The sequence below is a fragment of the Melopsittacus undulatus genome, chromosome 3 (genome assembly GCF_012275295.1).
Source record: "Melopsittacus undulatus isolate bMelUnd1 chromosome 3, bMelUnd1.mat.Z, whole genome shotgun sequence".
NCBI lineage: Eukaryota > Metazoa > Chordata > Aves > Psittaciformes > Psittaculidae > Melopsittacus > Melopsittacus undulatus.
Window position 1 is genome coordinate 66,355,076 of NC_047529.1, and position 72,089 is coordinate 66,427,164.

Consider the following 72,089-nt stretch of genomic DNA (forward strand, 5'->3'; position numbering starts at 1 on the left):
TGTATGTAAGTTTAGAAAATAAGGCCACCTTTCTGTCCATTGCGGTTTAATGACTTTCAATGGCTCCATTTATTTTGAAATGAGTTACAGCATAAGACACTTTTATTATTCAACAGTTTTTGGGTGCAATCTGGTTTTGACTTAGTAAATAGATGAAGTGCTCAGCCTGAATTCTTTAACTGAAAAAAGGAGGCGGGATATAAATTTAGGAGGCAGCAAGCCTCTCCATGCTTCACTATTCTCTCGAAAAAGAAAACCACAGAATACATGGATGATAAGCGAAGTTTTCAAAGAGAGAAGAAGACTGGAAAATCTTAATGAAATTATATCACCAAACACTGCCTGTGTTAGTTACGTTATCTTGCCACGGAAGTATGTGTGCTGGGATGGAGTACATTTTGTCGAATAAGCTGAAAATGCTGCCTCAAGAGAAGAGGCTGATTTCAGCTTTATTCAATTGCTCTGCTTTCAGGCGATTTTCTGACATTTCAGTGACAGACAGAATCAAGCCAAATTCACAAATCCAGTTATTCAAAGTGATATAAATTACGACCTTTAAGAACAGAATGGATATTTCTGAGAAACTTACAGGAAAGTATTATATAGTTATGATAGAGCAGGTGGGTTTTTAGCTGCTGTGTGTGGAAGGTGACATGAATGTTCATGAGGAGTTCACCTCATGAGGTTGTACCAAGTAATCTGATAAGATGCTGTAACCAAGTCAGCAGAGAAAGATTTATTATTGTGTCTAGATGTGAGGATCACACACTGCCAGAAATGGTGTGGTGGTATTGTAGGATTCATATCAGGTATTCATTCAAGTTGCAACTGGCAGAGTCACAAGTATCATTATTGCAGTGGGCATGATTTGCCCAGAGAACACTGAGAATAATACTGTACAAAAGAAACTGTTTATGAAACCACATATCATGGGAAAAGTATCCTAAAGGAGTTGCTATATTAAAGGGAAAAAAATCCTGTGTGCCTTATCAAGAAATATGATGTGGTACAAAATGCTGCATCTAGAGAAAATTTGCATGAATACTGTGTGTACCAGCAGGCATTCTAACTGCACAATGAGTAAAACAGACTTCCAGTGACATACAGAGCTACCTGACCATGAGGACAAAGTAAGAATTTAAAAATATAAAAAAATATAAGGAAATGAGAGCTTGAAGACAGGATATAATAGTTCAAATAGGAAATGTTTACTTGCTTGATACAAAATGAGCTTTTAATACAATAAATAGACAGACAGACATAAAGATATGTGAGGGAGAGTAAAAAGCCACAGAAAACTTCAAAAAAGCTGGATTTTCAGCAACAAAAGGCCATTCTTTATGAAATGAAGCACTGCAGTCTTTCCAGACAGATGAAAGCTGCAACTTACTCTAAAAGCAAATCCACTAAGAGATTTTAAAGCTGGAAATATTGATGTTCCCCAAAATCACTTTTAGAAAGATGAAAACATGTCCCTTGATTTGGCAAAGGAGTTTCAGAAATACCTTCACAGCAGCGAACCCATTCTATAGCATCTCCCATCAGGATTTGAAGAAAAAAGCTGATATTAGCTTGGATGGTGCTCAACTTCCTGAGCTGTAGGCTAAATGATGCTTACTGAAGTCACAAGCACCTTTACTTTGTGCAGCCAAAATACACAATATACCTGTTTTCCAATACTGTGAAGTTAGCAGTTATTCCGGCATAGGAAATGCCAGTACCATAAACCAATTGAGTTTCATCACCCTACATTGCATCCAAATGTGGTTTTCACCCATCTGCTGCACGTGCTGCTACATATTCAAGGACAAAACTGATCACCTTCTAGATATGGAAGTCTGGATATGGAGTTCAAGAAAGTCAAGGCACAGATCATCACTGGGAGTTTTTTAGACTTACATGTCTTTCTCATAGTTGCATTAAAATGATTTAATGATAGTTTTGTTCTATGACTGCATTAATCCATTTTTAATAAAAGGAGCATTTATTCCAAACTTAGCATTCTTCAACATTCTGATTAATTCTGTACTGGAATTTTAGAAAGTTTAATGTCCTAAGTCATCATTTGACTAAGCTTATTGAAACTATTGGCTCAGTTATTAATGCATTATCTTTTATTTCCTACATATCTCTGATGTACAAATTGTTATGGCAGTGAAATATATCTGACTGCTTTGCTCCCAGTTAATGCAGTATTAATATAAAAATGAACTTCATTACATTTTGAGATACCATTTTAGTTACATTAAACTAATGTCTGAAACTGCTTGATAGAGTCCCGCAGCTGCCTAAGTTTGGGGTGTTATTTTGTTGTGGGGCTTGGTTTTTTTTCTAATTTTATTTATTTATTAATACAGCAGTTACTTTGAGTTGGCTCTAATGCCATGCAGAACTTTTACCTTTGTATATCATCTTTTTGTGAGATGCTGACTTTTCTAAATCACAGGTTAATTATTTCAACCTGGAATTTCACCTCTGGAGGACTGTCTGTTCTAATGTAAAAATAGCATGTAAAGACCTTATGTAGATAGAAGAGGAAAGCCATCAGAGTACTGTCCCCATGACACTAATGTCCTGTTCGCACTCATCCTTTCATACTGTATATCTGAAGTGTTTTAAATGCCAGAGATTGAAAGAAAAGAGGTTGTGTAGCCAAAGAAAGAAGAGAGATTTAAAATGAAGAAATAAATTATTCTGTCAGTCTACAGTAGATAAAAAACAATGGGCTAAATTGCAGCAAGTGATAGATGGGGCAGACAGTGGAAATAACGTACTCTGTGGATACTGAAGCCCTGGGAGAGACTGTCTAGAGAAGCTGTGGGGTGCCTGCTGCTGGAGGTTTTTAAACAGCACTCAGACAAGCATCTATCAGGATGGGGGATAGATAAACTAGGCAATCTCTTAAAATCCCTTCCAGTTTAATCTTTTATAATTCTTTGAGTAGGCTTGTCATACTGAAATATTTCTCAGGTGCTATCCCTTGCCTACTGTAAGGCCATTTTTCCTTATGTTAGAGAACTTTGATGATGAATAAAAGACAGACGTCTAGTTTGCTCTCAGAAGCTGATTTTTTCAGCTAGTCAGCATATGAAGTTGCTGACAGATTTCCAACAGAGCTCAGTTCTAGAAGCACTCTTGTTTCAGGTATAATGGGACTTTCTAGGTCAAGCATTCTGATGTTTTCTACAAATATGCTTAAGTAAAGATCACTATCATGCTCAGACACTTAACTGCATTCACATAACTCACCTAGTTACAGAATTCTGTTGGAGGAGAATCCTCAACCTTATGTTGTTCTACTAAGGTTTAAACTGAGAAGTTCTATCAGCCACCTGCACTGAGACAAGATCAAGCCTGAGATCAGTCGCTAAGTCTCAACTGTCATACGGGAACTTGTTAAGTCACAGCACTGTGGTTAATGAATGACTTCAAAGACTAACTCACATTGAAGAAAATATTTCAGGAGTCCAGGAGCCAAACACTAACCGGTACTGTTCCTTAGGCTTCCACTTTAAGCCAGCCTAGAGGCACACTATGAACATTTAAAGATGCTTGTTCTGACCACCTACAATTGTTATGCTGTTAAAATGTTTGGATGAAATTTCTAAATTGATTCTGAAAATGGCACTGTCCTGGGTTCTTTGGACTTTGAATTTAGCTCTTTTTGATTTAGGTGATATTCAGATGCTTTTGAAAAAGTCATAGCCCTTTTCAAAATCTTCAAGGACACGCTTAACTACATGCACCTCCACAAACACTGCTGAAGAGGAATGCATGAGAGCATATACTCCTGGACATATGTACTTTCAAACATATTTCTCATCTCTTTAACTATATCACAGCTAAATAAGACAAACTCTTTTAGAATTTCGATTCTATGTGCACAGCTATCCTGAAGGAATACCCAGAGCAGGATGCTGAGGCCAGTGCGATTGTAAGTCAAAGTCAACAGCAAGAGCTGTCTAGAATCTTAAACTACTCCAGAGAAAGTGCAGTACCAATATTAGTCTTAATACAGTTATTTCCTTATCCACCATCTTATAATTATTTTGTTTGGTTTAATTCCAATATTCCATTTTTGTTCCTAGATGTCCTGATTTTAAATAATTTAATTCTGAATGTGAATTAGCATCTTTGATATCACACACCTACACACACCTTTTTGTCTTATTTCTGTTATATTTTTATTTCAGATCAGGTGCCTAATTGTAGCTTATGGGACTGCAGGGTGCTTGGATTTTAATTGTATGAAGTTCAGGCAAAAGTGACTATAAAAGCATCAAAGAAAAATAATAGTTTGTAAGTGCAAGCGAAGAGATGCTGAGATTTACATAATGGATTTAGTCAGACACCCCTACTGTTTTATGGAAGGAAAAGTGCATATACACAATAAATAAATTACACTGTGCCATCAATATGCTGCATCTAACTGCATTAGTGGTTCTATTTTCCCCTTCATGACTTAGGTAGGATAACATATTGGAAAACACATATTTCTTAATTATAGCATTTAAATGGTTTGATAAATCTGCCTACAGATATCAGAAGCATCTTTTTATTGCTCCTATGAAGTTATTTATATTTAAAATAAATCCTTCAAGATCTCAAAGTATTGAAAAAATGCTACTGTCATAGTAAGACCCATGATGGTTTGGACCAAAATCTTATTCTTTTACCTACTCCATCTTTAGGCTGCCTTGCTGCACGTGCTTTTCATAGTGCTCACCTTCTAAATCTACTCAGTTGAGGAAAGAGCTATGTAAACCACCTCCTTCATGATGAGGGCATTTTGATCTATTTTCAACAAGACATTGCAAAATTATCTTCTTGAAATTCTGTTCAGATTCGATGAATTTCATTTTAATGTGGCAATGTATTGGTTAGAAATTGTTACATTATTAAATACATTTTTGTGGAGACTGAACCTTGTTTGAAAAGGAAGCATATAGAAATTGGATTGGTTTTGATGAAATTAATTAATATATTTGGCTTCCAGATTTCTTTTTATCCTCTTCCTCCACATTTTCCCCCTGTGTTTTTCTGTGCCTTTTTTATTTTTAAAAGGATATGAAGAGGAAGAACTTAAATATAGTAAAAAAAATGGGGAAAAAATATTGGCAGTTTTCTGTGAAATTTTATGTATTTTCTTTTTTTTTAATTAAGAAACTTTAGAATTAGCTTTTTCTGTAGCTTTAAAATTGTTAATATTTTAATTCTGGGCAGTTCACTTCTTTTCTCTGTTCAGTGCATCTATGCACTGGAATACACGAAAAAATCTAATATATGCGTATACTTGCACTTGCAGTAGAAAAATAAAACAAATTAAGGAATGTGTTACTGGAGGTTATAGGCAGGATATATTATGGACTTGATTTTGCAAGACACTGAATGCCTGCAGCTTGCCTTGCACTGACTTGTCACATGATCTACTCTTCTATTAGCTTAATTGCAATGGAAAAGGCAGAGCAATGACAATAGAAATTGAAGATGATGGCAGGAAAAATCTTGTTGTTAGTTCAATAGGAGTGATGGAAACAGCTCTTCTCAAAGGGTATTTGCTGAGGAGTATAAAATTAACACATACAAATATTTCAAGAGCAAATGAAAATGAAAATTTAAGAATAATAGAGAATATTTTAAAACAAGCACAAACTATTTCTGGAGCAATAACTGCTCTAAGAAAAAGTTACCTAAATGAATCACATCTACGTAAAGGGGCTAATCTAAAATTTAAAAGCATTTTGTCAGACAAAGAGAAATAAGCTTTTCTAGTGAGTGATTCAGTCCTTAGGTAGACTGCTTATCCTTTTGTCTCATGAGGCATCTCAAAGCATGCATTGATATTCAGATGAAATGAAGCTGTGCAGCAAAGACTGGGCACTATCAGATAGATCCTTCCACCAGTCTGCCTTCAGCTAGGTCACTGGAAGACTGCTACCCAGCTTAGAAGGGACCCGTGCTTCTGTCTGCCCTTCCAGCAATCTCCACTGCATATATTTTGAGGTCAGGCAGCTGTGAAGAAATAGGTAAAACTTGACCCTTAGGCACAAAGAAAGGATCTGGTGAAGAACTCAAAACCCCCATAAAACCCTACAAAAAGCAAATCCTCCGTTTAGCTGCCAGAAGAATGACTATTTTGCCACCTAACTACTGTTCACTGCCTAAACTCACTATCAGAGCATGCTCACTGCTGAGGGCTCCCTCCTGCTGCTGAGGTCATTTGTTTCACCTGACGATGGCCTGCAGAAAATGTAGGGTATCATTTAAGTGCTTTTATGAGTATCTTTATTTGCCTGAGAACACATACTATACTTCCCACTGGTGTATTCCCCATATATACTCTCTACATGGTTCAGTAATCTCAGGGCCTTTTCAATAATTCAGGCTGTGTGCTCTGGCTATGTCATCTTGGGAAAGGAGCCCAGCGCAGTATTGGAGCACTGTGCCTTCTATAGGAAGGAGGAGGACATACATGTTGTAGGCTTCTCTTGTGTTCACTGTATCTTTTCTGTAATCTTGATTTTCAGTCTTGCAGCAGGGAGGTCCAGTCCCTCAGATAAAGGTTAAGTGTTCTTCAGTGGGAATTTCTCCTGAAAGGTGACTGCAGCATCAAACTTTTCTGCACGGAAAAAGTATTTTCCTCACTGACAAGTCAATACGCAGAAGAAAGATATTTTTGTCCTTTGCGATGTAATGGATTTGGAAACATGCTGCCTCCGATGGGAGGCCAAAACACAGCATTGCTTTGTTTTATTCCCAGATTTTTAAGCTCATAATGTTTCCTGTTAATAAATTCAGCCAAAAGAGAGGATTGCAAGGAAAGCCATCACTCCATGAACATCTCACCACTGGCACGACCCCGAGATTTACAGGGACCCTCGGCCTGACTCCCGCGGGAGGCTCCGCAGGCTCTTACTCACTGCCCCACAAATCGAGGGCCCCTCTGCTACCCACTCCCCTCTCCAGGCAACCACCATCTTGCTCCTCGCACCCCCGGCACAAGCAGCCACTTCGCGTCTCTGCGCAAAGCTCCCCACCATTCTGCGCGGAGATCCACGCTGCGGGCGCCGTCCCCCCACCCACCCTCCGCCCGGCGGCGGCTCGGCGCTCCGCTGCGCGGAGGAGAGCGGCGCTGCCTCCGCTCCCGCCTCTCTCTGCTCCCCTCGGCTCCAGAGGGGCGTTTTCGGCGTAGGAGGGCAGGTGTCGTTGCGCTCCTGTGTGTGTGTGTGTGTGTGTGTGCAAGGCGGGGCCTGGCAGCAGGCAGCCCCGCGCCGGCTGGTACCATCTGGGAGCCGGGGCGTGGAACGGAGGAGAGCGCAGGAGGGGGACGAGCATCCTCAAGGCCGAGGCTCCGTGTGCCTTTCCGGGCTTCGCGCCGGCGAGCGGGAGCCTCTTCGGTAACCGGTACCGGCTAAGCACCTGCGGATCGGCTTCCCTCCTCCTCCTCCCTGCTGTTTATTTTATTTATTTATTTTAGTTTGGTGTTGCTGGGGTTTTGTTTTTTGTTTGTTTGTTTGTTTTTGTTTTGTTCAGTGCTTGGGTTGTTTTGGTTTTTTTTAGCCTTCTCTCAGATCTAGGGAGACGCTTCCGAAGCAGGGCGAGCTCTGATCTTACGTAAATGGTGCTGCTCCGGGGAGAGCAGCCCCCCTGCCAGCCCCGGGCCAGGGGAGCGTCCGCCGGTGCCGCTCGCCCTGCCTAGCGGCTGGGCCCCTTGCTGCCGCTGCAGCCCGGCCTGAGATCCGCTCTAGCACCGGCAGCGGCACCGGCACCGGCGGGGGCAATCGGTGAGTGCAGCCGGTAGTCCGCAGCCCCATCTCCGGCGGCTTTCGGCTCCTCCGCGGACCGGCTGCGGGGATGCTGCGGAGCGTCGGATCCCGCGGCGTGGAGGGCGCTATGTCAGAGAGATAACGCAGCTCTGCCAGCAGCCTGGGGCCAGTCTCGGTGCCAGCCCTCCCCCGGGACTTGGCTGCCTGGGAGCCACTCGCTTCTCGGCGGCCGGACTGGCAGCGGCGGCGAGGCCGGGGAGCCGCGGGGCGAGGCCCGGCGGGGCGGAGGAGCGTCTGCCGGCCGAGCCGGGGCACCCCGCCTGCGGGGGCCAAGCGGCCGGGAGGCTGAGGAGTGCCGGCAGCAGAGGCGGGGAGGAGGAGGGCAGCGCCATGACTCATTTGCAAGCAGGTCTCTCCCCGGAGACTCTAGAGAAAGCCCGGCTGGAGCTGAATGAGAACCCAGACACCTTGCACCAGGACATCCAGGAGGTGCGGGACATGGTGATCACGCGGCCGGACATCGGCTTCCTCCGCACCGACGATGCCTTCATCCTGCGGTTCCTGCGGGCCAGGAAGTTTCAGCACTTCGAGGCATTTCGCCTCCTGGCCCAGTACTTTGAATATCGCCAGCAGAACCTGGACATGTTCAAGAGCTTCAAGGCCACAGACCCCGGTATCAAGCAGGCACTGAAGGATGGTTTCCCCGGTGGGCTGGCTAACCTGGACCACTACGGCAGGAAGATCCTCGTTCTTTTTGCTGCCAACTGGGACCAGAGCAGGTAAATGCAGAGCCACCCACCCTAATCCCTTCTTCACCAGGAGCAACGCATAGGAAAAGCTGTGCCAGAGCAGAGGGAGGATGGGTGGGCAGTGGGGACACAGCCAGCTGGCTGGGTAGCAGCATGGAAGGTAGGAAGAAATTAAATTAAATTAAATTTCATGGCTTAGGGCCTTTTCAACCTGCTCATCCTTCAGGGACTGAATTTTGGGAGGGAAGTAGGAACTGCTCCAGTGCTCTTCTCAACCGGCTGGTAGGAGCTTTACACCCTTCTGCCTGCCCTTAGCTGAGATGAGCTGGCATGGTAGATGATAAGCGTATCCCCCTGACAAAGGCTGGTTGTGCTCTCCATGCTGGTCTTTCTGCATTGACACACACAGAGCAGCTCAGGTGCCATAGAAGAAAGTGGGTGCTTCTGTGTGTAAAACAGGAGTATCCATGATGGCCTTTGAGCTGAAAAGTTTATCTGTGCAAGAAGCTGAGGCTCCCAAATCCTTTCTGTCAGCTAAAGAAAGCATTGCCTGAGCCACCTGGAAGTGCCAGGATGGAAGTTGTGGTACTTCTTTTCCCTACTCATGCTGCTCCAACTGGGAATTTTCTCATCCAAGCACACCAGGCTTTGGTAGTGAATTGAAGGAGGCAATTGCAGTCCCTAGAACAATTTCAGATCCTTTTTGGGACTACTCTAGTCAGAAGATGACTTAGCAGGCTGACCCAAGTGCTGTCTCTGACCAAGGCCCTTTCTTTTAAGAGTCAGCTTGATACTATGTGACACTATTTGGTTATTCTAAATACCTAATTGATTGTCATGCTCAGTTTCTTCCAGTCTAAAATTCTATCCACAAAATTTGCTTGATTTTCAGATGTAAATGAAGGAACCCATTAAGAGTGTACTCTCTTAAACCTGCTGTAAGCACTGCATAATTTCCCTAGGCTCCCAACCTGCCAGCATGTTTAGCATCTGAAGCACTTCTCAGTGAGAAAACTTAAAACCTTGCTAGTTGCCTGACATGAACCCAAACCATCTTTTGTGCAGTCAACACAAGTTTGGCATAGGCAGTGCTGAGTGTTCCGTGCAGATATTCCAGGCTCAGCTATTTTGAAACATTGGGGGGACATAAATAGCCAGCAGCATGGGTAGAAAGGACTGAATCTGGGGGATCAGCATGCTTAAGCTTACCCTTTAATTGTTTGTATAGCTGTTCTTTTGCAGGCTGTGTGGATAGCCACTGCAGGGAGTGATCCCACGGCTCCCTGCACCAGTCAGTGTTACAGCTAGGGATGGCTGCGGGCCCACCATGGATTTCCTCATTTCCAGACATGGTGGCCATATCCACACTGCCTAAGGGGAGAGTTTCCTGGCCCTTCCTAACCCATGAATCATGGCCAGGCACTGGGAGAAAGCTGTCTGGCGCAAATCAAAACTGCCCACAACCAGGCAAACAAAAAGAAAGTGTGGATGAACATATGCAGAGCTGGTGTCAGTGTCCTTTTCCTGCTTTGGTTTTCTAGCAGGTGGAGCAAAGGCAGCTGAGTGAGGAAACAGCAGTGATGAAGCGAAGGACTCTCTAAGTGGGCTTCATTTTTCATATGAGGACTTTCTTTATTTCCCCCTTCAGGACCAGATCAACTTTTTATTTTAAAAACAACTTCACAAGATCTTAGAAACCCCTGAAGGAAGAATTAGCAAATATATAGGTACTCTATACTGTATTGTCATTTCTCATTAATGAAAAAAAACTAAACCCAAAGCTTTATGTGATGTTTTTCAGGTCATTGGTTGCTAGTCAAAAGAACACCAAGAATTCAAGTTCATTTAAAAATAGCATTTAAAAAAATAATTGCAATGTGAAAAGAATAGTTGTATTTCCTTCTTAATTTTGGATGTGCTAATATTTGAATTATATGACATCAGCTGGCACAATAGGAAATTTATATATTTTTATGAAGTATTTATTTATTGGTACAATTATTATCTGTTTTATAGCAGCAAAGTGACTGGAGTTCACCAGAATACCCAATGTTTGCAATTGTATGCTTGCTGCTTTTCAGCACTGCATGCCTACAGTACGCCTTTCCTCCAGAGCAAGGGATTTATTCTCTGATAGACCACTCAGACAAAGGGGAGAGAACTGAAGCCCAGCTGCAGGGAGTGGTTTGCTCCAAGGCACATGACAACTCAGTGACAGATCTGGGAATGGTCCTAGGTCACTTTCTTTTCTAATTAATTTAGTGTCTTCCATTATCTGATGTTCAGCAACTGAACCTTGGAAGCACAGTGTATGGAACTTGTACCAGAACTGCTGTGCAATATGTCTCAAGCTTATTCCTCAACCGACCTGAGAGCTTGTTGTGCATAAAGCACTGCTCCTTTTGCAGTAACAATGGGAGTATTGCTCCTTGAAGTCTGTCTTGTTAGGACCTCTTTGTATGCTTCATAAACTGAGTTAATAGAGCACAGCATGCCTCCGCATTTATCATGTGTGTACAACTTATTATGGCCAGCATGTAACAATTTGAAAAAAAAAGTTCCAATTTGTTATTTAAATGAAGAGCGGACATACTATAGATGATTTATATAGCACCAGCAGCCTCTGATGTACATAGTTCCAATTAGAAAGAAAAGTGTGGGAGACAGAACACTCCTTTGGTAAAACAAGCCTGTATACTAGATGTTAAATCACTAAATTGAAGCAGGGCTTGAAAACTGTACCAGATATCCTACCGTCTGAACAACTAGATGTTAGGGATGTATGTACATTTGAAGACTCCCTTATGCTTCATGTGTCTAGCTGGTGGAGGTTTTTTTTTTCAGTTAATGGTACAATTAACTTCAATTGTCAGTGGCAAAGGACCTGTTGTCATGCATCTTCTTCTGTATGCTTTATGGAACCTGTACACAAATTCCCCAGAAAAATCAGTCCATTTTAATGCTATTTATTTGAAATCTTTCCTGGTATTATCTCAGAGTTTTTCCTAGAAAGTGCAGTGGAAAAGTGCAGTAAAAGAGTGATGCAGTGATATCTAGTTCCTCTTCGTGTCACAGTGACCTAGTCAGCTCCCACTGTCCTCAGTGAATATGGAAATCCCCTGCACTCATTACCATTAGCTCTGCTGTTGCATCAGGTGATTTATAGCAGGGCAAAAACAGACTCCACTGGTTTTCTTTCTGACCTATTCTATCATGTGCAGAAGTGCTAGAAACTTACTTTTTCCTCCCATTAAATAAAAATTTAAATAATCTAACTATTAGGTGTCTGGTCTGTTCCTCAGCTCGCTATTAACCACACATGAGTTGGCAGGGTGTTTTTCAAGCTCTGATTGAGCCAGTATGACAAAATAAATAGCAATGCTAACAGTAATAACATACTAACAGTAACAAAGTACATGGTTACTAGAGTCAATTCTTGTTTGGAAGTTATATCTTTCCAATAATAATGATTAACTAGTAATTTCTTTACACTTTCTCTTGCTGACCTATGCTATCTTATTGTTTCCTAGCTTTCTCCCAGGTATCTGTATCTGCCTAATACTCGCATTTAGACTGAGTGTTTTGGCTAGGGATCTTTTTGATCAATGATAATGTAAGATTTAGATCAGCTTATTGCATCTGTGTCTGTGACTTAGACACTGGGCTAACATAAAGAGAAATGAATGGTATTAAATCTGAATCTAAAAGCTAATCTGGTAAAATATTTGGATTAATTTCTATTTTCCTGTGCATTTTTTGTAACACTGGTGGTGCTTTTTGGTTTTAGAGTAAGGGCTCCCAGGGCATGCTGCCACTATTTAAGCAGAATAGGTGTAAGTGAAGTTTCAATCTCCCATCTTTTCAACATACAGATCTGTACCCAGATTGACAAATCAAGGAGATATGAGGCATCATTTCTGCATACTGCTTTGTGTATCCTGAGAAGTCTTATTTCACTGAAATTCTGAAAATACAAAGAGCAGTAGGTTAGAAATAGGATGATGGCTCAGACACTTGACCAGCCTTCCATTTTAAACCACAGTGGCATAAGACTTCATTTGACAAAAATCTTTACTTTTCCAAATGGTGATTAGCTTAAAATACAGACTGTGTGTTCCTTACGTGTTTGGGACCTTCAGGAAACATGCGCCTTAAATTCTGGTGAAGAAGACTTACCATTTATCTGTTCTAGTTAACTCATGAGAGGAAATTCATGCCACTCAGTTTTAATTCTCAAAATAACTTGAAATTTCTTTATACTGGGGGGAGGGATGACAAATAACAATAGCGATAGTAGGGCAACCCTGCCAAATCAGATTATCTGTTATTCAGAGGAAAAGCGAATTGACTGGAACCAGAATCTGGTTAAACAGATGATACTGTAGATGCCACTCATCATCAAGAACATAAAATATTGAAAACAGCTGACACAGCTCAATTTGACATGAGACATCTGTACCCTGCATTCTTCCTGTCTCTTCTCTTTCTGTTGGCCTGATAGCGATCACAGTGGCCTCTGGGAATGAAGAGGATACATAGACCATATAACCAAGAGCTAATGGTGAAAGATCATAATGAAACACTATTGAGCTGATAGCAGTGTCTACCAGACTGTTTTTCCCAGAAAACCTGGGAAATATTTTGAATCTGTTCATGCCATATAAAAAATTCTCAGAGAACTTTTCTGTAAAGGGGAAATTGCTGCCACTGTTAAATTGCAAGAAAGTGGGATGCTTAGTTGTTTGAGCTATTCTGTTCTTTACAAATTAAGACTTCAGTGAGGCATTACCCTTGAAGGTTCTGTTGCTGTTGTGGTAGGAATGGTAGCCATCCCAAAGCATTTGAAAAAATCACTTTCAGTGTGGCTATTATCCCAGGCTCATTGCTTTAAAGTCAACCTGAATGAAAAATTGCAAGAGGTAGCAGAGTCTGTCTGCATACCAGTCCCCACCTTATTTGAACTCAGGCTGGGACTCACATAGAAAAGGAACATTAAGAGTGTATTATATATGTGATAACATATTTCCAGCATTGTTATTCACATTAACAACTGGGCTAAAAAGTTGCCTAAGCTTTCCATCAGATTAAGCATGGTTTATAAATAGAGTGAACTAAATGCATTAAAATTAACCATGAGTTCTTGATTATCATAGTAATTAGTAATACCTTGCTAGCTACAATGCATCCTGTAAGAGTCTGTTTAAACAAGTGAATTTAGTCATAAATAAATAGGATTTATTTCTGCACAGTCTATCTCCAGGCTATTACAGAATACGCACTGCAGCAAGTCAGGCCCAGCACACCATATGTACCTGATAGCTCTAGAAGAGTCATTGTAAAACTAGGGCCAGGGTAAAATGAGTGGCTAGCTGTCTTCTAAATGCACACTATTACTTAAATAGATTAATAAGAATAAAAGCATACCATCTTGGCCTGAGACTGAGCACTATGTTGTCTTAAAATTAAAGGCTAATATGCTGACACTCACTAACATCCCCTGTTTCTCACTTTTCATTAGTTGTATTTCTGAACCTGTATGGAAAGTAATTTCAAAAACACAATCCAGAGTAATTTTCCCACCTTCTTTTAACATAGGATTTTAATTTCCCTAAAGTCCAGCTGAGGATGGAGTGTATTTTATGGCAGAGTTTGTGCATCCTGGTGCTGGCATGAACAGTAGTAGCAATGAGGTGAAATGTTGGACAGCATGAGGCTGCAGTGGATTAAAGATGAGTCTTTATGCAAATAACTCTGTGCTGTGTGAAAGCATTAGTTTAGTTTCTTTAATCTTGATATATTTGCTTGGGCTGTTCAGCTGATACTTTCAGCTGCCATTTGCACTGTCTCAGATTTCATCTATCACACCAGGTTTACATGTCTGGCTCTCCTCAGCACATGTCCAGAGTAAAAGCTGCTTTAAATATCCACTAATGGATTTGTCTTTCTTGTTTGGTTTCCTGTACTGTACTTAAGTAATGTATCAAAACAAAGAGATGAAGTCCATTACAGAATGAAGGATAGCTCCTATTTTCAGCTAATTGCCCTGAAGGGCATTTGAGGCAGGAAACTTGGTTGTTAGTGACATGTCCCTGTATACTCCTAATGTGGCTTTTTAGACTTAAAAAGTACTTAATATACCTTCCTCTAGCCAAAATTGTTCCTGCTTCGTTATAGCTAGACCTGTGTTCTTCAGGACTTGTTTTCATGGAGAGGACCACCTTTTGTCTTTTTCAGTGAGTAAACATACAGTATTATCATTGTTGTTGTGAACTGGCTCTCTTATCCAAATCCTGCAACAGGAAAAAAGGTTTTGTGAATGTGCCACAGATTTGTGGATGCTTAGCTCTGCAGCCATTGGTTACTCCATGGTGGTTGAATTCCTGATCTCATTGATGCCTGGCAATTTTCCTGTTGTCTTGAATGAATTCAGGACATAATTAGGTGTGTTTGTGTTTACATGTATACATCTATATATTTATCACTTAGGTTATATAAGAGTATTTCATGGCCAGTCTCAGAGACCTGATTGGCCTCGTAAACAAAGAATCTTTATGTCTAATGCACCAGGTTTCAAGAAGCCTTGTGCCACTAGGGAGCAGTTAATCCAAGGCATGCAATGTTGACTTGAGCTCCCCAGGGAAGGCATTAGATATCTGCATCAGGAATTTGGGACCCTTCTTCTTGGAATGGATGGAGGGTGCTTGCAGCAGCCTTCTGGTTTGTGGAGCTCTTCTGCTGAAGGAGATCCTTTAATGAGGCAGCATAAATCTCAAATGGAGTTGAGGCTAATTTTAGAATTTGAGTATTTGTAATGTCTGGTTTTTGTATGAGCTATGGTAGATGATCCTCTTTAGACTGAAGATAGCTGCTCTCCCAGTGTCTCGCCCGATGCAATTTCTTTCCCAGTGCATCATTTTCCTTGGGAAGGCCTCTTACATGGTGTATCTCCATCGAAGTTGATGAATTGATAAAAAAGTAGTATTTCTGAGACCTCCATCACCTTGTGAAGGTAACCACAGGTTTGAAGGCAACTGGCTGTGCTCTTAGCCCAGCTCTAATCCTGAACACAACTCTGTAAGCCTCCTTCCCTGAGGCTAAGCACATATTTTGATCTTGATGCTGGCAGTTTTACAAAATATGTGTCATACAGGGAATTCTTAGTTGGTGCTCTCCAGTATCTGTGCACCAGTTTTGCATTGGATAGGTAGAGTTGTCTGGAGATATGCTAGGCAAACTAAGACCTTTTTAGAAGCAGCCAAACCATCTATAGCCTTTATGCTGCCAAACACTCCCTACACATCCCATTTTACATGAGCAGACTCGTTTTGGAAAGAGACAATGAATAATTCTATCTTACCTCAGGTTGCTCTTCACGCTGCAGTGCTAGGTGTGTTTGGTTATACAGAGACCTCACCAATCATGATGGCATTTTCCTCATGCATCAGTTGGGCTTGGGGAATCTTCTCTGCCTGGGAAAAGGGGGAGCATCAGCCACACCACCATGCCCAATATGTTGGCTTTGCCATGCCAATCCTGTGCCCCCAACTGGGTTTGCTTAGGGCAGGCAGGGTGCTTCTGTGTGCCTACTGCAAAAAACAGGGTCCTGTCCTAATATATCTTTGATTATCAAATTGTGCTAACAGTTTTAAGGATTCAAGTTTTGAACATTGTCTTTCAAAATAGTTCTCAAGGCATGTCCTTTTTTCCTCATTGACAAAATTCCATTTACAAAAGAATTGTGTTTTTTTCTTTGCATTTTTGTTTTGTTTTTGGTTTTGGTGGTTTGTTTTTGGTTTTTTGTTTTGTTTTGTGGGTTTGTTTTTTTTTGGGGGGGGGGCATATAAGGATTTCCACTGGGAAATGACAGACAAAAAATTTTCTTGTGCTATTTCCTCCCAGCTGAAAAAAACTGAATAAAAAAGAGGGAGCATACCAAACTTCCTCTGAACCTTAGATCTCAGAAAAGTAAAGCCTCAGAAAAAAGGTAACTGTCAGAAAGGTGAATAAGAGTGGATTGATTATGAAAACTTTTATATCAGTCGAACAAACCAAATTAAAAACAAAATAAGGTTCTCCAAAATGATGAGAAGAATCATGTAAAAAAAATTATGTTTTCTGGGGAAGACGTGCTTTCTCTTGTGCACTTGTGTTAGGCTGATACTAAGAGAATAATTTTATAGTCCCTCTGCTAGGAATGCATAGTTGGGAAGTTCGCTGAGTTTTAGTTCTCTAAAAAAAAAAACAAGATGGAAAGATGTGAGGAGTCAGCCAGAGCTGATTAATTTAATTTGTGTTATTTCATTTTGCCAATATTTTTAAAATATAGTTATGTACGCAAAGAAACAGCGTACTTGTGTTAAAGCAATCAGAATTTAATTTAATAGACTTTCTAAATAGGCAAACATGCTGTTTGCTTCATATATAATATGGTGCAGATTTCTTTGAGGACTCATACTTTTGAGAACTTCTATGTTTGATACCTTCTTAGAAGACTTTTAAAGGGCCTTATTTAAAATATCTGCATAAACACTGAGGAATTAACTCTTTATTTTGTTCCTGGTATACCTATCTGATATTTTTCTGATTTAGCTTTCTAATGCCGCATCTGTTACTGTGGTATAGACTGACAATTTATATCTGTTTCAGTAACTACTTATCTTGCTTTTAAAAAAGTTTTTTAGACCTAAAATATAGTTAGCCTGAAAAAAATCAAAACTTCAAGAACTATTTGGATAGCTCTTAAAAAAGCCAGATAATGTTTTAAAGAAGCCAATAAGCTAAAGTGCAAGTTGATTAATAACTACTGAATGACAGTCTAAAGATGACATTGCTATATATATTTATGGTATTTAGCTGCTGTAGTAGCTGCTTTAGCTTCAGAAAAGAAAGATTATACTCAAGAGAGCCTTTGCAATATGGAATTATGACTTCTTTCATAAGATCATCAATCTAAGAAAAAATTATGTGCATAGATGTAAGACACATAATTACATGTTGTACATCTTTGTAAACCCAAACTTAACATAGAAAATCCTAGGACCAATGAATAACACATTCCAGATGTGTGGAGAGTATTGCTAAAGACTGGCTACGTGAACGAGGACATAGAGAAAGTGACATGTTGCAGCTGATTCAGCTCTTGGACGGAAAAATACAAGGGAACAAAGTACGTGAAGCATGAACTGAGGATGTAGAAAACTGTGGGTAAAAAAGCAAAAGTAGCAGTGCAAGCAAGATGAAAGGAAACTGGTATGTGTTAAGACACAATAGTGAGCTGTTAGCAAGTTTTGGAGACCAAGTTCTCACCCGCTTAATGTAACTAATTGTATCTTAGTTGCTGCATGCTGCAGGGTACATGTATCCACTAATACAGCAAGCTATTGATTATGTATCCAATATTAATACAGCCATTTATTGTGTATGTATAAAAGCATAATATACTAAGCTATTGTAAGCAGACACAGGCACTCTTAACCAAAGAATGATTGTTACTATGCCAAAGAATGATGTAAAGCAGTAGAAAAAAGGTATATAAACACTGTGAACCCTGGCAATAAAAGAGGCTTGTTGATCATCATCGGATGAGCTTGTCTCTCGTCGTTTTTCCACACAGATGTACTCCTCAAACTACATAATTTGGGCATGCAAAGTACTCAGTTCTCAGAAGGTAGTTAAGTTATAAGCTTGCTATTTCCCTTAACCAGGAACACCTCAAAGTCATAGTGTGTGTTACTTTCTGCTTTAAAGATCCTTGAGTAATCAGCCTTCTGTAATACCTTTTGTAGATTTAAAACATTACACAGAGAGAGGGACAAGAAGAGCATGTAGGAATCCCTTTTTTAGCTGATAATTTTGTGGAAGCTGTTATTTCAATCTCTGGGAAAAATATAGGAGGAAACTTTGGGCCTAGGCTTCTAGTGTTAGGTTCAGATTTTGGTATCATGCTATTAGAAAAATACAGTTTGCACAGATATGTTTGTATAGACATTTAATAAAATGCATAGATATTAAAGCAGCATAGGAGACTACAGAAAGCTTCAAATCTGTTTCTGGTTTGTTCTGTTCCTGTAGTTTGTTCTGTCTGGCTGATGGTCTACGTGGACATAAACCTACTCCAGAGGGCGAGTTCACCTAATTGAGCTTTTGAGAGTTTCCCAGCTTTACATATCCATGATTTCTGAGGACATGTTTACACTCTTTGATTTAGACTTTTGACAAGCAGTACAAAGGAAGAGCACTCAGAGTTTGTCCATGTCCATGTCCTATCCTAACCACATCTCCCCTTAACATTCACAGGTACACACTGGTGGATATTTTGCGTGCCATACTTCTTTCTTTAGAAGCCATGATAGAAGACCCCGAGCTTCAAGTGAATGGATTTGTTTTGATTATAGACTGGAGCAACTTCACCTTCAAGCAGGCCTCCAAGCTCACACCAAGCATGCTTAGATTAGCCATAGAGGGCCTTCAGGTAATATTCTTTCTTTTTCTCATTCTCCTTCATTTTGTAGTTCATTACAAATCTAAGGGGCTAAAAAACCACCGTAAACCAAAAAAATATAAGAATTTCTGAATAACAAGGCTATTAACACCTAAAGGTATGGGTGAACATCCAGGCTGCAGTGGCATAAGCTGATGTGTGAACTCACTCAGCTAACTGTAGTAACTTCTTGGTGTGTAGGCTTCTTCTTTGACATAAATAAGAGGTAACTCTTCTGTCTTTATAGCCAAGTGGCTGGCTTCCTGTAAATTTAGACTCTAATTTCTGCAGCAGCAAGTTAGAAGCAATCATTTTATCTTGTAATTTTGCACAGGCCTAATGAAATACGGGTTGCTGCTGCCACATCAGGTTGTTTTTTTTCCATTGATTCCATTGGAGACCTACTGTACATCATTTATCCTGAAAAATGTGGAGCACTGTGATTAGACAGTTAGCTGGGACTGTTTACTTATTCAAAGTTTAGCCTGTGCTTGGCTCTTTTGCCAAGTCAGGATTAATTTGAGCAGCAGCTTCTGAGATTGAGTATACAGTGATTTAAATTTCTTTCTGCTCGTTGTAAATGCACTTTACATGGCACAGACACATTGGTGGGAAGGATGCTACATAACTCTTGGCTTTCTCCTATGCTCTCTAATGCTTATTAAAATGTAAAACTAGAATCTGTAAAATAGTTGTTTCCTGTGCAAGCTTGAGTTGCTGTGTTAAAATACTGTTAATTCACTCCTGTGGCAGTGTGCCTTGGTTTTACAAGGACATACTTTTCTTCTCTGTGATGTTTTTATCACTTTTACATTTTTATTACTCATAAACGAAAATAGCAGCCTTATCTTCGAACTTTCTTCACTTAGATATTGCTATTTTTGAGAAAGCTTGTATAGCAGTACTATGGAGTTTTGATCTAAATCTTGAAATTGCTTAACCAGTATTCAGCCTGCTGTTGCACACAGAAGGGTAGTGACAGTTATGAGACAAAGATCTCGATTTTCATTTTGTGCTGTTTCCTTATGCGGTGGTGTGATTCCATGGTCTTGAGAATTACATTAGGAGGTAGCAGTGAGATATGTGCTGAAATACTGCTGCATTTCCTTTTATTGCTTTCAATATTATTTTATTTTTTTGTGCTGTTTTTCAGTTAGCTATTGCTTTCTTGTTTAGAACATGAATAAATACTTTAGTAGTCTTTGTTTTTAAATTGAGGTGTTTCTTCTTGAGTATTAATCAGAGATGCTTATTTTGAGGAGAGGTGCAGTGGGTAATTGCATCTGAAAATATGCAGTGTCCTGTCAATCTTCGTGTGAGCTCTGAGATTCTGTGTTCTCCTGCCATCAACTGGTTGATTACTGAGTTAAGGTGAAGTCCATTGGCTTAACTTGCCTATGTTCCCAGCTTTGTTTGCTCAAATATTCCAAGTCTAATGGTGGCCAGCACCCAAGACATCATTTTGTGGCCTCTGTCTTCAGTCCTGTTGATTCCAGAGATGTAAAACTGGTCATTTGAAAGGTCTAGAGGAGGGATTGAGAAGGCACAGAAACAGCAATGTAAGATAAGACTCTCCCAGCGCTAGAGAAATCTGTCCTAATCTGTGACAGGTATTGCTGCTTGTAAACAGCAACTTTTACAAGGCCTTTTACCACAAGTCTTTTGAAGAAATTAGTTGGGCTCTCATAATACAGTGTTTAATTTTCTTTGGCGAACCGCTGAGGCAATGAGGGCTAAAATACCAGCAAAATTTACTAACTCTTTAGTGATATACCCCCAGTAGTTATACTACTTGGGGGGTTGTTAATTTAATTTAATTTAATTTAATTTAATTTAATTTAATTTTATATTATTTTGGGGGGGATTTTTTATATATAAAGATATACTAGAATCAATGGAAAGGACTAAAGACAACTGTACTGAGCATCTTAGAGGGAAAAAGTCACTTCAAAAGCAATTGTGATCAGGAAGTAAATAAGAGGAAAGCATGATGGAAAGGTTTATTTGCACCTTCTTGCAAGACTTCATGACTAAAATGTTACATTTCCTTACTGTCAATGGGACACCTTTTATTTTGGGACAAAAAATGCCTAGCAGAAACATAGAATTATAGAATCATTCAGGTTGGAAAAGACCCTTAAGATCATCGAGTCCAACTGTGAACTTAGCACTTACAAGTCCAACACTAAACTATGTCACTGAGTACCGTATCTGCACATCTTTTAATTACCTTCAGGGATGGTATCTCAACCATTTCCCTGGGCAGCTTGTTCCAGTGTGTGAAACCTTTTCAGAGAAGAAATTTTTTCCTAATACCCAATCTAAACAATTTGGTACAATTTGAGGCTGTTTCCTCTCTTTCCTATAATTTGTTGGGAAAAGAGACCGACATCGACCTCACTGCAACCTCCTTTTGGGTAGTCATAGACAGCAACAGGGTCTCCCCTCAATCTCTTTTTTTTTCCAGGCTAAACAACCTCAGTTCCCTCTGTTGCAACTTGTAAAACTTGTGCTCTAGACCCTTCGCATTATTCTGAATGATGTCAAAATAAAAAGTTCTTAATCAGGTGGCATGAAAAAGAACAACTCACTGTTTATTTATGATCTTTGTAAATACTCTTTGTTTAATCAGAGAAATTGAATTTACTTTGGCTTATAAGATTTAACAGGGCTCAAGATTCTGAACTTTACCGCTTGGAGAATTTAAATATTCGTGTTACTTGTGTGGAAAGGGACAGGAAAAGTGGGATTAGTGACCACTGAATTTGATGTTAGGCAAATCCTTTGCCTCCTGAATGAAATCTACTAAATTTGCATTATATTTACTTAGCTTCCATGGTGAGCAGAATATTCAATATTGTACATACCAAAGAGAGTTGATTACAAGCTATGTCATTTCTGGGCTCTTCACAAGTGCTTATTTTTTAGGAAATTGCTTTTGAAAGTACGATAAGTAAATACATAAAGTTTTCCACTGAAGACAAGTTCTGCTGTGTGCTTTGCCTGCATATCTATGTTAAATGGGTGTATGAAAAGAACCATACCCCTAACTGACTTATATACATTATGAAAACCTCCTAGGTAATGTTTTCAGGAAAAAAGCATTTTTTGCCATGGAATTTTTAGTGTTAAAGCACAGTAATTGTCTGTAAACTAGTGTGAATTTCCAGCGTATCCATCCCAGCAGTGCTGTACCAACCAACTTGTGCAGTGTAGGTCAGTGCTGATTTTTAGATCAAATGGTTTTACTAGCCAAGAGACAAAAAACTCCTGTGGGGACTGGGGCACTTGACTTGGACTGTTGATGCTCCAGGCCTAGCTCATACACTGGCTTTGTCCTTGTGGAAAAATGGAGTGATACTTTTCCCTGAAGATGCTGGTGGCTACAGTATTTTTGTTGCTCCTCATCAGTGAGGAGGATTCGCACTTTGAGCCCCTGCACCTTCCATAGTAAAGAATCAAACATAAGCTAATGCAACACATAATACCCTTTGTTTTCTGACAAGGGTATGTCTGGTCTGAGTGCCTAGAAGTACCTAAGGGCTCAGAGATGTGAAACCTGAGTAGAAGGAAAATGTTCCTGGAGGGGTGAGACCAAAACACATGCCCTGACTTTAGTGCCTTGAGTTGGCTCTCCTGAGCATATTCAATGTACACGTGTTTGTGAATCCGCCTTTAGGTGTCCAGTTCTCCCCATTCTTTGATTTTTGTAGCCAAACACTAATTTTAGGCTTGTGAAGGAGCTCATGTTATTCAACAGCTGGGCTCCCAAAAGCAGGGTAGTGTTATAGCATTGTGTGCTGCACCACCTGGGTGCTTTGAATAAATCCCTTTCAAAAACTTTGAAAAACTTGACAAAATTTTGCCTCTTTCACCAGCAAGAGATTACAAGACATGATTTCTATTTAGCTCATAACAGTTGCATACATGACAGATTTGCTTTGTATGTTGTCACTCAGGCAGGCTGTACATCTAAATGCTTTGCAAAACTGCATAGCTATTTGTGGCTAAATATTACTGCTTTTCCTCTAGGTACAACACTGGGGAAAAAGCGATGATATACATTCAAACTGAGAGCTGAACATATGTGGACAGTCAGTATTGTTGCAGAAGACTTGCTTTTGGGTTGAGGATGTTTACAGGACAAGAGAGTGACAGGGTTGTGGGGGACAAGGCAGGTCTTTCAACTGACTGTGTCTCTTTTGTAACAAAGGAGGGATTCATAAGATAAAACAAACTTGTTATTATGAACATGAAAGTAAACCAGAAAGATCACAAAGACAGCATGCTTACAGCTGCTATTGGTTCCTGAAGCATCTTTCAAGAAGCTGTACTTGTGAGTTGTAAGGACAATATCCCAAGTCATATTTGCTGCAGCAGTGTTAAAGTGGAAGTAGTAGAGACCAAAGTACAGGGAATCTTATCTGAACGTCATGGTTGGTTCACCAAACACGGACAGTGCTTGAATATCGCCATGTAATGTTGAACTGCGTCTGTACAACTGGCAGGTTGCAGTGTCAAGAATTTAAGTCAGAATCTTCCAGAACTATGGATACCTCTATAAACAGTATTTTGACTTCATAAAGTTACATGGTCACATGCTCTGTGCAGTGCATAAGATTGTTAATAATGAGCTTAAGGAACAGTTGCTCAGTCCTAGCAATGAGTATCGGTGAGCAGCAAACTACAAGAAAGAGCATTAAATGCCTTTGCATCCAAACTTAAAACCATAAAAATCGCTCATTCAGTGCTTGAATTTTCTGCTCCTTTTTGAGAATAGGATTCTGACGCTTATCATAGTGCTTGGGAGGATATTAAAAAGTAGCAGGCTTAAATATCTTCATTTGATACTCTTTGAATGCATGTAATACCATGTGGGCTGACGCCTCTTTGAAGCAAATGGTAAGAAGCAGTGAGCTAAACTCGCCTTTCACCCCCAGAAATTCTGTTGTGCGGCATCTTGCCGAAAACTGCAAGGATGCTTAATGGAGTTAAATATCCACCATCCAAACACTGCCACTAGCACTAGCAGAGTAACTCCTGGCAATAGATTGTCATCCTCCATGTGAACCTACATGAGAAAGAGAGTGGGCACTTTGCCAGTGATTTGCGGATATTTACTCTAAGCAAGGCGTGATAACTTGGATCTGGGGATATGGGCTTTAGTTCGGGCATTTTGATCTAATTGTTTGATGGAGTATCTATCGGTAGCAGTAGTGATGTGGAATAAGGACATGGAGATGTTCTTTCTGTCTTGTTTGCCACTGGAGATGGTGAAATATGAAAATCAGTGGGATCCTTTTTATTTGGGAACCTTAAAGTTACGTTTTCTGATACTGTCCAAGTTGCCTGTGTTATCAGTCCATTTTGTATACACATCTTTCAGGATATGCTGGATCATTTTTTGGAATTATTTTCAGTCTAACCTTTGTGTTCTGTGATGCTCATAAATCCTCTGTGATCTTATTAGGCTGCACACAGCTGTCTTTATTTTACTGTCTTCAGTACGTATTGCATTTGCACATAGTACCTGTGATATCAGCTAAGCCTTCAGTGCCCAGTCCTCAAAACAGTACAGTGCAATCTTTTTGGTGATTTTTATTTATATTCCTTATCAAGTGTTCAGCTGCTATGGCAATTATTTTTATGAATCTAATTTGACTTTGGTTATAAGCAAAATGTTGACTTTTTAATAAGTGATTGCCATGCAGGAAAGATACTGCTGTGATATTTCACTACTGTTGAAAAACAAATGTAGGAAACTTCTCTAGGGGGAAGCTCCATAAAAATGTGAAATTATATGTCTGGTGATGGTTTTTCTCGTCTCATGTTTCATAATCATAAAAAATTTAACAAAATTCAATTCTCATCTGTTTTAATAGGCATAACTATGTTTAAATAAGTGCTACTCTGGTGATTTAAGCACACAGAAAAAATAATATTTCTGAAGAAAGAATTAAGTATACACTCATCATATTCCAACTTGGATAATATATTTTTTCAAAAACCCTCCCCCAAAACCCCCGGAAAATTAATTTTTCTCCAGTAATTTCCTGAATATTTTGCAAAGATCAGAATAAGCTCTGAAAAAACATGTCTAACTCATTATGTGCAATGAGAAAATAGTGCTTGTAATCTTTCCCAGTGTCTTCTGTAATAAGATGTTTTGTCTAAGTGTAATGAATATCCAAACATGGATATGATCTGAAATCTGAGGTGCCTGAGCATAGCATCCTATTGATGGAAATTTGGGTGTGCATTCAATCAAAATAACTAACTATAACTCTGGTGCCTGACACAGAGAATGTCTCATGTCAACATCTCACCCAGAACAGTTCTAGCTATGTCAAGGTGCTGGCTGGTTCTCATGGATTACATTTTTTTGTTCCTCTCAGTATAGGTTTGAGTCCTATACATATATAACATATGTATATATGTATATACATAAAATATGTATCCAGCCCCATTGTTTTAGGAGACTGAATCCAGTAGTACACAGTGGCACTGGAAAATTCTAGCTTTAAATGGTGATTAAAGATTATATTTTCAAATGTATTTGTTAATTTCTTGTTCTTTTAAGTTAGTTCTTAGGAATCTTTTAAACCTGTTAGAATAATTTTGGGAAGGGCTTTCTGTCTGAGAAGAACTGGTTTTCAACCCTTTGCACTTCCCCATTGAAAACACTTTCTGAAAGGAGAAAATAGTTCTTCTGTGGTTCAGGAAAGGACCTACCTAAAGGAATGCTTAAACTGCAGTTGTCAGTTCTTACCTGATATTTCCCTAAATGTGCCTTAATACCCACAAAATCTTCTGAGTTTGCAGGGAGGTGTCTTCGTCCTGCACTAAGCTATTTGAAAGTACCATTTAGAGCATTGGATCTTCTGGCTGAATGCCACCATGCTAAGTAGGAAGGATCCAGGATAAATCATCAAGTACTGGTAGTCCTCCAGCTTTCTTCTCATAAAGTGTTTGCAAGGTACAGCCAGTCCTGAGGTCTGCAATGGATCCTTCAGACCCTCATACAAAACCCCCATAGAGTGCACTCCAGAAACAGTAGATACATTCAGTAATTCTAGTGTAGTAGTTAAAACCCCAGCCTTTGCAGTAGGGATTTTTAATGTGCGAGAGAGTCTATGGTAAAATGTAGCTTCATTTCAGGAGAAAGACAGAAAAGGTTTTGAAGGGTAGTGCTTAACAGAGGAGAAAGAGGACAGAAAGGATGTTAGGAGAGGATAGTTATGAAAGGATAGGGCAGAGTGTAGGGCAGAGTGGAGACCTTAAAGCTTCTTAACCTTAAAGTTAGGTTTTAATGTGTTTGAAAGCAGACAATTCCATTTCCTATTTTATGTCTGTTTCCAATATCATTGATTAAAATGACATATCTAAGCCAAATTTTTAAAAGCTATACTGTCATACCATTACAAAATAAAGATTAATATGTGTCGTGGTTTAAACCAAGTCCCCCAACTCCCGGAGAGTTAGGAAGGAGAATCCAAAGAATGTAGCCCCCACGGATTGAGATAAGAACGGTTTAATAGCTAAGGCATAACACAAAACCCCTACTGCCATTTACTACTACAAATAATAATGATACAGCAAACAGCAAGTGAAAAGAACACAACACCCCACCAGCCACCGACGCATAACTCAATCCACCCTGCCTGGCCGAGCACCGCGTGCTCCCTCCTCCATTTTCCTCTCCAGCTCCCCCCTCCAGCCTTCTCCTTCCCAGTATGCATCCTGGGCATCACGTGCTATGGTATGGAATACCTCTTTGGCTAGCCTGGGCCAGGTGTCCTGTCTCTCCTTCCTCCCGGCCTCCCCTCCTCCACCTGGCTGGAAAAAACCTTGAACAAAAACACCCTCAAAACATGCTCAAACATGAAAATATGTTTCAAGTCATAACTGACATACACCTGCAGTAATCAGCCTATATTATAATGACAGATGTTATCAGACCCCTCTAATTTTATTTGGGAAGCGCACCACCATTACATGGTGACTTTCACAGGCACCAGATGTGCCTTGGCACTGTGTTCCTCCTCAAATCTTTACTCCACTTTCCAAAAGAAATATGGGTTAGCTGCATAACTCTAGCAACATATTTTCATTGTGGGGGGATCTAGTTAAATAGTTATGATTGATGAGGGATTATGTGTCAGTAAGGAACTGGCTGAACCCCTTAACTACTTATTTTCCTGTCCTTTATCTTTCAGAGTTTTAGAGATGAAGAATTGCAAAGCAAGGTTTGACGTATGTTTTGGGCATTAGCTGAGCTCCATAGGGTCATGCTTTTCAAGGCTTTTTGTTAGGAATATTGAGCAATTGATTTTCTCTGGAAAACCTGAGGGCATCTTCATACTATTGCTAGCAGTATGATCCAATTCTGTTCTCTAAGGAAATTCAGCAGGGGTGCAATTTAATGAGACCACTGAAAGGAATCTGACCACTCTATTTATAGCACACTAATTGATCAGGGTAGCCACAATAGGAGGAAACTTCAGAGAAAATCAATGCAGTATCAAATGAAAATAGCACTCAAGCTTTTAAAGAGAGCTGCATGGAAAGCCAATTAAGAATGAATCCGTTTGACAATCCATGGGAACAGCTTGGACCATGTGTGTTCTTGCTTTAAGTTGTAGGAATGAAATCAAACTATGCAGCATCTCACTTGCAAGGTGAGCCTTACTATGTGTTCCCTTTTTCAGTTTGTTGATATTCTGTCCCATTGAATCTTCTTTATGAATTGTTTTGCTTTCATATGGTGACTGTAAATGTCTTCTTCTAAGAGCTCCCCTTTGATAACCTTATGCTTTTTTTTGTGATGAGCTCTGATGTCCCTCCTTGAAGATAGCAGCCACACTGCATAGCTGTGTGTCCAGGACTCAGGCAGAATCCCAGGTCTCAGAGCTTTAATTTAAATGCAGGGAGAAGGTGGTCTGTTTACCTCCTTTTTCATTTCTGTCATCCAAATACTTGTAATCATAGCAGATACACAAGCTATAACTATTTGTACTCATTGCTAGTGTTTCTTAAAGCTGTGTAATGGATCTTTGCTTCCTCCTAATTTCATTTTTCCCTCAAGGTATCTACTGAAGTCCTGAACAGCCCCTCCATGTTCCATCCCCAAGAATTTTGGTTTTCTAGCAGATATTCTTCTTTAATGCATGCATCTCAATGCCATGGGGCTGGTGCCTTTTGGGTTGCTGTATGAAGATTGAGCAAACAATAAATTACCATAAAGGCATTTTAGCAATACCTTGCTTCAGAAGGAGCTGAAAGGGGAACACATGTACACTTTGGTGACGTTAAATGTGCTTTTTGTTCTTGTGTGTTTACATACACAAAATTTTTGCCTCTTCTACAAAAGATGGCAAACACAGTGAGGAGGAGAATCACTATTGTGCCTTTTATACAAAGCTGTCCAAGCTAATAACTTGTGTCTCCTTTCTTTCAATGCTTAAATATGCTTGCAGATAAGTGGATAAAAACCTTGCTGATTTTATGGCATGTGGGACACAGTGCTTAGGTTCATTTTCTGAGGAAGAATGTTCATTTTTTTCTTTTTCAGTAGGATAATCAAAGGAACGGCATCAGGAAGTCGCTGCATGAATAATCCTGTTTTTCTGCAGCTGAATGGGAAAGGAGTAAATAATGTGTACCTTCCCTGAACAGTTATTTTCTGTGGGCTAAATTTATATAACACCAATAGCTAAGCATATTCATGGTGCTACCTTGTCTTTCATTAAGTCTTAAGCTTATGTGGTGACGTGGAGTTGTGGCTTAATTAGCTATATGAATAATATCAGAAATATTGTCAATTTATCAATATGATCTTAATTTTTCTTTAAACTCCAACTGGGAATCCAGTTCCCAATGACATCAGCAGTTGCCGTGGTGAACTTTCATAAGCTAGTCTTTAATCTTTCATTAAATCACAGGCTAGGAAAGCAGACATGAGGACCGAGATAAAAAAAAACCCATGCATTTGCAGCACTGTCTTCTCTGGAAAAAATAATAAAAGAAAGCGGGCATGCCTCTGTTTTTGGAAAAAAGATAATTTGCTGCAATAGTGAGCACACTCTTTCAGCCATGTATATTGTTTAAGCTTCATCCTGAAAGAAGAATCTGCAGGATGTAAACAGAGGTGAGATGTGTGGGACTTGAGAGAGGCCAAAATCAAATATGATGCTAGTTCCTGAATATGATGAATGGCTTGGCTCTGCTATGTTGCAGTGTTTGAGAATGGAAGTAGGGATGGCAAGTTTAGTAAGTCTTCTTCTAGCTACATTGGGCTATAGCTGGGTATTTTTCAGAGCAAAGGCTGAGATTTTAAAAATCTGGAAAAGAGAAGTCTCCATGTGAACTATCATCACAGAGACAATGTTTGAACTCCCACTGGGGATGACATATGGGGAGAAGGGAAAGGGACTGAAGGCAGAATGCTTTGGGGCTCATGTGAAGCAAGGGGGAATAGGAGAATCTTTTGAGGAACACCGTTGAGATGGGAGGGCAAATTGAAATCTGGTTGTGACTGTCAAGCTCCCAGGCATTTGGTGCACTGAGCTGAGATTGCTGTCACTATTAAGGGACATACAGGTGCCATTTAAAGCTTTCTTTGTGGAACGATGCCCCTGAATGGTAGTTTGGGTCCATATGTAACTCTTACTCAGTGCTATTTTATCTAGTAAGAAAAAATTCTTCTTCCTTACAGAACTTAACATACTTATGTCATTACAGCACTGGTTCTAAGAGTACTGTCACTGTAGCTGTTACTGGCACACGTCTTCTCAGCAGTTCATTTCTGCTCAGGTCCACCAATGCAGAAGCTCTGTCCCCTGTTTTTGTCCTAAATTAATCCTGGCCCCAACTGGGACCAGATGTTGAGCCATTGCTTCCCTGTGTTTGTTCACCCTGTGGTGTGGATACTTTCTGGGAAAAGGAGTACAATTATAATTTCATATTTGCTTCCCTAGACTGGAAATGGGAGAGCCATAATTTTACACTTTGGAAATGGAAAAGCTATTAAAGAGGTAATAGGGAACAGAGCTATAGCTGCTTTGTTTTATTTTGCAAATACATTAATTGAAAAACTGAGAAAACAGAAAAGCAGAATTTGGACAATCTGTTTTTTTTTTTGTACAGATTTTAAAGTTGGGATTGATTTCCTTTAAAGTTATGAAGTCTTGCTCACAAAGCTTTTATGCTTTCCCTGAGGCTTCTTCCTGGAAAGGTTTTTGACAATTTTAACTTAGTCAAAAGTAGTGCACTAAGCTGTAATTTATGTTACCAAGCTTTATTTCCCAAGGCTCTGCCTTCTCACATGTAGAAGCTGGTGAAACTGCAGAATAGAATTATCTTTGCCCAGTTTGCAAAAAGAGAAGCTGTCCCTTAGAGCACTCTGTCCTGTTTTCCTACCAGCACTGAGTTTGCACTTATGTCCTAAAAAAATGCCATTTGCATGGATGACAGACTGTCACAAGGCTGCAACATAGGTTATTGCTGTGAGATGGGAGCCTTTTGGCGTTCTTCTGAGTCACTGGCACCATCTGTCCCTCTTCCTGAGGTAAGGCCGGATGGACTGAGTGGAGCCCTGGCATGCCATTCAGCTTTTTATTTGGCATTCCTGAGCTTGCATCAGTCACGGGCTGATGGGGAGACTGGTTTAAGATAACTTGTTTTGTTCCATGTTCTGCAGTGAACCCCAGGCATAATCTGCTTTGATTCCCATATTGTATTGCAGGAGACATGTTTTGCTGCAAAGCAGACAGTTTCGAAGTTATTGGTTTTGCTATTAGTGCATCACATTGTACTAGGTGCTGCTTGCTTTGTACGCCTTGTTCATAAGCTTGAATTTCTTTTGAACGTATGCTAAAAACTAAAAAGGGGATTCAGTCAGGATTCACATAGACCACAATTCTGGTCACCCAAATAGTGTCAGCCTGGTTTCCTTCTCTGCTTTTACTGAGAAGACAGAAGATGTGTTCCTGTCCTTTCTCTCTTGGGTTTGATCCTGTCAACATGGAGTGAAATTCACAGAGCCTGGATTCATTAAGCCCAAACTGATCAAAAAAGCCCAACCCTTAAACTGAATCATTTTTAAGCAACAAAAAGCATGGCAATAGACTAGTAAAGATAAAGGGGTTAGGTTCCTCACAGCACTGTGTGTGGGATGACATGGTGAGTGTTGGTCTTGCAGTGGAGCCATAGTGTTAGAGAACAGGACTCTCCCAAGGATGAAAGTTTACTAGATGAGTGCTCTGCAAGGACCACTGCAACACCATATAAAATAAAACCTGTGAGAATTCGAAGTTATTGCTGTTAGTGAGTTTTCAGCCAAGTAGTATAAGTGAAGCATGGCTGAGGAAGACAGAACAAGTGGAGAGACACGCATTTTGGCATAGGCATAACAGTGAAATGCAGATAGGAAAAGGGAGCTCTCCAGAGATTATGTTCAGTGAAAAGAGAGCAGGGAATCATGGCTGAAGCCTTTGGGATGGTCAGAAGTGACCTACAGCATTGAAACCTGGGGGGGACAGTTTGCACAGAATAGGAAGAGTGTGGAGGAGACAGAGGAAATGTGTAATGCAGCAAATGAGGGCATCCTGTTTCTTAAGCATTAACACTAAAATAAGAGATGGGATGAACAGTGAGTTATATTACAGTGAAAGGTGGTGTAATGTGCTTGTATGCTAAGGAAAAGGAGAAGGAGGTTTGAAAATAGGAGCTGTCATAAAATGTCTTTGGGAGTACAATTAGGGAACTTGGTGCTGAAAAGTCAAAATTCTGGGTTGTTTCCCAGGTAACAGGTGAGTGTGTTGGGGGCAGGTGAGATCCAGGCTGTGAAGTAGGATTCAGGGAAGAGGTTCATGTTTGTGTGCCATTTGTTTTGCTCTCGTTTTCAGAGTTCTGAAATAGGTCTTATTTACCTTAGTATTACATAACAGTGAGTCAAACTCAGCTTTTCAACATCTTTAATTAGTATTAACAATCACATTTCTAGTTAACACATTTGAGGTAATGGAAAAGGCATTGCAGAAAAAGCTCAGAGGTTACCTGCAGTGAGCATGCAGGCGCCCTTCACCAAAAAAAAATCCAAATCTCTTTCCATCCTTTTGAGCTAGACAAGATGCTCCAGTGCAGGAGGTCTGAACTTTCCCATCTGAAATACTGTTGTCTTTCTATGTCTTTATGGTTTCACAAGCTTCTTTGAGCTCTGGCGCAGTCTGCTGCACTCCTGAAACCCTGCAGCTTTGGAGAGCTGGTGGGGGTTGTCTGTCCGCAGACATTAGCAGAACTGGTGTCAGTTTGATGCAGATTTAAACAAAGCTGGGCCTGCCAAACTGGACAGAGAGTTACTTGGTTGAATTTCAAAATTCTGGCTTCTGGTTTGATTCTTGCTTCAGGCATTATTTCAGATCCCACATCTGAAGAAAAAATATCTTCTCTGCCTGGCTGGGAGCCATGTCCAGGGCAATGCAGTATGATCTTTGCTGGGAGTACATTTCATCTGCAGCAGTGGTAGATGATGCACTCACTTGTGCACATGCTTTGATAGTAAATAGCACTTGTAATTTTTACTGCTTTGTGTAGTACTGTAAAACACACTTCAGTATCATTGATATGGATCAGGGAAGAATAATATTTATGTGGACTATATAGAACTATACATCCTGCTAATCATGCCACAATGTTTTTATTTTATAAACTTTGTGTTCTAGTGGAATTCACGTTGCAAGCTTTTTGCATTAATGCTGGGTTATATTAATCTGTCATCACTTGTTTAACGATAGCACTTCAGAAAAGATAATACAGTTTTTTGTGAGCACGCGTACATCTCTATTTAGAAAAAAATGCAATGAGGGAGACCTTTATTCCAAAAAATAAAACCCTTTTAAACTGATATTTTATTTTTCTGTGAGCTATAAAAGCATGAAGAGGTCTTGATCATATTCTTTATTTACTATGAATTCAGCTTCTCTGAATCCAGCTCCTATTCCCATCAGGGCCATGCTGTTCACCTACTGATGATAAGGGATAAACAATTTTTATTATTATGCTTATGAAGCCTCTTATATAGAAAAAGCATTCAGTACATACTCAGTAGTGGAGGACTGTTTCCAGACAGGTAAATTGCTTCGGAAAAGGAGAATCTTGCAGCCCAGATAAGTTATTCTTTAAGACTTATCACAAATAGCTGTTGGTGACAATATTTACAAACCTACATGGGGATTTATTAACTGTATCATCAGAAGACTGGGCCAGATTCTCATCTGATGCAGAGTCCAGCTCCTCAGAACCAGTTAGTTATGTTGCTGTGGCTGAGGTTCTCCAAAACCCCTGAATGCTCTCACCACATCTGCTGGTCAGTAAGCAATAGTGTCTATCACTTGCGTCTGATGTTCAAAGCTGAGCTCTTTCTGCTCTCTCACTTTTCCCAAGTACTAATTTTGTTATTGATCCCAGTCTTTAAAGTTTGAAACCCTGGAGTTACCTGCTGAGTTAATGGGAATAGAGACAGAACTGACTTACTTAACACCTTAAACATTAAATTGCTCAGTCCTGTAGGAAAGGAACTGGAATGCTGAATGGGTAAGAATGGAACTGGGCCTACAGGGATGCTGGTGAGGGACTATTCATTAGGGACTGTAATGATAGGACAAGGAGTAATGGATTGAAACTTAAACAGCAGAGGTTTAGACTGGATATAAGGAAGAAATTCTTTACTGTTAGGGTGGTGAAGTACTGGAATGGGTTGCCCAGGGAGGTAGTGAATGCTCCATCCCTGGTGGTGTTCAAGACCAGGTTGGATGAAGCCTTGGGTGATATGGTTTAGTGTGGGGTGTCCCTGCCCATGGCAAGGGGGTTGGAAGTAAATGATCTTAAGGTCCTTTCCAACCCTAACTATTCTATGATTCTATAAGAAAGTATTTTTCGTTGAGAGTTGTTTATATCTTGCAGCCATTTCTAGTCTTCATTTCAGACTATACAGAATGTGAACAAGAAGTTTCAACAACAGACAATATGAACATAAGCATTTGTATGACACTAATTTCCATAAAAATTGCTGTTCAGTAGAGGTCACTACAGTAGATGGAAACAGCTCCCAGGACTCCTTAATATGTATTTGCACAATAGACCTCATAATGCTTAAGTAGCCAGTCTGTTTAATTAGTGATATTTGAAAGATTTAGTCTGTGTAATCAATATAATTTAAAAGGTCTGTAGCTTATATTTGAAAGTGAATATGTTTGCTTTGTGCGAGGCATAGTAATTTAAAATTATTTCTTTCTTTCTGTGGGTTTCTTGCTGTTTCGTAATAGGCAGCTGCCAATGGAGAATGTCTTTAAGAGTGTGACTATGTCTGTACTTGTAAACTGACCATGATCTGGGCTGGTCCCTGCTGCTGGAGTGACTATATCCTGGGTATTAATGTTTTGGTTAAACTAAAAATATAGCTATGTCCAAAGAGCCTTATGGGAATGGTGCCTTATTTCTGCTTACTTCCCAAATGGGCTGGGAGAGCACTAGGTGGCTCTGACTTTCTCTAACAGTTTCACAGTGCAGATAAATCAGTTTCTCCTCCATGAGTGCTTCTGCGTGCTATTAAATGCACAGTATAGGTGCTGCTTGGGTTTTGTAAAATGTTGTTTTGTGTTTCTTGGTATTTCCTATGGTACCTTTTATGTAGGACAATGATTATCTCTGTAGTCTGAGACTGTGGAGTACACCCGATGCAGTCAAACTAGTGCAAGTCCACAGTGAGTTCAGGTGAGTGAGCTGTATGTGAAAACATTGCTTTGGAGATTGTTGCACTCACCCTTGCAGGCTGGTGGTGCAGGACTGGGATGTCACAGAGTTGAGTTCAGCAGACCTCCTCACTATTAACTTTTATGGATCTTCTCAGTGTTACATGTTTGTAGTGATGGCATGATCACATCTCGCATTGAATAAATTGTCATGTATGGCGTTTTTCAATGCTTGATGGCACTTCGAGGCAGCTGAATGCTGCAGTAAAAATGCTGGAGTCAGCTGAAAGTATAGAAGGAATTTTGATAGGCAAAATGGGATCACTTGTTATTTGACCAAGACATTAGGGTTAGTGCTTCTACTTCTTCAACGGCATCATGGGACTTCATACAACCCAAAGTGGTCGAGACCTCAATTGTTTCATTTTCTGCTGAAAGCTGGCAGCTTCAGCAAGCACACCAGTCCTATTAGATTGAGCTGGAGCTTTGGGGCAGAGTGGAGTCCAAAGGAGAGGAATCAGTTACTGAGATGTCATAGAATCATAGAATAGTTAGGGTTGGAAAGGACCTCAAGATCATCTAGTTCCAACCCCCCTGCCATGGGCAGGGACACCTCACACTAAACCGTATCACCCAAGGCTTCATCCAACCTGGCCTTGAACACCACCAGGGATGGAGCATTCACTACCTCCATGGGCAACCCATTCCAGTACTTCACCACCCTAACAGTAAAGAATTTTTCCTTATATCCAGTCTAAACCCCTGCTGTTTAAGTTTCAAACCGTTACCCCTTGTCCTATCACTACAGTCCCTAATGAAAAGTCCCTCCCCAGCATCCCTGTAGGCCCCCTTCAGATACTGGAAGGCTGCTATGAGGTCTCCACGCAGCCTTCTCTTCTCCAGGCTGAACAGCCCCAACTTTCTCAGCCTGTCTTCATATGGGAGGTGCTCCAGTCCCCTGATCATCCTCGTGGCCTTCTTCAAGACTTGTTCTAACAGTACCATGTCCTTTTTATGTTGAGGACACCAGAACTGCACACAGTACTCCAAGTGAGGTCGCACGAGAGCAGAGTAGAGGGGCAGGATCACCTCCTTTGACCTGCTGGTCACGCTCCTTTTGATGCAGCCCAGGATACGGTTGGCTTTCTGGGCAATGGTTGTGCAGCACTGTGGCTTCCACCTGAAGATTAACCTGCATGGCCCCACGTAACATCTGAGGTCTGTCACAGTCACAGAACTGGGAAAAGTTTCCAGTAGTGTAACAGCTCAGAGTAACAAAGCAATATGTTTGAATACTGAGGGGTGACTTGGGACACACTGGTAGTGCTTGTCTGTGATTTATTTTATCACATAATTCTCCACATTAGATCTGCATGAAATTCAATTTCTGATCCTGGCATAAACTTGCATTTTGTATGATCACAGCCAATAACTGTGGAATCTGTTAGTATAGCTCGAAGGTGCTGCATTCATATACACAAAACCAAGGGCACTGTAGTTGTTTTAAAAACGTTAGAAGAAAAATTATAACCTTTTACAGTACAGCCTGTCTAAGAAGAGTTGGAAATTTTCCATCAAAACTAAATGAAAATGTTTATGTAAAGTGTCTCCCTTCAAGAGGTTTTTTCTTTCTGTATATAAGCATCAACTGGGTCAAAACTGAAATGTTTCACTTTGGGAAAGCTGCCAGTATTGAGTGGAGCACTCAGACAGCTCACGTCCCCATTTACCTCAAGGCAGTATCTGTTCCTGTCTCCAGGAGAGACAGGAGAGACTACTGTGCACTGCAGGAAAAATATTTTGACCAAATAACGTTGTCTTTGTAAGGAAATGAAAGCTTAGAGCACTCAAACTGCAGCTCCTGGGGCAGTACTAATAGTAAGCAAGCATTTGGGAATAATTTCCCCGCTTCTTTTATACATCTACCTTCTTCCCTTCCATCCTGTACTTCAGTGAATTCAAATTCTAAGGTTGCCTTTGCTTTTTCTATACTGGCAGATTTAGCTGCCGCATTCTTATCACAAAACACTTAAATATTCATGCTGCTTTTAATTTTAGTGCTGAGAAGCTCTAGTGGGTATAGCTATGCAGGAATTTGGGTTCAGAAAATGGAAGACTTCCTAATGCTTTAGCTACGTGTGAAGATTTATCAGACAGGCTCCAAAAGGAGCAAAGCTGACTGGAGTACTACTTTAAATGATCTATTTCAGTAAATACACAGTCAGGATCTTTAAAGGGCTAAGCATACATCTTATGTGTCTGATGTCTAGAATAGGGCTTGAAATACTGTTCATTCAGGATGAGAACAGGTATTAACAGATCTGTAGTACTACAATGTACGCATATATACACATCAGCAGAGTTCTTTGCTTGAATTGCCAAAAAGAAGTGTAACAATGCGACATATTAAAAATGATCTTGAGGTTATTCCAAGTGGGATTTATTGCATTTAAAAGAATTTAAGTGAACTAGCTGTGCATTTCTTATTTCCCTGTGTGCTGGCAGTAGGCAGCCTGTCTTTCCATTGCAAGCATTTGGTTGATTAATTGGCCCCTTGCTTGATCTGGTTTTTTTTCTGTATAGCTTATTCTAGTACTTTCCCTTTTTAATATTGTAACATCAAATTTGCTCAAGGTCAAGAACTAATGTGCATTAAAACTCAAGCAGCAGCAGCCCTTAATGCATAATTGATCTACCAGTAGGACACAAAGAACTGATTCTGGTTCCTAGATAGGAGATGCCTTCATTTTTTTGTTCTGCACTGGTAGTCTGAGCTCTTAAATCTATTTTAAATTAAAGTGAATAGGCTACTGAAAACTGACAAATTATCCATGGTAATAAATTATTTAAGAGATTAATTTGATGTCTGAAACATAATGATTTTTATACACAAACGCACATACTATTCGATGTATTCTTTTTAGATTTTGATGCAGTTCTGTTCATTGGCATGTGAAAATACCTTATATCTAGCAAATATTGCACACTTCAGGTTCGCATTTTTCTCTTGCTGTGTCCTCACACCTGTTAGTACCTAACAGAAGACTTTGCTTACTTTATCTATTTTTTGTAGAAGTGAGAGAGTTTTGTGACATGCTCTCCAGATACCCTGAACAACTGCATTCCTTTGCGAATGGACAGGTTGGGAAAGGCCATGTCTACTTACATCAACATTGCCTCTGATTTTGCTTCAGTTTGTCAACATCGCTTTTCTTGGTTGTTGAGGAATGACTCTTCACTGTTCAGTTAAGGGGGGGTAGAAGCTTGTTTAAGGTTTAATGTTTAATGATATTCTCGCTGAAGGGAGGAGTTCTGTATTTTCAGGCTCCTTTTGAGGTACACATGGCAGTCACAGCAAGGGCATTTGTAGCTGTAGCATGAATGATAAGTGGATGATGGTTGCAGGGTTGTGTGACTAATAGCATGTATGTGCCAAATGGCATGGCATGATGCAGCAAAGGCTGCTGATGAATGGGAAGCAAGTGGAAGCCAACAGGGTGTCTGTCCCTTCCATTAAGTCCATTCAGGCATACCATATGTCATCATCCCTGTACTGGGGTTTTAATTCTCCTATTAGTATCAACCACGAACAGTGGAGTGACAGTAATATAACAAAGCAGAAAATTTAAGCCATGATGTAGATGAGGGCTGCATATCAGAAGGTGACCAAATAAGCAAAGCAGTAAGGAAGAAAGAGGAAGTAGGATCTTTGTGTTCCAATTCTTAAACTGGCAAAAATTATGCTACATTCTTTTAGTATACTGTATTGGACTTAAAAAGCTACAATTTGAATAATGTTTTAACAGTAGAGCAATAACCATTTTACAAACTACAGTTATAAACATTTGAAGGAGTTATACATGCAACAGCAATATCTTTTGTTAAATAATGCTATATTTGGAAAAAGATATACTTTAAGATGCAACTGCCTGCTATTAGGTTGGAAGAGCCAGGAGCATAGCAGTAAATGGTCAGTCTTAAAATGAAAATTGAACTTCTATCCTGAAGGTTTTGCTAATAAATGGAGTTAGAATCTGAGTGTTGCAGGCCTGCACCAGTCTGTGAGCTGCCTGTGTTGCCCTCTGACATTTCTTTAAAAGATGGGCTCACAGGTGGGTGTTGAGCCGGGACAGGGGAGCAGCTTGTTCCCAGCCTTTGGAAACTGAGCCTGGTCACTGTTGTGCAGACAGCTTGGCAATTACTACGTTTTGTAAATCCTGGTTCAGAGAGTATGTGCATGAAGTTTCAGGGTTTTCAAGTAAAGTAAGTCTTTGTCTAAGTGGAGTAAGCCATAAATGTTTCCAGCAGTCACTTGTGTTGGGAAGATGCAAAGCACTTTGAGTATATTACACAGGGTAAATATTAACAGCTACCTGAAAATCAGGGTTTTTTTTTTTTTATTTAGTTTGAGAAGTCTGTCATCACATTGGTTGCTTTGGCTGATGATGAACTTGAAAAATAGCAGCTTTGGGAAGTGAAGTGTTTTTTGGAAAATACCAGCTAAAAAGACCGTATGTAACCTCAGTGATTTTATATTTTTCATCAGTGCCTGACTGACTTGGAACTGTGCATTCTTACATGGTTTTCTTATATTCAGAAGGACCCTCCTGTGTTTTGATTTGCCCCCTTGTCCATGGTGCAGTCACTGGGCACCACCGAAAAGTGCCTGGCTCTGGCTTCTGTCCTCCCTTCAGGTATTTATATATATATTGATACGATCCCCCTGAGTTTTCTCTCCTCCATGCTGGACATTCCCAGCTCTCTCAGCTTCTGTTCATATGAAGGATGCGCAAACCCATTAGTCTTCTTCATGGCCCTTTGCTGGACTCTCTCCAGTATGTCCCTGACTGGTTTATACTAGGAAACCTAGAACTGGACCCAGATTTCTGTATGGTTTCAGAACTCAGTTCTTTTCTGTGTGGGTATCTATGCAACCTGGACTGAAACTACTGTTATTTGCTTTTGCTAAGAAGGGATTTACATGGATTAAACTTTTATCTTAGCAAGAGATTTGCATTTCTGGTTTTGATCTTCCCATTCCTTGGATATTGTTTTTCAAGAGTTCCAAAAGTGTGATTTTAGGATAGACTATAGCATCACACTTCTTCATTACTGACATATCCTGTTAGCACAATAAACAAATTAGATTTGTCCTAGATATGTATGATAAAGCAAATAATTATTTATTTACCCAGTCACTGTGAATTTTTGTTTCATATTGGCAGGGTTTCCTCAGTAGCAGCTAACACAGAGACAGCCATGCTTATATAGCTTTAGAAAGACAGGGGATTGATGTCTGAAGTTAGAATTCAACAACAGTGATTGATGATCCTGTAGAGTGATAATCAGAATGACAATTCTTTCTTAAACAATATTGAAATTTCCTGGGTTCCCAGGAGCATTTTATGTGTGTGTACCACCAGCAGGCATTCAGGAGTGCAGAAGAAGCAGGAAGTTGAACTTCAGTTACCTCATAAGAAACTATATCTTTTCAAGACACCAAGGGCTGTTTGAGATAAAGCGTAGCAGAGCAGTTCAGACTGACTTTCTTGAAGTTGAAAGGCTGAAATAAATCTCCATTCTGTACTATGACAAAGACATTTGAACACTTTTTCTAACTGGAAATAGTTCTGTACTTTTGGGAACTGACCTCTTGAAAAATTTTATGCTGCATAGTTCATGATACTTCTACTTTTAATAAAACATAATACTTATTACTGGATCTCAAGGCAGTTATTCAATTTCCCCAGTAATTTAAAGCTTAATTATTCTACATTCTAGATCTCAGTGGCTGTCCTCAGCTGATTTTTCTTAAATCAGTGTCCCTCCAATTTTACAGTTCAGTTAAATTCTCAGGACTCTCATTTGCATGGAGTGACAGATTAAAATTGGATGGCTAAAATGATTACTGCTCTTAGTATCTACTGTAGTGATGGAGATTGATTCTTCATAGTATAAGGAAACACATGGCTCATGAAATAACTCTTGAATCACTACAGTTTTCAGTCTATTGTATTATTGTAAATCGAAACTGATAAAGTGGTAATCCAATTTTAAGGCATTCTGTCTGAAACAGTTGTATTTTCGGAGGAACTTTGGATAATAAATTGTAGGAAATGGTTTGCAAGTTCTCAATTTACAGGGAAAAAAAGTGAATATTCTGGTTGGAGAATTGGTTTCTTCTAACTCATTAACCTGTGGGCATTGCAAAGCTGCACAGTGTTGTTCAAAAGCTGCCACAACAAGGAAACTTGTATTTTTGCCTCTGTGCAGAATCTCTGTTCACCCTATCCAGACCTGCAGCCTATTGCCAGGACCAGTATACTGATGTACCGCTAAGGATAGTCAGTTGAAATGTAGCTTCTTGCAAATTTTGGCTGAAGCCAACCCAGAACTAAAAATCTGCAGGTTGGCTCTGGTTCTTCAGGGAAATTGTTAGCTGCTGTGATAGGCAAAAATTATAGGGAAGGCATAAGATATGGTATTTACTTACCCTATTTGAGTTTAGGTCTGCAAAATCAGTCATGACATATGACTATAAAACATGGGTCCTCTATGTAGAAATATTTTAAGTTTCTCTTTCTCTGCCTTTCTGTGCAAGTTTTGAAGAGGGGAGAGAAAAGGAACGTGATGAATATGTTTTTCTCTTGTGTGCCATAGTAATATCTTGATATCCCTCACTGAATTACTTTCAGTTTAATCTATCCTCTTCTCCTCAGTTTTGCCTTATTCTATGGTTTCTGCCTTGTCATTGTTTCTTTAAGTCACTGTCTTAACATCATCCACAGGTTTCCATCCCTTCCTTCTGCTGTGAAGGAAATGTGAGACAGCACAAGAAATCGTATTTTGGTTGAATAAAATAGAACAAATAAGTGTAGCTCACTTAAGGCAATTCTGGATATGGTGCTATATAGCCTACTTACATCATGGCAGTAATCCTGTGGTCAGTGGTCTTGGCAGACACCAAGGGCTGTTTGGGCATCAGAGTAGCCTCACTGACTGAAAGAGTGTGACTTCAGGATGTGGGTGGTACAAGCTGAGATGCTGGTGTGGCATTTCATCTCCTTCTATCCAGTCCCCGGCCAAACACCTGCCTTTAGGAATTTGAATATGGAGTTTTTTATGAACAGTGATTTTCTACATTATTTATATTCCACCAGTATTGTGAAGGTATTCTTAATATATTTATGCACATGAGTTTGCACTACAGTGTTATTTCCATTTGTCTGTAATCTTAATCTAATAAGGCATTCACAAACTGTCTGGAAATGGATATTTTTTCCCCAAATAGAATTTCTGTAGAAGAAATTACCATCTGATAATTACATATTGTAAAGAATTATTTTCATCACAGGAAAATGAAACAGGATAGAGGAACCTGCTTCTACCATCTTTCTTACTGTTGTTCTGGCTTTGCTAATCTGGAAAACAGCACCACACTTTGAAAAAGTTTTGGTGGTTTTCACCCTTTCTAATATCTCACATTCCAAACGAAGTGTTACTTAGAATTAAAAAGGAGACAGTGTTGGTAGTTGAAAAAAGAATTGTCCTTGGAAATCAGCATTTTTAATTTCCTTTTTAAAATTAAAGCCTTTATTTTTCCAGGTTGAGGCTAAACAAGTGAGCCAAAGGAAAAAAAAATACCCAAAAGCCCAAGCCCCTGTCAAAACAAGCAAAAACTGCTAAACGAATTTCACACAATTTCTAATTAAAACACTGAAAAATATAAAGCCAAAACCTCTTGAGGTTAATTTGCAAAAATAAAGTAATTTCTAATGAAAATGAGAGGGTTTGTACAAAATATTTTCTTTATGATGCCAATCTAATAAAAAAAAAAAGAAAAAAGAGCATGATCTGAGCCTTTTATCCAAATAATGGAAGTACAAAATCTATGTAGATTTTTTATTATATTTATATATAAACATGCAGACGTATGTGGTCAGATGGCTTTTACAGCCCTATCCACCTAATTAATTTAACCAATACATTTTATTTTAATGAGTAGCATATTGAAATGAAAGATGGAAGATTACTTGAAATTAAAACAGATACTTCAATAAAAAGAGCGGTATTCTCACTGGATGGATACAATCTCTTCATCTCATTCAATTTAGCATATTTCTGTATGAGCTGTAAGATAAAATGACTAATAGAAATGAAAAGGAAGATTGCCAAAAGTCAAATTGTTTCACTGGAAGCTTCTTAGCAAAATGACAACATCCAGTTCTACATAATTAAATCTTATTTTGTAGGAATGTCATTGAATGATGTCAATTTGCCTTTAGGTAGTGCTCTTCTGGTTGAACACAGTAACAAATTTATTTGGGCACACTTTGTTTGTCTTAGAAATGGTTTAACATTGTTTAATAAAAATGAAAAGCTCAAGCTAGGAGAGAACAACGTCATAGTCTTGCCAAGGGAAATCACTAACACAGCTATTCCAGGGATCAAGCAAATCTTCAGCAACACTGAAATCCGATATTTTCTTGGATCGGAACCTTAAAGAGCTTTAACACAGAGGGAGAAAGGTGAAGTCTCCTGTTGTTACAAACAATATGATGCTTAACTTCCTCATGATTTAGTAATCTTTGTCTCAAAATGCATTTAGGTTGTTTATTCCCACCACTAGAATTATTGAATGCTTGATGATTCAGCTGTCTACCACTTTCCAGTTTCATGTGGTGAACTTTCTCAGTTGTTTAGATGTCAGTGTTTTCATTTGTTTTGAAAGGGTCTTTCCTTACCTGTTGTTTATTCTCCATAGTGTGTTTGTTGGTAGCATCTGCCTTCCAGTATTTGTTTTCATAAACAAACCAATCCAAAGTTTTTAGACTCCACAGATTCACTTTTCAGTTTCTTTATCATCTTACCATACCACTGGGTAGTATCTCAGTCTAAAGTCATGCCTTGAGCACAGGTGATCAGTCTTGCCATGCAAGTTGTTTTATTTTGAGACATTGCAATTAGCCTTGTCAAGGATGGATGCCTGCAGGAAGTTTGGTATTAGGAATGCCTTGTTATTTCATACCTGCAGTGAAAGTTATAGTTTGGGAGCAAGACTTGGGTTTCCTTTCCTGATGTGGATGGCAGTGGCTCTTGGTTCCTCTGGTAATTCAACTCCTGGAGTACTAAGGAAGTGGAATATTCCTTCTAATCAGAGCCTTTTCTTTCTGTGATTTTCCAGTTTCCTGTTTAATGTGCTAAAAATTAAGTTTAGTCATGCTGCCTCTTGCATCAGATAGAATGTTTCAGTATCCTCCTAGTGGAACTTTCCATTATGAAGATACTATTTTGGTTCATCATAAATGATTTTTTTTTTTTCTCAAGTACTTGACTTTTTGGAATAGCTGGAGGAGACCTGAATTTATTATCTTCAGGAATAACTCTTAAGTGACATTTAAGATACTAATAATTTAATATGCTAGCTTTGAACTTGTAATTTTTGTTATGAAGATAAAGTTTGCACAGTTTTGACTCTGTAGCCTCTTGCTGCCTGCAGATGCCATGGCCTGAATTCATCACAGCATTCAAGCACAGTCTCAAGTACAGCGTATGAGTGTGTCCATTATATTTGCCTAGACACTCTTTTCAAGGATGCCTCTAGACTGCAAAAACAGTTTCATTGCTCATAAGGACAGTAAACCCTCAAACATGACCCCAGAGCATATGTGCCCAAGCACTCTTGCAGTGTTAGTATGCAGCAAGATGTTTATAGATGTGCTGTTTGAAAGTGATACGCAAGCTTGTGAGGCCCTGATGTGGCTGGGCTGCCAGTGTACCTCTGGGCACACAGCCATCCCAGCAGTTTCTAGGACTTCACTTTTAAGAGCTGTGCAAACAAATTTGACTCCGCTATTGATTTCAGCTGGCAGGGCTAATTCTTGAAAGACAAACTTCAGAGGTTAAAATGTAGACTGATACCCAAGAATTGGAGAATGCTGTGGCCTTTAAGAAGTTCCTTGGTTCTTAAGAAGTTCTTTCATCATTTGGTAATGATGAAAAAGGTGGGTCATTTTTATTTTCTCTATGATAACAGTTCTGACACCACTAAGAAGACTCACACTGATTTCAGTAGGAATTTGACACTTTCCTCTCTTAGGTAATGTTGACAATGTCATAGACTGATTTTGCTGTCATTATATGTGCCATAAGAGTTTCTGCTGGCCACAGCAGAGAGTGGGACCCTCTGTGAAACCCTGAGAGCTGGGTCAAGTGACAACTAATCCCAGCACAAGGTGGCATGTGGTTCCCAGAAAGTAGAAACCTGTCTTCTTAGCAAGGATGGTAGCAGACAACAGCAGCTGGGTACTTGGAGAGGAATTTTGTAGAGACAGGTTGAATAAAATATGCCATGCTGCACAAATTATGTCATGTGGCAAGGACGTAAAACTGCTGTGCTGTGAGTGAGCAGAGTCATGTTATCAGAGATGGAAAGTTAGCGAGGCATTTTGCTTGGAATCATTCTCCAGTACTGGCTTATAGATGTTTGAGGAGAGGTCAGTTATTGCCGTGTACTGGTAGTCACCCAGTCCTGCAAACAGTAGTGTAGGGGTCTGCCTGTTCCTTGGCAGCCCACTATTAATTGTCACTTGTAAGCCTTGTATCACAAAGACTGTGGTCCTTATAGTAACTACCTGCTTCCCTGTGTCTATGCCATGGCAATAGCCTAAACTTGTGTTCATCAGAGGCAGGTTGTGCTCTGCTGCATAAACAGAGATTATTGAGAGCACTAAACAATTCCACACAGTGTATATACAATTTGTTCTTTATAGTGGTTTAGTAATACCCCATCAGATTTATTACTTTTCCAGTCAAGTGCATAGCTCACTTCATGGCTGATCTCCATTTCTTATTGTTTTTTGGCATGGGATTCCTTTTACTTAGAATACATGTGATTCATGGGTTACAGGCTTTTCTGTTGAAGTGCAATATGTCTACGGTTGCAGTTGTGACTGGCACCACACTTGTGACTTAATCTACATAAAAACTCACAAGGATCAGTGATATACAAGAAATTCCTACCTGCTGTTTGTGTAGGATGGCCATCTGTCTGGCAGGTCCCCATGTGGAAGTCAGATATGACTGAGAAGACCCAAGCAACCTTCTGACGCATTTCCCCAGCCGCTGTAGTTGCTTATTCTACTTTCTCATTTTCTCACCAGGTGCTGTTGAGATTGCGTTTATGGATCTGCATTCAGCAGCTTTTGAGTTCTAGTCCCAACACTGTGTTCAATGCAGAATCATTCTTATGAAGTCAACCTTTTTCTTTCCAGGCCCAAATTTTGGGGGTTCCTAATTACACCTTAGGAAGGGATCCTGAATTTGGGCATGTCAGTTCAGTCACAGAAACTAATAAATACCTGATTAGTCAGTTCTGGAAAATGCCTTTAGTATTGCTGAAAAACACTGAGACAAATTGGCTTTTAATATCAAGCAGCATCTTCTATTTGAGGATCATTCTACATATGTTCGTGATCCTCCATGTAAGTAGTTTCCAAGATTCAGGAAAAGATTGTGAAAGTGTCGAAGTGGTGCTTTCTAAAGATACTCCATTTTATCTGCTAGAAGTTCAATATCTTTTAAAGATACTGAGTACTGACAAGTCATCCATTCTGAGACCATGGTAGAATACAAACACCTTTGGCTCTCTGCTCTGTCTGAGTGTGTGCATGGTTGTTGGGATCTTGCATTCACAGGCTGTCCTCAGTTTCTGTGTGAGACATTTTTTGAGCAATAAAGAACAAACATTTCATAACTTGGTATGTGTAACTTTTTGGGTACTTGTATTAATTTAAAAGGTTACAAAATCATGCAAGAAGGCATGCAGCCAGGAATTGCTGTTTTGCTTTGCTGTCTTCCCTAATATCTACATTATAAAAGTTATCCCCATAAACCTTAACACAGTTACGATTCCAGAGTTAACTCCAAAGATACAGGATCATAGAATAGTTTGGGTTGGAAGGGGCTTTTAAATGTCACCTAGCCCAAACCCCCTGCAAAGAGCAGGGACATCTTCCACTAGAAAATGTTGCTCAGAGCTCTGTCCAACCTGACCTTGAAAATTATCTTTATAGACATCTAGATGAAGCTAGCACAAGATGTATTCTGCAGCTCTAGTGTATGGTGTGCATGCTTTCCTGCATGGTACACAACGTGCTGCACCAGACTTATTTTCTGGAGCAGCAGCCACAATAAATGAAATAAACACAGCCTTCTGTAGATGAATGTTATCTCCCGCAGCTAAAGGTTAAGGTGTCATCCAGTGATTTATCCTTCCTAACGGATTTGGTGGATTGCTGTGAGAGGGACATAAGTTACTACCTTTTGTACATTAGAAGCTGTGTTCTCAAAATGGTGTTTGGAGATTTCTGATATTGAACAAGGGTGAATTACATGTGAAATTATCAACCATCCTGCTTGACATTTACTCAGCTCTAACAGGAACTTCAGTCAAGATGATGCTTTTGTTTTATTTCAAAGCTCTTGTGAATAACATATTTCTGGAGAAAACCTGTAATATAGGCTGTTAATGGCATTGACTGTTGTGCTGTGGCCAGCCAGATGTTAGGGGTGTGTGTTGTAGCTTTCAGCCTCTCTGTACATTATTGTTAAGGTACTGCCTTCTTGATTTCATCTCATAATCCACCAAGTAGTTGCAATTTGGAGACAGGTGATGCCCTGATGTAGAGACCTCCTGGTTAGGAATGCCTGCTGGCATTTGTGTGTTATTTTTGAAAGGAGGAAGTGATGTCTTCAGGCTTCATTATTCCCACAGATCTGTACGCGTTGACAGAACTAAGGAGCTTTCTTGAAACATGCACTTTTTCAAAGTAGATTCCTATCTGGAAACATTTCATGAAAGATTTCCTTCCTACAGTCCTTGTTTTCCTTATCTGACAGTTCTTGGTTGGTTGATACAGCTTATGCTTTTTTCCTAGTCACTTTTTTGCTGTGTGCTGTATGACCTTAAATCAGTATGCCTTGAATAACATAACCTGAAAACAAATGGGGACATGTGTCAATTTACAAGCCTGTTTACACCTCTTGCTTCCTTGTTCAGTGCTGTAACTCTAGGCAACAAAGGAGGCGGCAGCAGCTTATTACCTTGTTTGTCCGTGCGATAAACGACGCAAAGACAAAATGAGGACATGCAATGAATTTGGCAATAGTATCCAGGGCAGAGTGGTTGCCCTCTTCACACTACCATTCTCTTGAGTTAGAAATTGAAAATGCAGATCAGAATCTTCTGTAGTGAGTTGTATGCCCCTTGTGTTTTTCAGCAAGGAGAGATGTGCTTGCTTCAATACAGATATGCTATCCTTACATTTAAGCTACCAGAAGGCCCCTGACTATGTGACAAGAATTACTGTCATGGATATTGCATAACAGTTTATGCATAATGTGTAATGCATTCTCAGTTGTATGAAATATGGATGATATTAGAGACATTTTGAATAGTAGTTTATATTTACACTTTTTTTTTGAGGTGGAAACCAGAGGAACATTTCTAGTGCTCTTCAATGGCAGTGGAAGAGATGAGGTGGTTACAGTTAAAATTTAATGAAGTCCATAGAAGAGGAAGAGAGAAAAGTATATTTCATAGCTGGATTATGGCCAAATCATTAATATTTAAATCATTTCTGGAAGTTAGAAATGCCATGCTGTTATTTGAATACCATAGCTGCCTCAGCACGCTTCCTCACTACTCTGTCCAGGGTGTGTTTCTGCTTGGTAGGGAAGGTTGGAACTCAACAATTTTGAAGAACATTTCTTCTTTTTTAAGGTTTATTATTAAAACTAAAGCTTTCAGGGAAAAATAATTATTTGATGGGTGAGTAACTTCTCTTAAATGCCAACTTGTATTTTATGTATTTGTTTTTTGACATACAGGACAGCTTTCCAGCTCGGTTTGGAGGAATACATTTCGTCAATCAGCCATGGTATATCCATGCCCTCTACACAGTTATACGTCCCTTTCTAAAGGAGAAGACACGAAAAAGGGTATTCTGTTTAATTGTCCATTACCTGTCAGCTGTTCAAGCAGATGTATCATACTCTATTAGAGTAGATATACACAATATACCAGCTTGCTATTGTTGGAAAACATTTAAATACATTGGCACTGTAAAGAGTATCTTTAACTGTTTTGGAAACTTATAGAGGCATTCCTTTAAGGACACAGTCAAGCAGTGCATTTAAATGTATTTTAATGTAAGCATGTGCTTTCTCCTGGGGGTTGTATAAAAAATATTGCCCACATTACCATTTCTATTAAAATTATATTCAATTTCCATTACAATTATTTGCATCTTTCTTTTTAAGAAAAGACGTAGTGAGTGTGAAGTCCCTTCCTCATGTGATTTCCTTGACATTAGCATGAACTAAAATACACAGCTGGTATATAGTAGTTTGCAGATACTGATTTGAATAAAGCCAGTGAAAAGGAATATGGGTAGATGCATCTGTGCATAAGCACGAACAGTCTCTGAGATGTTGCTGAATTTGCAGCATTTGCATCAATGCAATTAAGTTAGAGCTTAGTGGTGATAGCACAGAGAATGATATTATTTCTGTAACAGGAAATTTGTCACCCAGGAAAACACAATCAGCATCACGTACAAAGCCACTACAAAGAATGTGATGATCCTTTTTTTTTTTTTCAGTGGGATCAGCTCTCTAAGCGACTCTGCATTTTTACTCCTCAAACAGTCTACAAGGGCCACAATGGTCCTTGGCATCTAACTAATTTTTACTGACAGATTCTGCTTGAGAGGCCTCTGTTATTCACAGGTTTTGAACTGTAGATCACAAAGCCTTTTCTGTAATATCTGTTATAAATATGCAAATGGAAGCCCATTTTTCAGGGTTCAGTTGCACTCGATTGACTACAGCTTCAACAAAGAACATTATAGTGCCAGATATGTTTGAGCCCTTTTTAAGTCAAGTGCTGTATATGCATAACCAGGGAGTAAAGTACAGCTCATGGGCATGTTATAACATTAAAAATAAGTGACAAGGCAGTTGAACATGGGTGCTTATCAGTTAACATCTAAATTTTTATTTAGACATCTGAATCAGTGGCATGTATTTTCAGAAACACTTGACTATTTACAACTGGTTTTGTCTATACTGAATACCTATAGGAAGTATTCTGGTGGTTAAATATTAATTTAGAGTCCAAAAATTAATGTCAAAATGTGAAAGTTATGCCTGGCACATAAGACTTAAAATCGGCTTTAAAACTGCCATAAGAGGCAGAAAAATTCATTGTGAAGAAAGCCCCAAAAGGAAACCAAACAGAATTTTCATCAGAATTTAATCAGGGTCATTATTTATATGTTTTGTTTATTCTGAATTATTTTGCAATTTTTAATATGTCTGGTGGATTTGCAACTGATGGCTATATTCCGATAAATGTTAGTACTAGGCATGTATAAAAACAATTGCTAAGAACTGAAACATTCTGTTGGAAAGGCACCATAAAACAAATTACTTTCACCATTAATATTTGTTCTTTCACACAAGGATAAATTCCTTTCTGTCATGGAAGAACATTGTTGGGTTTGTATGGTCATATTAAGCTTCCTGTCTCCCCAGCTCACTGGAAGATGGGCTGAAATAATCAGTGCAAGACAAGCATGTATTTGGTCTTTTTGTCTTTCGTCCTTTTGAATTTAACTTTTGATAAATAGGGGTTATACCCCTGTCAAGGGGTCCCTCCAAGGTGAAGTGGAATGTGAACTGATAGCGCTCAATTGTCTGTGCTCACGCCTCTGCTGTCCTGTGATGAACAAGAGGCAGTGTACAGCTCCTAAGAGGCAACATCCTACCTTGGCTGCTTCTGTGCTAGTCATTTAAAAAGGGTTGGGCACTGCCATTCCTACTGTTTAATTCTATGGACATTTTCTGTCAGGGGACTGGACAGTGCCAGATGGTACTTTCTTAGACATTGCCCAGGAACAAACTGGGGATGGCATGGACCAGTGAGAAGTATGGATGAGGTGAGCTTCTTCTCAAGATGAAAGGATTTTAACCATATGGATGTGAACTCCTAATCCTAAAGGGTGAATCCTGGCCCATCTTGCTTGTCTAGAAACAGCTGCTGTGAGCATTCTGTGCATCCATACCCAAGAGTAGACATTTTCTCCCAGTGGAAAGCCTGCAGGTCCCTAGTACCTGTCAGAGAAGGCTGTACAAATCCAGAGGTGCTCTGTTTCTAGTGCTCATTGATCACACGTTCCAGATATCTGAGGAGAAGTTAAACACAAATACAAATATTTATATACATATATGTCATAATCACAGAATCATAGTATCATAGAACAGTTAGAGTTGGAAAGGACCTTAAGATCACCTAGTTCCAAACCCTCTGCCATGCACTCACCTCACACTAGACCAAGGTCGCTCAAGGCCCTGTTGAATCTGGCTTTGAACACTACCAGGGGTGTGTAAAGCATATGTGAAAATCATTCTATGAGAACATTGGTGGAAAATATCAAATAGTCCATTAACTGTTCCCTCATTGTCACAGGAATTATTTTACTGTTATTACTTGTTTCATATATTGTCAAGTATGGATGGCAGTTCCTCATACCACTATATTAAGGAAGAAAATCTTTAAATCTTTCCAGTGGAGTTTTCATTACCCTGTACTATTTATCTTACTTAGAGAACTCATGGCTGAATGCTGAAAATTAATATATATTTCTTAATATATATGGTGAATATTAATTTTATTTATTATGTTCTTAATTTAACTTAATTTCATTCACAGAATTAGGGAGAGCAAATAAGACAGGCAGTCTATCTATCTAATCTTCCATCTATTTAGTTCTCAGACATCAGTTCTTACCCTCCTTAAGCCCCTTGCACTGCAAACATTTTAAGTCATTTATGCTTTAATCGCTTTGTAGGTTTATGAACATAGTATGACCATGCTTATGACAGGGGTGATGTGTGCCTTGGTGGCCATATCTGTTAGCCCAGTATAGCAAGAACAATGTAATTGTACAATATCCTCTAATAATGATGATGTAATTTGGGCTTTGATGATTTTTATGAGACTGCTTTGTTTTTACCTGCATGCGTACATACAGATATTCCTGCATGGTAATAACCTCAACAGCCTGCATCAGCTAATACACCCCGAGATCCTGCCTTCAGAGTTTGGAGGAATGTTGCCCCCCTATGACATGGGGACATGGGCAAGAACACTGCTTGACCATGAATACGATGATGACAGTGAATGCAATGCAGACTCCTACAACACTCCGGCAAAGGATGTAGAAAAGGACCTCTCTCCCAAATCTATGAAAAGGTGAGTTAAAGGTACTGTGGTCTTCTAGGATTACCATAAAGTTAAGATTTGCCTTTCTTTTCTTTTATGAAGCTGCAGACAGTTCCCTCAGTTTATTGTTATACGAGGACTGTTTTTTTTCCTTTTTTAAGAAAATTACTGTTGATTATGGGCCATAGAATTATTATCCATGTGAGTTATGAGCTCAGTGCAACTAATTATTTCTGCGGTGCCATATATGTAGTGTGTGAAGTAGTGTGTTTGGAATAGGCTGATATCCCACCCCAGCATGCAGTACATGTAAGAGAGGCAGTGCTAGCTGGAGTGAGCCTTGGCTCAGAGGGTAAATTGAAGCCCATTATCCAGCTGTGTGGTGATGATAACTCTTAATTTTCATCATAGCCCAGTGCCTCGTATCCACCAACTTGTAGGTGCCAGGACATTTACAGCATGTGAACATGCTGTAAACATGTTAGTGACTGCATGTAAACATGTAAACTGCTGTAAACATGTAAACAGTGACTGCACACAGCATGAGAAAATGTAATAAGGAGAACCAGGACAAAACTCAGTACCTTTGTTATACTCAAGTCTGGTAAACATCCTGGCATTATTATTTCTATTTGAGAAGATACAGTATAATTGCTTGCTGTATTTTATCATTCAAAATAAAGTATAGGTAGAAGTTAGTTACCTCTTCGGTAACTATGGAAGCAGTGAGGTGATTCACTTGGGAGGGGTAAACCTGGTCCAACCTTGCCAGAGCAGTAGAAGAGAAAGGGGAAAAATTACAGCAATGTGATAAAAAAGGTTGAGCATAGCAGCAAAAGTCAGAATGCAGCTCACAGAGGGTAGGCCTAGCAATGAGTCAGAAGAGAACAAATAGGGCACAAACCCATATATAAAGTCATTAAAATAAAGTATGAATATGGTATCCTGAGAATTCAGTTTCAGGAGATGGCATTGGATGTAAAAGGGAGAGAGGCTCTGGAAGCAGATAAAACAAGACAAAATATTTTCAGACTCCTCAGCCAGGAAGATGATTTTGGCTGAAAATGTTGCACAGACTGGGGAGGACAGTGGAATTTTAAAGGGAGATATTTTGGGGGAAATAGAGAAGAGACAACAGGAGATTGCCATAGGAATAAAAAAGGAAAGAAACAGTGAAGTTTAAGGATTTTGTGTTGCAAAAAACCCTACAGTGCATCCAAAGTGGGAAATAGCAAGACACTGGGTGGGTATGAACTAGGATAAGAAGTTAGAAATGGTCCTGAAACCATATGGCACAGATGTAATTAATACAAGTAATAGAGAAAATGGGACAGCAAAGAGCCAGAGGAAGGGAAAAAATGAGCAATGCATTTATATATGATTTGCATGTACTAGACAAATTATGAGATAATAGAGAAGCTGTCTTGGAGAGAAGGGTGGAATTTCAGAGCTGAGATGCAGAAGTTTTACTGTTACAAAATTAAGTCATTAGAGTGAATAGCTCCATCCAAGGATGAAACAAAAAAGACATGAGAATGCCTGAGAAGACCCTTTGGAGCAGACTTCTTCAGAGTATGAGCAGATAAAGTATATTTCATTAAAAATTAAACTGAAAAAAACCCAACCCCAACTTGAATTCAGCACCTGATGAGTTATTTTTCTCAGTTTAAAACCAGTTAGTGTTGTATGTTAGTACAGAAGGTTGATAACATGTAAAAACCTATGACACTGAAAACATATGACATTGACTATGTCAATGAAAAGTGCTTAACTTGGAACAAATTTCACAAGCATCTAGCAGATCTTGAACAATTATTCAATTTTACTTGCCTTTTTAAAAATACTTATCTGAAAGAATACCTTCCTTAAACCAAAATAGTTCTAAGAATTCATTTATTTGTTACTCATTTTTGCCCCATATGCTACATATGCTGACATTCCTCCAGATCTTCTTGAACTTTTGGTGGATTGGATGACCTCTACTTGAAAGGCAGTTTGATAATGGGGAGGGTGGTGGAGATAAGAAATTAATCCCATCTGTAGCACAGACCTCCAGGGAGAAAATGTTTACATTAGGTGGTACCAGGTAGCTGTCTCAGCAGTCACGTTTAGCCTGTGGCTGTGTCCACCAGTGGCTCTCATGGCTGAAGAATCCAGCTGGAGACCTGCCATCCTTTTCTTGTCTAATCCTGTAGGGCAGATGTCTGTTGATCAACTTTGCAGAGTATCTGTGTGTGACTTTGGTCCCTCACCTCTGCTATGGGACTTTGTAGTACAATCCTGTCCTGCTGTGTTTTGTGATAATTTATTCAGTAATGTCTGTGAAAATATTTGGGAGATGCAGACAAAAGGTGCTGTAGACTTACACAAATGTTTTTCCTTTTACCTACCTTCATTCATAAATTGCTGCTGAATGGAATGAAACACAGCAGTAAATGCTGATTTAAAACAGAATCAAAATTATTTCTCCTTCTTCTTCAAGGCACTAAAGCTCCTGAGCTTGGAAGCCATAGATCAGGGTTTGTTCAGTTCCATTTTCACATTTGCCTTGGCATTGGGGAGTTTGGAGGCCCTGGGAATTTATGGACAGAACTGTCTCACTGAGAATTTGAGGCCAGTTTTCCAGCCTTTCTGGCTCCCCTTCAGTTCCCTGGATGAGAACTGGAAACCTTTGCTGCTCAGACACTGTCAGCTGAGGAAGAGGCTCAGCCCCCTAGCAGCACTTACATTCAGTTCAGAATCTTTGAAATCAGTATGCTTCCATAGCATTTTCGATCTTGATGAACTGGATTTTTCAGGAGTACAGCTTCCCACCAGGAAATTTTCAATCAGCTTTGCATTGTCATGGTACCATGTGAAGATTTGAAAAAAATAAGCATTTTAAATTCAGTGATCTGAAGAGTGTTCTAGATGAGGGTTATGGTACAATTATATTAAACTTCAACTGAAAAATAAATTTTAACTATGTTTATCACAAGACAAACCAACAGATTTTAAAAGCTAATTTTCTCCTTTTAGTATTAGTAAGAGAATGTGGTATATTATCAGAAAATGTCCTTGTATTTAAATTTTTCACCTAGGCTGTAATTCAGAGGGGGTTTTGTGGTTTTGAAGTTGTGTTCAGATTTTTTTGTGAAAGACCAAATTGCCTCCTGCTATCAGCATCATTCATTGGTTTTTCATAAGTGATAATAGTTTAGAAGAGTGAGTGACTGACTCTGCATGCATATCTTAGGAGATGTCAGTTTTCTCAGTGCTGTAGCACTCCAAATGGACAAGTCTGTAACAGTAGTGCAGTCACAGTGTGCTTCCACTGATCAAAAATAGATGCCTATGTTGTAGAGACATACATGTGCTCTAGCCATACCAGTCTTCTTTACAGAAGAGAAATACGCATGAGATTCTAGCATGAGATTCAAGCATGAGATTCATCTAACTGAAGGAAATGTCTAAAAGGGGTTGCTTTTACTGTACCCAAGAAGTGCCTGCTTTTTGGCAAGCTGAGACACAGGTGATGTATGACCTCATATTAACAGTATAGACTTTGTTTTTACAGGAGCATTTTAATTTTGCTGGAGGTTGGGGTTTCCTCTTTTTCCCTCACACATGGTGCTGAATCAGAGAACCTGGGAAAATTTTGCAATCATCATTGAATTTGTCCTTATCAGCCTTTCTTGTTCTACTTAATTGAGCCAGTAAGTGAGTTTGACAGATAGGTCCACTGCTCCATAAATCCTACTGGCCATGGCAGGATTCCGTAGGGCTGGCTTAGGATGTCGCACTGTTGCATTGAAGTGCTATTCAGAAAAGGAGCAACTTGTGCTTCCACCTAACACATGCCACTAACTGCAGTGTGCCATTAGCCATCTGGGCGGTTGAATTTTACCTTCTTTACCAGCCTGGTGCCATATACCCTTCTGGTAGAGAGGGTCAGTGCTTAAGTCAGTACAAAAGACAGCTTACTTTGTCCTCTGTTGTGTGCTGAAGAAAAGAGGATCCATTTTCTTCTACCACTTGCTTCTATATCCACAAACTGAGCTTTTGAAGCCACATAATTGCTCCATGAGGATATTTTCTAACCATTTGCAATGATCAGATGATTTGGTAATGTTGTACCATTATTTTTAAGCCCTGACAAAAATTAAAATAGACAAAAGAAAGCTGAAGTTTACCCTCATTTGTCTTGATCTAGAAATGTCAAATAAACTTGTTATCCCTCTACAGATCTCAGTCAGTTGTGGATCCTGGAGTGCTGAAACGCATGGATAAGAATGAGGAAGAGAACATGCAGCCTTTGCTTTCACTTGACTAATGGTTTCTGAACATCGGACATGAACTGAAGTGGAAGGCACTGCCTCTCAGCAACAAGCAAACCATTGGGAAAGAATACCAGCTGGAATCCTATTTACTTACGTTAATGTAGCATGATGGCAGCAGGCAGCAGGTTTTACTATTCTGCCTGAATTCTGGATGCCCTTGGGTGAAAAAGAAGAGGAGAAAAGAACGAAAATAAAATGAAAAAAAATTAATAAAGAGGAATCAATAATTTATTCTGTAAGTGCCAACTTGTTTGTAAATACAATATAATCCTCCAATCTGACTTTGTAAGTTATGGTAAACAAATGCTATGGAAACGAATGACTATTAAATATGCCAGTGAAGTGCACCATAAAAAAGAGAAGAAAATGTGTGTGTGCTCACACATGCACACACATACATGCAGAGAAACACATACCGGACAAATTAAAATATCAAAGCCAGTTAAATGTCCTTCTCATAGGAAGCCATACTGCAGCTAGTGTATTGACTGTTGTTTTGTTTTCTCTTGCAATGCTCATATAGGGTATGAGGATAAAGAGGGAATATAAGAACTTAGAGATGCTGTAATCATTTGAATATGTCGTAACTGTAGGAATTTATTTCCCAAATAACATCATGGTTTAGGGTTGTGATTTAGCATCAACCATGTAGCATTGTGAAAAAGGTAACAGATGAGCTGGAAACATCTCATTGACAGCTTTGGTTTTGGCTGTATTGATCTGTGAGGTTTCTTCCTTAACTTTTCATTTACAGTTTGCAAATAACCTGGCTTTTTGCCCTAATCTGGGTTTTGTCACGTGGGACACATTGGAGTTACTTCTCTTGCATTTTGGGTGCACATCAAGAATTTTTCCAGAACTCTGTTCTCTGTTGAAATAAGATAGTCTTCTAAATACAGCGTAATAATTGGTATTTGAAGTAAAGTGTGACAGCAAAGGTTAAAAGTTAATAACCGAATCCTGTGCACTGGGAGACTGGATACATATATATATTTTTTCCAATCTCTGACAAGCATACAAGGTGACATTGTTAGACAAGTATATTTAATTGAAGGTTTATACAAGAAATCATACCTATTCAATGTACTTAGATATATTATAGATTGTATATTGAGACAATGTCATTATTAATAGAGTAAGACTTTCCATAGAACAACAGCATCCCACTCCAATCAAGGATTAATATGAATAAGTTGTAGTCAAACATCTCAGCTTATGTGTTTAGACACTTTTGTTTTGGTTGTATTGTAACTGTATATATTGAACATGTGCCATACTAGAGAAATACATGTTACCTCAAAAGGGCAGCAGCTTTTGCTAGGGATTCGATAAATCACCTGAACCACAGGGACTATGTCATCTTTGTGTGCTGGTACATGTGCAGCCTGTTGTACGCTGAGACAAGAATGACATTTTTTATTAGGACTTAATTCTGCAATCAGAGTGAGAAGGCACAGGGTGCGCACCAAGACATCTGAATAGTCAGGTATTGTAAGACCATGTCTTACAATAACGCAGGATTAGTTAAGAGCACACTAACCACAGTGGAGGAGACAGCTCAAAGCAACCCTGCCTCCCAAGCACCAGAGTTTAAAGAATTTCTCCCATCACATTAGTGATTGCTGAAGTTTAGTCACTGATTGTAAGTCAACTCTTCTCACCCAGGATGATTTAATCTGTAAGATTTAGTAGGTTGGGATTACTTAAGAGAGAGAGGAGAGTGAAATCTTGAAAGTGTGTCATCTTAAGGGTTTAGCTGTAACTTCTGTGGTGGCAGTTTGGTATTTCTCAGGGGTGAGAGAACCCTGTCTCTTACAGCATCACCCAAGATTAGCCCAGGCAGCACACTGATAAAGCTTTCCTACTTTGCAGTTCATTAGCAACACTGATAAATAGTGTATGCCCCAACACACCACTGCATTAAAGGAACTTTAATTAAGGAACTGAACAAGTCATTGCCTTTCTGCTCTTCAAATTTCATGATACATGTTATGAAATGCGAAAAGATAGGGAGCCTGAACATTTTTTGTCTGTTCTACAAGTTTTCAGTAGTAGAAATGATTTTAATACAACTTCTATGGTTTGAGAGACTTAAAAGATTGATGAATTATTATATACTATTTTATTCAGTCCTATTTTTCACATACCTTGTAACATCATACTGGATACGTGCAATTTGTCTCTAAGGTTTGCATAAATGCTTTATTTGAATATATGTTATATATGCCCACACTTATGGTTAGTAGAATAGTATATTGTCATCAATCTGGTTTTAAAATCCTTATCAGATAAAACTCTAACATTGGTAGAAATTTTCTCCTTGTAAGGGCTTCAGGATTTAGTCAGTATCCCATATAAATGCAAACTTCGACACAGTGGTGATCAGAATCTTCATGGATGCTTTTAGATACATGGCCAAGTCTTGGTGCAAACCAGCACAACGCTGACTTCAGAGTACAGGAGCTGTCTGATCAGAAAATACAAATGCCTCTTATGTCCCCACAGAGCATCTTTGTAGGAAAGTGTATCTATCTGCTCAACTGTATGAAGCTTAACATTTGTTTTGAAGCTTATAAATTTGTTTTGTTTGCAAATCCTTTATTTATGCACTTAGATGTAATTTATGTAATGTTTTCTGATGCCTGTTTTCAACTTCAAGTTAATGAGTATTAATATATTCTTTCCAGAAAGTGAAAGTAGGATATATTATAATTTTGCGTAACTGGGACCTCATCTTTCACCAAGAACAAAACCTACTCTTTCAAGAAGATCCTCACTGTTAAAGAGTTGGGCTACAGATCTTCTTGGCTGCAGCTTTTATTTCACTGAAGCAAATTTTGTCAGTGGTAACTGCAGTTGTGACTTCGGATAAGAATATGAAAATTGATAAGAAAAATAATTATCCTTTATATGCTTTCAGTGTTCTTTGAAGGCATTTCTCTTTCACACATCAGGGTACAAAAAGGATTTTCTTTCTTCACCTTTCCCTTGCTTCTTCTAGAAAATCTTTATAGATAGGTCAGTTTTTAACGGATTAAATTTGGACTGGGTTGGTTTTTTTTTCCAGTCTTTATTGTCATAGGAATCAATGTCTAATTTTTAGAGCAGAATTGAAATGCTAAAAATAGAATTCAAATGCTTGGGAAGGATTCTTCTTAATTTCTTACCTTTGTTGTGTACTGGGTAAATGAACCTTGTTGTAATTATGCATGCCAATCTGCACAGAAAAAAAATATCCTTCAATGTGACAAACTTGGTGGAAAAACTGGATAGACCTCTCCAAGTAACTAAGTGAAAAAAAGGGGGGGGGGAGGGGGAGTGAGGGGAAGAGGAAACAGAAAGTGTAAAATCGATAGTTTCAGGCCTTTGACAAGATGTAAAAATAACCCCTTACATGGTGTCTCTTCCATGAAGCAAATGTTTAAAAATACATAGAAGAATTATGGAAACTTCCATGGCCAAAGCCTTCCTCCCGTAATCAGAGATGTCAATAGTCTCTTGGCTCTATAAAGCCAGGTAATGAGTCCCACTATGCTCCAATATATACATAGGGTCCCAATAGTTATTAGTTGTAAAATAGTTTAAGATGTCTTTACAGAAATGTAAATTTACTATATAGCATATTTTAAAAGATATTTTGAACTCTATAAACATGCTATGCCTGAACATGAAAGGTATTTGTAAAGACATACACAAACTAAATATGGAATTAAAGAAAACAGAAGTAGAAGGGACCTCAGGAGGTCATTCATATGTGGAGGAGCAGGTTTGCTTCAATGTTTCTCTTAAAGAATTGTGTTAGCTCAATACCTTGCATGGAATGCTGTTTGTATTATTTAATGTTTGTGTTATTTAATTAGAAAAGCCTAAGCACATCTGACAAAGTTGTAACCTGACAGTATTTTGTTCACACCTTTTATTTACCTGTTCTGTTTGGGAAATTCAAAAGTTTGCCAAGTGTCATAAGAGCTACCATTTAGAATTACCTGTGAAAATCTTTGCAATAAGTTTTGGTCATGTCCTTGTTATTATATTGTTTCTGTTATTGTCAGTCTATGTATTCACCAAGATTTTTGAAAAAGTCATGTTTGAAAAAGCACGGAAGAGAGAAGTTCAAAATCAGGCTTCAGGATTTTCTAAAGAATATTAAAATAGTTTTGGGAGGATGTGCTGAATTTGGTTTTAATAACTTTGCTTGCCTATGAGTAATGTCCTGCTGAGCTATCAACAGCATTGGGTGCTAGGACAAATTTGGAAGACAAATGTCAATGTGAAAGGCAAGAGTAAATGTCTCAAAGGATTGTATTGAAAAATCAAATCACATGGCTAGCTGTATCACGTCCTTCTGAAGAAAGGAATTTTACAAGTAGCTTATGAACCTGTATCTGTGGTGCTGAAAATAGTACTTTCATCTCCTATTTCTCAGGTAGCAAACCAGAAACACAGCCAGTTAAAGACATTAAAATCTCAATGGAAGATATTGACATTATGTTTATATATGCCAAAAGAAAAAAATGACAGACACCTTGATCACTCAGTCTGGTTTGAACTGCAGGACAAAATAATGTGTCCCTATTTTGTGTGTCTGGTTCTTCAGTGATGCCTAGTTTCTTTAGAAACCTACCTAAACATTTTACTATGAGAATTTTACAAACCAGGGGTGATCTGCTTTCCTGTGGAATTAAAATCTGAATGTATATTTTACCACTTCTGCTAAGGAAATAGTAAGCACTGAGTTTTTCCTTTAAATTAAATGCTTTTCTTCCCCTATATAATTGAAGAAAAAAAGGTAATTTACTCTGAAGACCCCCAAAATGAAATCCTGGATGCATTCTGAACTTGGTCAGGAAGGATCTCCCTTTGAGGGCCTTGAAAGATACTTCTTGTGTATTACCTAGACAAGGAACACTGGCATTTTACTTAGAGGCATGCCTATGTGACCACAAATGAAAGTGCAAGTCAGGCAGATAGAATCCCACATTCTGTATTGCCTTGTAACCTTAATGATCATATCTCACAGGTCTATATTTAGCACATTGACTTGGACCTACCTTTCAGTCTGCATTTCAGCTTTCAGTTGTGTGGGATTTTTTGTCCTATCAGCTTTTGAGATCTTAATTTTTACCCTTCATGTGGGTCTGTTGTCATAAAATGGCATTGACCCCTGTTAGATTGCACAATTTCCAGTGATTTTGTTGTTTGAAAATAACAACCTGTGATATGCTGGGCAGTACTTAAGTTCAAAGGTAAGTCACAAACTCCCTATACTTTGTTACACATTCTCCCGTGGTTTTTGTGTGTAAACTGCTTTGATTTATAACAGACTCACATAATAGGAGCTTAAAAAGAGAAAAAAGATGTTTCTGCAGTGAGTTTGAAATATGAGTTGATGGTATCACTGTGGAATCCAAACGGTTTTGTTAAAACATAGCCAAAGTATTTTATCTATGAGGGCTATGGTCAGCCAGCTCTATTTCTGAATCAGCCACAACATGTCCTCTCTAATAAAGGTGTGGCAAGGCTTCCTTTTGCTGTTAGCAGAGAATTCACTTCCAGAGAATTGGCATATCTGTCAGTTTGCAGCAAATGGTGGGGTTTAATTAGGATTTGTATTTCATATGGAGGTGATGCTGTGATCCCTTAAAGAGACTGTTGCATCATCAACTATACACAACAGTGCCTAAAGGCAAGCATCTCAGATCAGGTCTCTTGGTTATTAAAAATTCAAGGGGAGAAAAAAACAATGGAAAAGATAATAGAAGATCACAAAACACAATAATTAAATAAAAACCAGAAGCAAGCCTGCAGTGGAAAGCCTTTATGAATGTCAAAAAATATGTGAGGGAACTCGCATGAACATTTCCAAGAAGTGAATCAGTAGCCTGTACTGTGCTCCCCATCTACATTATGAGCAGTTTCCATTTTTCACATGGTCTACCTTGTGTGGCCATGGTGGAATTTCCTAAATCTTTCAAAAAAAGCTTGAGTTAACCATGTGAAATTGTAAGTGCAGTAGCTGAGCTTGTGAACATGGCTTAATGGCTCAGTTCATGCCACCAGAGCCTCACCATTAGCCTGACTCAGTCTTGTACCTGAAGGAACATGTGAAATGCCATGTGTTGCCTGACTGAAGAAGTCATGCAGGGAGAGAAGGAAAGGAGTCACACACCCATAAAGTGGGAGTTCTATGGAGAAAACAACAGGGAGTTGGAGTGAATTGATCAATCATTTTAATGTAATGGTGGGGAGGCTTTCACATGCTCTGTGATATGAGAGAGCACTTACAAACCCCACCATACATCTGTCATCAGAAAGGAGAGACACTATCTTTCTCTCTTTCCAGTACAGGCTTGGTTTCGACATACTTAAATCTGTTGTACATGCCAACCCTGAACTGCCTCTGACGCTGCTGTTTCCATGGTGGGTCTTGGGATGAGGGTATCATGTAGCACGCAGGAGCTGGAAGCTAACGTTCACCAGCCTGTCCATAGGAAGAGGAAGGGTGTATTCTGCAACTCCTTGCTGTAGAAATAATTTTGGGGCAGAATTCAGTACTTTCTTGGAATAAAGCCTGTCTTGCCCTGACATCAGTATCGGTGCCCACTCTGTGTAGGAGGCAGTGAGTGTCAGCAGTGTGAGAATCTCCCCTGCACACCTCAGTATCTTTTGCTAATTATGCCGCCTTCGAGTTTTAACTGGTGATCTGCGTCCTGTGTCTTTAAACAGTTCTGCTTGTGATGTTAATTGTAGCCATTAGTCACTCAGAGTGGAGATGATTTAAAGGAAACTGACAACTTTAAGCATTACACTTAATGTCTAAAAATATTAAATTGATGAGTGTTACAAGTAATGCCTCAGATTATGCTAACTTAAAGTTTCAGGGTTTGGTTGCATTGCACACTCAATGGGACTTAGTGTACAATTGCTCTCCCTTAAATATGGTTTTCTCTGAGGTCCATGTGCATTTTTCACACAGTGGCAGAAGGAATTAATTAAAAGAAAATGTGATTCTAAAACTATGAATATATCAGAAGGGTACAAACAGAATACCTGACACTACCAAAAAAATAAATAAATGCTTTGCAGTTAATTAGCATTCAACTTGACAAGAATGTCACTTTAAAACCATTTGGTTCTCTACTCTTTTACTTTATGGAGTGCTGTGTGGACAGAATCCTACAAATCTTTCTCAGCTCTGCATCCTTTCTTCTACTCTTTGCATTTAACAACATCCTGTCTTCTGTACATACTTCATACATTGTTCTATGAATAACTTGAGAAAACTGTAAAAAAAAAAACCAACACCCTGAACATCTGCAGACTAGAGCTTGACAACCACTATTTTAAATATTCCCCTATCCAAATTTCTGGTAATAAACAGGGTGAAATGGAAAATAAGAGCAACAGCCGACATCATCATCATAGAGGAACACAAGACAGACTCTGGCTAGGAGTCCACACAGGTGTAGATAAACGAACATCTGAGACAGCTCTTGTGAGTCGAGATGTTGCCTTCCCCTGACTATTAATTATCACTCTTCAGGCAGGGACTGCTGCTCCAGCATTTGAGCAACAGCAGATTATGGAAGTACTTCTGTTCCAGTGTAGGTTGTGCACAACTCATGCAGTCATGCTAATGTACAAGCACTCACATAATCTATTAAAACAATTTTGTTATGAGAATAATGATAAACAGCTAGTTATGGTGGCATTTAAAATTGCTGGATTGGCTGTCTGTGCCTTAAGGCTCATGTGATCTGTAGTACTTATATAGCAGTAACCACTGAATACAGGTCATTTTGCATACAGCAATCGACTTTGGAGCCTTATGGAAAAAAACTATAGCACCATATTAAAAAATAAAAAATTAAATTACAGGAGTAATTTGAAAACAGTGCTTGTATCCTCAGGATAAAATTTGTTTGTTTGTTTCTCAATTTAGTATTGTTAGGACTCAGGGGGTCTGAGATTTGTAAAGCCTGGACAAGTCTATCAATGATGTTCTCTCTATGTATAGTTTCAATAGCAATTTGATTTTCACAACTTGTTGTCATTTTGAATTTTATTCTTGGACCTAACCAGATGCTTACTTTTGGTCTGTTGTGTTGCAACCTGCGATCTGAAGATTAAGCGACTTTGTGAAATATGTCACTCTTTATATTGTATATTTAAATATCACCATTTCTCTGTGATCAATGGGCTGCTTTGGAGAGTACTACTTCTATAAATCATTGTTGGTAACTGAGGAAGAATGACATTCTGTTAAATAAAATATGACCAAATGAAAATTAAAATACATATATATTTTTGTGTTTGTACATGAAAGTGTTTATCTGGCTTGCTTGTGCTAAAATATATATGGAGGACATTTTAACTGGATTAACTGTACTTGATTTTTATCAAGGTTTTGAAAGAAACATGAGAAATATCAGAATGTAAGTTGTTTTCTGGTCACACTGAATGTCTCTTTCTGCAGAACAGTAAGCTTTAGAAAGCCAGCATATTCCATGTTTACAATACTGTTTTGAGTTTTCACTTCTTGGAAGTCTGCAGGCCTTGAATGTCCTCACAAATGAAGATAATGCAGAGATGTAGCACAAGAAAAGCTAATTTTCCCCACAAAGATATATCCTACTCTTCTGCCACTTAACTTCTGTACTGTGTTCCCTAGGACCATCTCAAGTTCATTGACTCTTCTAATGCCACATCAGGGGAAAGGGATATTAGACCCCCCTTTCCCTCCCTCCCCCCAGATGTCACTTTCTTCAGGGAGAAAAGCAATAACTTTCTATTTCACACATAACCTCAGTGGTATATTCAGACACATTCTTTGTGCCAATTCTGCAGGGTATAACTTCCCAAGAACTACAGATTTCCCTATTACCATGTTGAAAAAATATCCATGTTTTCTCATGTACATGGGAATGTAGGCCTTCAGGTCCCAGGCACTGCATTCTGGTATACATTATATAAACCATGGCTGCACAAGGCTGCATTTCATCATTAAAACTATAACAAAATACATGTCAGTACAGCTTTCTGCTGCCTTTGAAATCCCTCACTCACGTCCCCCTTACTGAGCAGAACTGAAGCTCCTGTGAGCCATTGTGGTTTGCTACGATACTTCACTACAGCACTTTGAGTTACAGCTACTATCCATTTGTATATTGCTGGGCTGCTTTCCCCTGAAGACAGTGGCCCCAGTGTGTAAGTATGCGTGTGTGTGTGTATGTCTGCTTGTCTCACTCTACCTCCCATTTTGGAGCCCTTCTACCAATGTCACTTAACTCTGGGAAAAAGACACCTCAAAGCTCGCATCTGTGTTGGCATGTGATGGCATGGTGTGACGTGCCCAGGCTGACTTTGGCCTTCTAGATATGCACAGATGGTTGGCTGGTCAAAAGCCCTTCCAGTACTGGAACACTGACTGACAGTGTCCCTTCCCCTCTGAATATATTACCAGGCAGTCAAGCAATCTTCTCTTCATCCATCAACTGAACTGTTGAAAACTCTGGACTTTAGCAGCTAAGTGCACATGCAGCAAAAATATGTCACACTGATCAAAATTGAGATTTGGGTTTTTTTTTTAATGTTATAATTCTTTTCAGAGCAAAAACTTTTTAAGGTTTGTCTATTTTGAAAAGTTTAACAATTTGCCTCTTCCCAAAGCTACAGAAAAATAAATAATAAAGAAAATATTAATAGCATATCATTGTTTCAATTTTGTTACAGCAGTGATAATGCTGAGGGAAATGGCTAATTGTAGTATTTGATAGCAATATTTTTCATATCAATCTCTGGAAAGAAATAATTTTATCTTTTTTTATTAACAGACCTGTAAATTCTTCCTCATGAAGCAACAAACTGAGAATGAAATTGATCTTACCATATCCAGTTCCTAGAATTACTGCATGAAGGATAATTCCAATAGAGAAGTTGTCAAAATGCTGATCTTAATGAGAAAAAACCCAGTTCTTTTACCTCAATGTATAAGCTGGAAGAAGATAAAATTTAAATATAAAATATTAAACTATTAATTAGTTTCTAAACTAACACAATGCTGGAAAATAGAATTATTTTAATATTTATAATTTTTTATCTTTTTTTAATGCATATGAACTTTTACAGTTCAGCTCAAGCTACAAAAAATCAACAAGAAAATACCCTGAAATCTTAAAGTGCTCAGAATAAAATACGGGATACACCTGTGCATCGTACTATCAGTTTGTTTGTTGTCAAAAAATTACATTATTATTATTAGATCCTTTTAATGCTCATATAGCAAAAACCTCAAAGAGATATAAATAATCTTGTTTGCAGAAAAAAAACAGAATCAAACCATAAAAGAAGCATGGAACTGGCATATCGCAGCTTATACTGATCTTTATCGACTGAATTCCTCATATACTGACTTTCTTTTCTTCTTAAAAAAAAACCTGTAGCCATGCATTTTAGCCCATGTGTTTGGAAAAACCCTTGCAAAGACACCTGTCAGGTATATAGTCTCTTCAAGGTATGGTTTGCAGTTACCTTTGGGCATGATGGTCTTTAAGCTCCAGAACTAAGTAAAGGGGAAAAGGAATATATTGCCTAGTAATTCATGTAAATCAGCTGATTTAATGAGAGAGCATGTTTTGGAAAAGTGGATTTAGCCTAGTGTTAATGCCTCACTATAGGAAAAAATGCCTCATTACGAGAGTTAGTAAAAGTCAGAGGCAACTGCAGTACACTGTGGATTAATTATAATTCAGGCATTAACTAAGATTGACCTCAAGTCATAATTCATGTGAAGTAACATCCTCTTTCACTTGCTGTATTTGTTGAGGATCTAACAGAGGTTTTCAGAGAAAGTGGGAATGTGACCTACTACCATTTCTTCTTCCTTTCTTTAAGCTCCCTCGAGATCATTGCCTTGAAGTTTCTCTGCTAACTAATGTCTCTGCATTGTGAAGGGAAGCAGATGGATCTACTATATAAGAATTTCTTTAGTCTTCATTTATTGGTGGTTCCTGTCTTCTATTTTTTCCGATGCTGAGGTGTTTTCTGTGTTAGAGCTTTTTTGTGGTTGGGAAAGAAGGTAGATGATTACTTTTTTTCTGTTTCAAGGTGTCATGGGTTCAGCCGTGGCAGTCATTTTTCTCCTTCTTGTAGCTGGTGCAGTGCTGTGTTTTGGCTTCTGGGCTGGGAACGGTTGCTTGGTGGTGAGCATGTTTGAGGGTGTTTTTGTTCAAGGCCTTTGTTTTTGTTTAAGTGCCTTTTGTTCAAGGCACGTGTTCTGCCGGGGAGGAGGGGAGGCCGGAAGGAAGGAGAGACAGGACACCTGACCCAGGCTAGCCAATGAGATATTCCATACCATAGCACATGATGCCCAGGATGCATCCTGGGAGAGAGAGAGCAGGAGGGGGGGAGCTCTGGAGAAAAATGGAGGAAGGAGCACGCAGTGCTCGGCCGGGCAGGGTGGAGTGAGTTATGGGTCGGTGGCTGGTGGCTCTTTTCGCTTGTTATTGGCTGTATCGTTATCATTGTGTTATGCCTTAGCTATTAAACCGTTCTTATCTCAACCCGTGGGGGCTACATTCTTTGGATTTTCCTTCCTAACTCTCGGGGAGTTGGGGGACTTGGTTTAAACCATGACACAAGGCAATTCATCAAATGATATTTCCATAATCCCGTAGCTGCAGACATTTAGTTTTGACTGTTTAACACTCCCCCTCCCAGTTTATTATTCAAAGATACACTGTTTGTAATGATTAAATATAAGCACCTCAGAAATGCATAATGATGCCAATTTTCTGCCTAGTTTCCCTTTCCTAGAAGCACCATATCTGTGCAATATAAAGCCCACAATGACAGCAATTTACACCTCTGCAGAGACAATATAACGCAAATAGCTTGGTTTATGTGGAGTATTTTTGCCAGGAAATAATTAGTTTTACCTTCTCATTGTTTTCCCTAGTGCAAAAAAAACCACACTAATGACTGCTGTTTTGTTTACATTTATTTATTTATTTATAAAGCTTAGATAGGAATTCATCTATTACAAATGCCTATCAAGGAAAGTTGTTGGATGTTACTGAAGAGGTTCCTGCCTGCTGCTTTCTATCATTGCTTGTTTGCAGAGTGACATTTGTGGGTTTCAGATTGCAGAAGTGGGTTTGTGTTATGGGCTGGACTCACAAAACAATGTGGGGTCATAGAGGACAGATACAGCACAGCCTCTTCATCTGGATTTGAGATACACAGGCCTCTACTTTATAAATGATATTTTATATGGGTTTTCGTTTCTGAGGGATTTTTGTAACATAGCCTCACTGAACGAAACTGGTGCACCATAGGGAAAAAAGTATTGGTGCTGTCAGAGAAGTAATATTAGGAAGGCAGAGAATAAAACTGTCAGCTTTTCCAAGCTGAAAGAGTTTCCCAAAGAGGCTTTTTATTTTGTGAGGAAAACTACCAGAGGCTTGTAGCATTACTGGAATTGATTTTAGTGTTCCAGTTTGCAGTGGTTTATTTGCCAGAGCATTTTGATTAAAATGATTTGCCTTTGATCTTCTTTCTCAAAATGGCTTTCATTTAAAATTGATTTTATGACAGTTTATAACATACAACTAAAACGGTTATTTTTTTACTCAAAACCAATATGCTGATTATTAATATGAAAGTGATATTATGGATCTGAACTATTAACAATATTGTTTTTAAGGAAGTCTCAGGTCATGTTTTGTTCTCCGGTCATGCTTGGCTCTACGTCAGAATAAACTCAAATGGCAAACTACCACAATTTCTCATGGAGGAGAAACTCTTAGATTGAAGCTGCTTTGTCTGAATAAGTTTTCTGTCAGAGTGAGTCATAGATAGCAAATATATTGGTTCCTTTCACTGATTCATTCAAATAAAATTAAAGAAAAGAGAATGCTATAAGTCACTTACTTGTTGATCTACTGAACTAGAAAAATAACCACATCATTAACTCCCATCTTAAAAGGTAGGACTAATCTTTAAAGTTTAGTTTGTGCTTGCACATGCTCTGTAAATTTCAGCAACACATCCCTCAGCTTTATTACCTCCATGACATCCATGGAGGTCCATAATTCCAGAGCACAGATTAATGTACCCCTGTTTGAATTCCTTGCTGTTGCCCAGCATTAGAGATCATCAGAAACTGCCTACATCTGCCTGAGAAGGCAGGCAGGATGGGAAGGGACTGTTTTAAGCCTTTGATTTTTTTGCATCATGAAGCTTTTCTTTCCCTGTTCTCAGTGAGACTGGTCAGAATTTGTCAAAGCAGCTCTTTCCTACTTATGCTTTTGGGACTGTGTTTACTGCTTACTGTAATTTGGTTGGCTAGTATCAATGACATACGCCTCTGCTCTGAGCAATGACTGTGAGCTTGAGCACTGGCTGAACATTGACACACATGTGGACAGGGAATGGAGATGCAGCTCTGATTCTTGGCCCACCAGACTGCGCAGGAGGACTTACTGTTTACTTACTGGTCAGCAGACAATTACTTTGGTACTCACTAGTTCTGTAATCAAAAATGACATCTACCCTTGTATGCACAGACTTTAAAGGAGGCAAAAGAGCAAAAGGAAAAAAAGTTGTCAGCAAAGCATTTAAAGAATTAGGATACCAAATTTGGTATGTGAGTTGGAGTTTTAATGCTATGATTCTATGATGGCTGGCTGTGCAAGCACAGAAATTTACGCAGATGTGAAAGAGAAAAAGCAGTGCTTGCTCAGCAGTATACCTCCCTCTGAGCAGGCGCAGTGCAGGTGCTTCCCCTGGCATATTTTCTTCCGCATGTTAGCTGAGGTGTGTTTGGTTAAGAAGAGATTCTCCAGAACTGAGGAAACAGCGCTCAAGAAGTTCTTAGTTCTCAGTTCTTAAATGTCTTCACTAAGTTACAATAAAGAGAACCAATGAAAGAGTGTTGGAGACACCACTGTTGTGTGGGGCAGGAGCGTCACCCTGGAAGTGATGGGGGCTCACCTCAGAAACAAACCACTGTGATACTCACAGAAATCTGGAGATAGACCAAGATGTGTATGGCTCTCCTTCAGAAGGGACAGGTTGCATATCTAGAGCCAAAGCCTGCATATTGTTGATGTATCTGAATTTGCACTTTTTCAGAATGACCAAGAGTATTGTCAGAAGATTTGCAAGCCTGAAAAACAAGTGTGGTCAGACAGTATCTATTTCAACAGGAATCAGGACTTAGAGGTCTGAGTTTATTTCAGAATGGAAGTTTGCTTCTTTTACCATTTTTAAAAGCTCTTCTTTCTGTCTTTTTATAACTGCCTGAGCTTGTAACACATCAATAGCTCTTGCCCTCCTGCACATTGGTATGCTACCTTCCTCTGGCTCCAGCCATACAATTGTCTATACTTCTGTGTAAACGTTGCATCATCATCCTGTCACATTTCCATGGAGGGGTGGATGGTAACAACGATTAGTCTGCAGATATGACCCATATTTTCTTGGTTTGTTAGGAGGATTCTGTGGTAGGGCCACCTAAGGCTAATGAACAAAAAATAGATGGTGTCAGTAGTGGTTAAAAGATAATTTAAAGAATTAACACCAGGAAAAGAAAATGCTGCACACAAACTAGTTTATAAATTTCAAACCTTCTTAAACAGAAGCAGCTGGTATCATCCTTATTGTGAACACCAGGCTTTTTATAGAAAATCAATAATTCCTTCTATGGGAATCCATTAGAAAGTGTTAACCATAGCAATCTATTGCACCTCACTGATAATTTTTTTACAGCAGTATGATCTCCTAGACTTGTATTTATCAACGATTTAGGATGGCTGGCATCTTTAAAAGACATTAATTATCTATACTCCTACTGTGTTTAAATTCTTGCATAAAGACATTGTATATTAATCATAGTTTTCCTCTGGGATTACAGGAAACAAACTTGGTATGTTTAGGAGCTGGCTTCGTTTCGTGCTAGATGACTGAGCTTATTATCCATACATAAAAGTCCAATGGTAAATACAAGGGGAGGAAGAATTTACAATAACAGCACAACTCCAGATGATTTTGTGGCTCCTTTGAGAGGATGCACATTATGTTCCCCATCCCTATGACATCAGCCCATGGCCTCTCATTTTGTCTCTCCAGAAAGGATTCAGCAGAAGAGCAGGCTGTAGCTTGAGTTTCAAGCTTGGATTGGCATGGAGCTCCTTGAAGAACTGGAAAGCTATAGAGAAGAACTCAAAACATTTGCTTTGAAGAACAATAAACATTTTATGTCCTGGTATATCTTTAGCTTTTCTGTGATCATAACCTCCATGTACTTCTCTCTCTCCTTGAATGTGAAGGCAGGGCCCCTTCCAGCTGGATGGAGAAGGTCATTCTCATCTCCTGCCTGCTCTAGGAGGAGAACAAGAGTGTGTGCTTAGCAAAAAGGCATGTCTGCCTGCTCTCACACATGGGCTGGTTAGGGTTAGGGGTTTAGGTCAGATTTTTTCTGATATGGGGACAACCTGTAGTAGCCTTCCTCTCAGATCCAAGCGTGTAAGGGAGGATATTAGTACTGACTATTTTATTATATTTGTCAAAATTTGATATTTTAGTATTTGTGAAGATATTTAATATGACTCTTTTAAATACCATCTATGCAATCAGAAAGCAGGTGTACTTTTGGGTGAGTACCTAGAAGTTTTCAAGACAGTATTTGGACCTTGGGCATTAGTATGTATTTTAATTTAGTGGGAGAAAGAGTTCCTGT

The 72,089-nt window shown here is 39.1% G+C and overlaps 1 protein-coding gene across 1 annotated transcript; it reads left to right on the forward strand.

Moving 5' to 3' along the window:
• Positions 1 to 8,156: 8,156 nt before the first annotated feature.
• CLVS2 (clavesin 2) lies at positions 8,157 to 56,547 on the forward strand. The gene is made up of 5 exons (XM_005154720.2): positions 8,157 to 8,545; positions 18,812 to 18,986; positions 48,635 to 48,745; positions 51,841 to 52,061; positions 56,256 to 56,547. Exons 1-5 carry the CDS (start codon positions 8,157 to 8,159, stop codon positions 56,341 to 56,343), a joined length of 984 nt encoding a protein of 327 aa, XP_005154777.1. The 3' UTR covers positions 56,344 to 56,547.
• Positions 56,548 to 72,089: the final 15,542 nt, after the last annotated feature.

Coding starts and splice junctions, on each gene's coding strand:
- CLVS2 (XM_005154720.2), top strand. CDS start 8,157: ATGACTCATTTGCAAGCAGGTCTCTCCCCGGAGACTCTAGAGAAAGCC. Junction 18,987..48,634: donor TAGCCATAGAGGGCCTTCAG/GTAATATTCTTT, acceptor TTTGACATACAG/GACAGCTTTCCAGCTCGGTT. Junction 52,062..56,255: donor TCTCCCAAATCTATGAAAAG/GTGAGTTAAAGG, acceptor ATCCCTCTACAG/ATCTCAGTCAGTTGTGGATC.